At 38.3% G+C, this 61,824-nt stretch overlaps 5 protein-coding genes across 5 annotated transcripts; 4 read left to right on the top strand and 1 right to left on the bottom strand.

Moving 5' to 3' along the window:
- Positions 1-18,909: 18,909 nt before the first annotated feature.
- Positions 18,910-22,235, top strand: LOC140863296 (malate dehydrogenase, chloroplastic-like). The gene is made up of 2 exons (XM_073266620.1): positions 18,910-19,108; positions 20,688-22,235. The coding sequence occupies exon 2, from the start codon at positions 20,696-20,698 to the stop codon at positions 21,932-21,934; it is 1,239 nt and encodes a 412-aa protein (XP_073122721.1). The 5' UTR covers positions 18,910-19,108; positions 20,688-20,695; the 3' UTR covers positions 21,935-22,235.
- Positions 22,236-22,998: 763 nt separating this feature from the next.
- On the top strand, positions 22,999-24,549 carry LOC140867298 (uncharacterized acetyltransferase At3g50280-like). The gene has a single exon (XM_073272372.1). It carries the CDS (start codon positions 23,105-23,107, stop codon positions 24,503-24,505), a length of 1,401 nt encoding a protein of 466 aa, XP_073128473.1. The 5' UTR covers positions 22,999-23,104; the 3' UTR covers positions 24,506-24,549.
- A 5,336-nt stretch (positions 24,550-29,885) lies between these two features.
- LOC140862162 (uncharacterized) lies at positions 29,886-30,401 on the top strand. The gene has a single exon (XM_073265162.1). It carries the CDS (start codon positions 29,886-29,888, stop codon positions 30,399-30,401), a length of 516 nt encoding a protein of 171 aa, XP_073121263.1.
- Positions 30,402-32,673: 2,272 nt separating this feature from the next.
- Positions 32,674-33,574, bottom strand: LOC140862161 (uncharacterized). The gene is made up of 3 exons (XM_073265161.1): positions 33,308-33,574; positions 33,094-33,189; positions 32,674-33,003 (listed from the first exon to the last, which is right to left on the bottom strand). The coding sequence occupies exons 1-3, from the start codon at positions 33,572-33,574 to the stop codon at positions 32,674-32,676; spliced, it is 693 nt and encodes a 230-aa protein (XP_073121262.1).
- Positions 33,575-35,536: 1,962 nt separating this feature from the next.
- On the top strand, positions 35,537-37,463 carry LOC140866931 (uncharacterized acetyltransferase At3g50280-like). The gene has a single exon (XM_073271993.1). It carries the CDS (start codon positions 35,537-35,539, stop codon positions 36,590-36,592), a length of 1,056 nt encoding a protein of 351 aa, XP_073128094.1. The 3' UTR covers positions 36,593-37,463.
- The last annotated feature ends 24,361 nt before the right edge of the window (positions 37,464-61,824 follow it).

The raw sequence follows: 61,824 nt of genomic DNA, 5'->3' as shown, positions 1-61,824 counted from the left end.
TCCGCTAGATTAGTTTACCTTAGCGCTTCAGTTTACCTTCCGCTAGATCAGTTTAGCTTAGTACTTCAGTTTAGCTTCCTCAACAGTTTTTCATATAAGTTTTTCATGATAACTTATAAACACCAAAACTTAATTTCCCAACACATTTTATTACATTAACCTAAGATTAAAAAAAAATAATTTTATTTTTATATAAACATTTATGATAAAAAAATTTAAAATTATTTTTGTATATATATAATTACTTATATTACCTTCATACTATCATATCATTTTGCTAATTTGACAATTAAAAATTGTCATAATATCAAACAAAGCAACATTCTTAAATTGTTTAAAATAACTTCATCCAAACACTTTAGCATCTTAACATAAAACAACTTATAAACTCTTACAACTTATATGTTGTTTTTAATAAGTTTAGTCAAACATCATATATAGTTAAAATAAACAGGATATTGATTTAAATTTCAATTACTGACGTTATTTAACAATGAAAATAAATTCGAAATCTATAGATTACAAATGACTCAAACCGGAAGCAACCTAAATTGATATAGACTGTACATTTAGAAACCAAAAAAAAAAAAATCGAATTAATGAAGAACTTCGTAATGCAACACTTGTACGTGGTTGATATTTTTCTAGTTGTAGTCACTACCACGCATCGAAATTTTAAGATTCATATGATTCAACATTTTCAAATTCGTAATTCTGGATATAACTGATCATGACAAAACATCGGGTTATTAAAATAAATCCTAAATAAGATCATAATTGACTCTATTAACAAAAAATAAACTATTTGTTGGAATAAATATTCGTACAAAATTTGAATAATAATAATAATAATAATAATAATAATAATAATAATAAGCTAAAAAAATAATAATATCAATATACGACACATTCTTATCAAAAAAATCATCATGTCACATTGAATAAAATGTCGAGAAACTATGTGGTTTCTTTTTTGTATTCAAGTTATAAATTTTATTTTTGAAAATAATATATATATCCACGAGTGTGTAGATTTTTTTATAAAATAATTTTTCATATTTATTTTAACTATTTTTTATTTTAAATTTGTACACATATTTAGGAGAAAACAATATCTATAATTTTAAATTCAATCATATCTTATTTGTATTTTTTAAATTTAATGATAATTTCTTTACTATTTTCGGAAAAAAACTTTTGAGCGGGAAAATGGTATGTTTTCTATTTTAGAAGACTTTTTTGTTTATATATATATATATATATATATATATATATTTATATTTACATGTATATGGATAAAAATTAAATTAAATTTAAAATAAGTGATAAGATTCGATCAAATTTTGAACAGAAAATTATTACATTATCGTATATAACAATAAAAAAAAATTCACTTATATGTAGAATTTTTTTTTACTGAAATTAAAAAGTAAAGATAAAATCCAATCAATTTTAAATCGAACATTAATACATTATGATATAATGTATTTATTGAAATTTTCACATATATATGAACAAAAATAAATTTAAATAAAAAATTAGTGATATCCCCTGATTAAATTTTAAATTTTGAACTGAAATCAGTACGTTACCATGCAAAGTAAATAAAATTTTAAAAGTTGTGTTAAAAACAAAAATTGACATATTATCATTTATAATTTTTATGGATAATTTTATACACAGAACAACTAATTAAAAAAATTGTGATAATATCCGATTAAATTTAAATTTTAAATAAAAAATCATAATCATTATATATATTATTAATTAATATGATTTCCTTTTTAATCATTTTATTTTGGCTGAAAATTACTATATCTAGTAAAAACTCCGTTTATTATGTACACTAGTATTCCACCTGTATGATGCACATATTGTTATTTTTATGTAATTATTGGAAAATAGTAGTAAATATGAGTGCTTGAATAATTAATTAAAATACAAAAAAATTAAAGGTGAGTTTTGATGAATAAAAAATCAAATTCATCTTGATATTTATTTACACTACAATTGAACTAATCACAATGTATTTCAAATCCTTAGAATATTGGAATCGATTTAAATTCTTGTGGCTAGAAAGTTTTTGGCAGAACATATATGTTCCTTAAATTTGTTGGATTTTTTTTTTTAAAAAACAGTTTTAAACTGTCAAATAAGTAATTTGAAATCTTATAAGATGTTTTAAAAAAAATCGTTACACACCTACTGTTTTAGAAATATCTTATTTTAATATTTTACTTTGCCATGTTATCTTTGTATATTTTGTAATATCTTTCACCAAATTTTCACATTAAACTAAAAATTAAAAACCACTCATTTTTCTCATTAATCTAAGATAAAAAAAATTATTTTTATTTTTTATAAAATATTATGATAAAATTATAAAACTATTTTTGTATATATACAATTACTTATATTACCTTCATAGTATTATATTTTTTTTTGTAATTTTTAATAAAAAGATCTCGTAATATTATCTAAAAATATATTATACCGTTTGAAAAATATGAACTTAACAATATCTCGTAAAAGAACTCTGTTGTTTTTTAAATATGCTAATATTTTTTTTGTCTTATTGCATGACATTGTTTTAAATCTGTTGTTAAATATATAATCTAAAAAGGACTTATATATTTTAAAAAATAAATTAATTCAACATTATCTCGTAAAAAGATTTTGCTGTTTTTTTAGTATTATGTTATAATTTTTGAGTCTTATTACATAACATTTTTTGATATGGGCATCTAAAAAGGGATTGAGTTCTGCTAATTTTTTAATTATGTTATATATTTTTTGGACTTATTTGTGTAACATTTTTTCAAATATGTTGTTAGATATATCATCTTAAAAGAAATTATGTCTTTTATAAAATTTAAATTTAATATTATCTCTGTGTAATATTATTAAATATGTCGTTGAATATATAATCTAAAAAATTAGTATAAAATTTAAAATCTCGTAAAAGGATTATGTTATTTTTAAAATATGATGTTATATATTTTTGGTTTTTTTGTGTAATATTTTTCTAATTCTGCTGTTGAATATTTTTTTGTGTTATCGTAAAAATTTAAATTTAATAAATTAATCTATGGTTTTCATTCTTTTAAAGCAAAAATTTGAATTTATTGTTTTCTCGGAACTGATTTTCATCTTTTTAAAAGCCAATTGAATTTGTTGTTATCCCCTAATATTTTTCTGTATTAATGACTAATTATATTTTCACACATAGATTATTAATTTTTTTTTATAATTGAACTTTTTTATTTTTAGTAATGAGTTATAGGCGGGAAAAAATTGAGCTTTCTTTTTTAACAGACTTTTATACATATATATATATATAATGAGTTATAGGCGGGAAAAAATTGAGCTTTCTTTTTTAACAGACTTTTCTACATATATATATATATATATTTAAATAATAATTTAAATAATAATTTAAAAATAAATAAAGGAGTTATGGTGTTGGGTTGTGATAAATAATCAATCTTGATTTTGATGATAACAAAATTTGTTAGTGTATTTCTAACATATTTCATCAAGTGTTGTAGTTAGTAGATCAAAGTTGGAAGTTTTTGAGCTGGAACTCATGTTCATCAAGCTGGCACAGTTGAATGAATCAAACATATCTCATAGCTCGGTGATCCAAATGACTTGTGGCCAAAACGGTTGGAAAGATTACTCAAATATTTACAAGTTATATACTAGATCAGTTAGTTCGGAAGTTAGCTAGGCGAAAAGTTGGTCGCAACATCGAGCTGGATGCGTTCGTTACTGTACCAGATCAAACATGACCAGCTCTGGTATTTTGGTTATATATTAAAGCTAGCTTATCCAAATTGAACGATTCAGTATGCGTTACGAAGATAAGAGAATTATCTACAAATTATCTTTACAAGAAAAGTCTGAATCGGTGTTTAAGAAGATAATAAATCGAGATGAAGTTTCTGATTTTGCACTGAAATTATGCAGAGGAGAATTTCTGACACAACTGAGTATTTCATTCGTATATCTCTCGTACGAACTCGAAATTGAGTGATTCTTGATTTCGTGAAAAGCCAAGATAAAGGGCTACAACTTTTATGTTTATCACTTTGCCCAAAAATTAGTGCACTAAGAGCGATTAGTGAACAAATCAGACAAAAAAATGATTAAACCAGATCAAGTGAACAAGACCAGATCGAAGTTGCTATATACCAGATCAGTTGGACCATACCAGATCAAATTCGTACCAGACCAGACCAGATCAATCAACCATCTCAATGAACAGTAAAATCAGCTCAAGTTGAGAAAAATTCTAGCAACTCAAATATGACTGTTGCAACTTTAGAAAGTGTCCAAAAACTTCCCAAACGGTCATATTCTTGAATCTAATGTTCACATCATTCTTGGAGAATTTAAATACAACACTTTAAAGATCAAACACAAGCTTTGACATGAGATTCAAAGCATGGACAGCCTACTTGAAGAAATTAACTAAAATGAGAGCAAGCCCTATGTGTGAGGATATATATGAGAGATAAATACACTTCAACGAGATTAAATCCTCACACACAATCACTCACAAATATACAAGAGAGATGAGCTTCAAAGATTAGTTAATGAGTCTTAACACAAAGACGTTAAATATTGTATTTGTAGTCTTAGCATAAGAGACGTTAAATATTATGTGGATTGTGAGGTTGAGGCCTACAATTGAGAATTCTAGGAGTTCTTGTTTAGGCATTGAATAAGTCCTAACTGGATTGGGTTTGTACAAATGAGATGTATAAATCAATGTCTTCTAGTGGATCCTTCCGAGGATAAAGAAGGGGTGGCGTAGGAGATTGAGCTCCGAACATCCATAAACAAATTTGTGTCTATTTGTTTATCGCATTTACTTTATTATTGCCACTGTTTTAGTATGCATCGTTGAAGCATTTTATGTGTTTTTCGTACACCAAAATATTACATACAAAGTGTTTGATAAAATGATTCAACCAAACTGTTTTTATTATTTCAACTTGCATTCTTTCAAATGATTTCTAAAATGTTTATTCGGTTTTTACGAAAGATTATTTCGAGTGTATTCCGCTTGGTTTGAAAACCAAACTCGATATAATTCATCGATGCTCGGTTCATTTTTGAACATTTCAATAATGAACTATTGTAGCTCTAAAATATTTTTTTAAGTGTGTATTCTCCCCCTCTACACACATATTTCGATCCTAACATATGGTTTGAAGTTTTTTTAAATGTGCACCAATAAATATTATATTGAAATTATTTTTTTTAGGTAGACTCCATAAAAATCGAAGACGCATGCATTTGATGAATTTATTTCAAATTAATCATTGATATTATAAAGGTTTGTTATTAATAACATTTAATAATATAATAAAAATAATTAAATTATTTATTTTTTAGTTATTTTTAATGTTTATTGATATTTTTCTCAATAGACTTCCCATAATTTATAAGATTGCACAGAAATTGAAGAGACAATAATGAGATATTTTGAAATTACCCAATGAAGATGAGGGAGAAAAATTAATGATATATATTTTTGTTCACATTATTTATTTTTTTTAGTAATTTCAAGATCATCATTTTATGTTTACTCTTTGTTAATGATCATTATACAATGCATTTATTTGCTATATATATGCGTGCACGAACTAATAATAGAATTCGGAAAAAATAAAAGTTTATGTATTTTATTTAATAAAAAACCCAATAATTTCATTTTTTAAATATTACTTTTTTCGTCCCAATTTATATAGTCTTAATTTTTTTAACACGGATTAATAAAAATCATTGGAAAAATAAATTAGGCAAACACTTCCTATTTTAACCTTATTTAATGCTTGCAAAAAATGGTTGCATAATTTTCAAGATGTAGTTAATAGGAGTATATAGGGCGGAGAAAATACCGAAAACTCTGGTATACCGTAGTTACCATAACGAAAAATACCACACATGCCAAATTTAACGGTATATCGAAAAATTCGGTATCGATATCGGTATGCACGTTATATTACTGGTAACGTACCGAAAGAAGATGAACACATTTATATAATTTCGATATAAACGGTATATTATCGGTAACGTACCGAAATTTCAAAACTTCGGTACGGTGTCGGTATAAAATTTACATCGTGCCGAACATCGGTATGCCGAATATTTCGTACGGTATCGATATCGTATTTTCTAATACCGAATATTTCGGTACGATATACGGTATTTGTTGAAAACCTCGATATACCGTACCGACCGAGCCCTAGGAATATGTTGAATCCGATATTTTGGTGATAACAAACAACAACTCATTGTATAGGAATGTGCTGCCAACCATTGTATTTCAGGAATCTACTACAACTTCTACCGGAAGCTTGTCAACCACCTTTGCTCTCGACCGGCTGAAGTCACAAGCCTATCGACTGGCTATCAAAACCAGCAGAGGATAAATCTATCTACCGGAAGCTTGTCAACCGCCTTTATCTCTCGACCGGTTGAAGTCACAAGCTTATCGACTGGTTATTCAAACCAGCAGAGGACAAATATCTCTACCGGTAGAATGCCAACTGCCTATCTAGATATCTCGAGACAAGTACCTGTGACAAGATGTTCTTTGCAGGATCTTTTATTAAAAGCAGAACCGGCGTTTCAGAAGATTTGTTGACTCCTGCAAATCAAGACAACAGGTTGTACCAAAATGGCAAAAACACAGAATGACTGCAGATAAAGCATTCGACCGTTTATTCCAGTTTTGGACCCTGGAAGTTGTCTGCAGTGTACGATCCTCATGCAGAATCATCAATGCATTTATGAGCATTAAATGTGCATTCAATGCAGCATCAGAACGTTCAAAATAAAGACGTTGATGATTGACCTATATAAAGGGAAGATTGCTCAAAAAGAGAATAACAACAAGAACAACAACAAGTGATACGAGACAACGAAGAGAGACAAGCAACTCAGAAAAATTTCAATCACTTGACTAATATCAGAAGTCCTCATCTGATATACTTGAGCACACTTACAAGATCATTCATCTGCTGCTCAAATAAACCCTCGCCTACAGTTCACATATCTGATCGTCAAGGATCATCCTAGGGTTTTCAAGCCTCTCGACCGCTCTGCAGTCTGAGAAGCTCAACTCAACTATACTCAGTGTTGAAGAGACTTGAAGCTGCTCTGAAAGCTTCCACCAGTCTGATAAGAACTGAGAATCTTATCTGTGTAAATCTAGGAGTTTCGGATTAGGCATTGGATAAGTCCTAAGTCTGAAGTGGGTGTATTACAAGACGTTGTAATAACCAAAGTCTTCTAGTGAATTCCTTCCTAAGTGGAAGAAGGGGAGACGTAGAAGGATTAAGCCTTCGAACTTCCATAAAATCGTGCTTTAGCATTTACTGCCATTTATCTTACATCCTGCTCATACATTGCATTATAAACTTTGCATCACTAAAACCTCTGAACTATTTCCGCACTATTTAAGTTGTTCAAAACGTTTTAGAAGTTGAGAAAACTGATTAAGTGAACTAAACCTCACTTGATCATTTTAAAGAAGAAGAAGAAAAGTTTCAGAGTGTATTCACCCCCCCTCTACCCTCTGAACCGATCCCAACAAGTGGTATCAGAGCGGGTTCCTTTCTCAACTGCTGATCTGAAGTTTTCAAATCATGACTTCTTTCAACAGAATTCCTATGTTTTCTAAAGAAGAGTATGATGATTGGAAAATTCGCATGCAGGCACATCTTGCAGCACAGGATGATGACATGCTATATGTCATAACAGACGGTCCTATCAAAATTATGAAGGTCAACCCAGCTCTAGCCGATGGTGCAGGACAAATGATTGAGAAACCAAGAGCTGAGTGGACCACTGAGGACAAAAAGAAGGCCAATCTTGACAATGTGGCCCGGGACATCCTATACAAAACACTGGACAAGAATATGTTCAGCAAAATCAAGTCATGTTCCACAGCAAAGGAGATTTGGGAGAAGCTCACTCAGCTGTGTGAAGGGAATGACCAGACAAAGGAAAACAAGCTCACCTTGGCCATTCAAAAATATGACAACGCCAAAATGAAGCCAGGGGAAACCATGGCTGAATTTGATGAACGGTTCAGTAGTATCATTTGTGATCTTATTGCTTTAGGTAAAACTTATACTAACCGTGAAATTGCTGTGAAGGTTATGAGAGCTCTGCCCAAAGAATGGGAGATCAAGACAGTGGCCATGAGAGAGTCAAAAGACTTGAGCAAGGTTGAACTGCATGATCTCTTTGCTGATCTCAAAGCCTACGAGTTCGAGCTCAACATGAGAACAGAAGATGAACCATCTACATCTCAACCAACCAAGGCCTTAACCTCAACCGTGATACGTCCACCGGTCGAGGAACCTCCAAAGAGATCAGCTGAGCAAATCAGCAATGAAGCCATGACACTCTTTGTCAAGAAATTTGGTAAATTTATGCGTAAAAACAATTCTAAATTTAAAAATTATCATAAATCGGACCATACAAACGATGGTCCTACTTGTTTTAACTGTGGAAAGCCAGGCCACTTCATTGCAGACTGCACCAAGCCTAAGAACAATGATCAGAAGCAATTCTCCGAAAGAAGAAGGGGTAAGGAGGATAAAAGGACGTTTAGAAAAGGAAGAGACCAAAGGGTTCTAGTAGCAGACGAAAGCAAAAACAAGTGGGCTGAGTCTGACTCTGACAACTCCAATACCGGAAGCTCTTCAGATGACAGCGATGATGAAAAAGTGGAATGCCTTATGGCCGACATCGAAGAAGAAGCTGAGGAGGTATTTGACTTTGGCTCACCTGAATTTACTCACAGTGATTTAGTTACTGCTTTACACGAAATGGCTAATGAATACAAAGCATTATCCAAGGAGTTCGAGGAAGTAAAGGCAGAAAGAGCTGACCTAAAAGATAAGTCAAGCAAATCAAGCTGCATGCAGCAAAAAGAGCTTGATGGTCTTAAGGTCAAGCTAAGTCTGCTGGCTACTGAGAACGACACCTTGAAAAGAGTATTCCAAGCTACCTTGATTGAGAATAAAAAACTACTTGAAACCATTAAGGCTTGGAATAAATCTTCGGTAACCATTGACAAGATTCAAGAAATCCAAAGACCGGTACATGATAAAACCGGTCTAGGGTTTGGAACAAATGAACAGTCTATGGAATCCTGTATTCAGTCAAGCCTGGACAAAGGCAATTTTAACAAAATAAGATTTGTCAGGTCCAGCACGATATATGAACACGATAAGTGCAGTTTTGACAAAAATCAGAAAGTATCGAACGAACGAAGCTCTAAGCATAGAGGGCTGGGATATGTGGATCCCCAGACCTCTAATCAAAGAGGAACTTGGATCAAACCAAAACCTAATGAAAGAAGAAATGGAAACCAATCTAATTTCAAAAGGCCATGGAATGAGTCTAACTACTCTAAGAAAAGATGGTCAAAGGAGAAGCCTTACCAGTACTTTAATTGCAGGCCAGTTCAAAAGAGGTACAGGCTAACTGATGAAAATAAAAAAGGCAAGCAGCACACAGCAACCTCACAAGCACACACATTTACTGCCTATCGACCGCACAGATTTCTGGACACACACACGGGCAAACCTGTAAGGGTGTTCCAGGTGTGGGTCCCGAAAGGGCTAATCCGACCTGGACCCTACTAGATATGGGTACCAAAAGTTCTTCACTCTTTGCAGGTACTAAAAGTCCAAACGGGCGAGAAAACCACTTCTATCAAGGACACTACCTGGTATTTAGATAGCGGTTGCTCACGACACATGACAGGGAATCCAGAACTTCTAACAGAAGTGGTGTTGTGCAAAGGACCAAAGATCAGCTTTGGAGACAACTCCAAAGGTAAAACCGTGGGTAAGGGTAAGATCATCCATGGTAACATCATTATTAAAGATGTGTTACTTGTTGACAAACTATGCTATAATTTGATAAGTATTAGTCAACTATGTGACAATGATCATTCGGTCGAGTTTCACAAACACACTTGCCTCATAAAAAATGACAAAGGTGAGACTCTTATGACCGGTGTACGAGACCTAAACACCTACAAGGTAAACTGGTCTTGCTCACATATTTCTTCACCTACTTGTCTTACTGCTCATCATGATAAACATTGGTTGTGGCATAAGCGGTTAAATCATCTAAATTTTAAGTCCATTTTTAACCTGAGGAAGCATGATTTGGTTTCTGGTCTGCCCGAAGGAGATTTTATAAAAGACAAAGTTTGTCCTGCTTGTCAACTAGGAAAGCAGGTGAGAGCAACTTTTAAAAATAAAGGGTGTATGTCTTCTTCCAAATGTTTAGACTTACTTCACATGGACCTATTTGGTCCTATACCAGTAAGAAGCATAGGGGGAATGAGATATGCTCTTATTGTTATAGATGACTTTTCTCGATTTACTTGGGTCATCTTTCTCTCTTCAAAAGATCAAACTGCACCTCACCTGATTAAGCTTTTTAAACGCTTGCAAAATGAACAATCTACTGTGATAGATAGAATCAGGAGTGATAGAGGGACTGAATTTTTAAACACCACTCTTATGACTTATCTAGATGATCAGGGAATCAAGCATGAGTTGTCAGCTGCTAGATCCCCACAGCAAAATGGGGTGGCTGAAAGAAGGAACCGTACTTTAAAAGAAGCAGCCAGAACTATGATTGCTGATTCAAATGTTTCTCAAAGACTTTGGGCAGAAGCAGTTAACACAGCTTGCTATACTCAAAACAGATCTATGATTAATAAACGATTTAACAAAACTCCATATGAGATCTGGAATGGCACAAAACCTGATATTTCTTATTTCAAAATTTTTGGGTGCAAATGCTTTATCCACAACAATGGCAAAAACCATTTGACAGCCTTCGATGCCAAAGCAGACGAAGGAACTTTTATTGGTTACTCAGCCGTTAGCAGAGCTTATCGAGTGTTCAATCAAAGATCACTAACGGTCGAGGAAACCATTCATGTTGTTTTTGATGAATCTACTCTATGTACAGAACAAACTCAAGGGAGCATAAATGATCTGAGTCACAGACTGGAAAACACAAATCTTCAGGAAGAGAGTGACAGTGATCTATATCCTCCAAAGAAGGATGATCCAGTTCCCTCTACCGGGTGTGATCAAACAAGGCCAGAAGTGGATCCACCGGTTGATAACAATCCTCCAGCCAATGATGATCCAGTAAACGAGGACGTTCATCAACTAATTGATGACAACCCTTTAAGGAATTATTTTAGGTGGAACAAAGATCATCCACCTGGGTTGGTCATAGGTGACCCTTCTGCTCCTCGAAAAACACGTGGTCAAATGATTAATGAATTCTTGCATGCAGCTTTCATATCTCAGATAGAGCCCAAGAAAATAGATGAAGCTCTATCAGATGCCAGCTGGATTGAAGCTATGCAAGAAGAGTTGAATCAATTTACCCGCAACAATGTTTGGCATCTAGTTCCTCGACCGAAAAATCAAAATGTGATTGGAACCAGATGGGTGTTTCGTAACAAGCTCGATGAACATGGCACTGTTGTGCGTAACAAAGCTCGACTTGTTGCTCAAGGATTCAGACAAGAAGAAGGCATAGACTTTGAGGAATCTTTCGCGCCAGTTGCAAGACTAGAAGCAATCCGCATCTTTCTTGCTTATGCAGCCTTCAAGAATTTTAAAGTTTATCAAATGGATGTGAAGTCTGCATTCCTCAATGGTCTACTTCAAGAAGAGGTGTACGTTGAACAACCACCAGGTTTTGTCAATCCTACTCATCCTCAATATATCTATAAACTTGACAAAGCTCTCTATGGATTAAAACAAGCACCGCGTGCTTGGTATGACACCTTGCTAAAATTTTTACTGGAACATGATTTCCAAATTGGAACGGTCGATAAGACCCTGTTTAAATTTGTAAAAGGTGATCATGTGTTACTAGTACAAATTTATGTTGATGACATTATATTTGGGTCAACTAACCCCAAGTTGTGCTCAAAGTTCTCTAAACTGATGAAGGAGAAGTTTGAAATGAGCATGATGGGCGAGCTAAACTTCTTTCTTGGACTTCAAGTAAAGCAACTTGAAACTGGAATATTCATCAATCAGTCCAAGTATGCCAAGGAATTGGTAAAGAAGTTTGGAATGGAACAATGCTCAACTGTATCTACCCCCATGAGTACATCAATTAAGCTTGATAAAGATGAAGGGGGAATTCCGGTCGAGGTAACCATGTATCGAGGCCTTATTGGTTCACTGCTCTATTTGACTGCCAGTCGACCGGATATCATGTATTCAGTTTGTTTATGTGCTAGATTTCAAGCCGCACCTAAGCAATCTCATTTCATTGCTACCAAACGAATACTTAAATATATTAAAGGAACTACTAATGTGGGTCTTTGGTATCCCAAAGATTCAAATCTTAATCTTATTGGCTATTCAGATGCAGATTATGCAGGTTGTAGAATTGATCGCAAAAGTACAAGTGGCACATGTCAATTCCTTGGAGATAGACTAATTTCGTGGTCAAGTAAGAAGCAGACATCAATTGCTACCTCGACCGCCGAAGCAGAATACCTTGCTGCTGGCAGCTGTTGTGCTCAAATACTCTGGATTCAACAGCAGCTTAATGATTATGGGATTCGGTCGAGTGAAGCTCCAATCTACTGTGACAATACAAGTGCCATAGCCATCACTCACAATCCAGTGATGCACTCTCGGACAAAGCACATTGATGTCAGGCATCACTTTATCCGAGATCATGTCTTAAAGAAGGAAATCAGGCTGGAATACATCTCTACCGATCAGCAAGCAGCAGACATATTCACCAAGCCTCTACCGGACGCTAAGTTTTCATATTTTCGAAATATTCTTGGCTTAGTAGATTTAAGTTAGTATGCATGTGTTTAGGGGGAAATGATTGTCAATATGACATTAATAGATTAGCTGTTACGTTGCCATTAATATTGTCATATCATCCGCCTTTAACTAGTCTCTGACAGGCTTCGTACTAGCAGCTTGGTGCTTTGAACCAAATGACATTAATTGGGCGCCGTGATTATGCTCTTCAAAACTTTTTGAATTTCAAAAATACTTTTCATGACATCACCCTATGGCCCATAGGTTCCTATATATACTTCTTTACACTCGTATATCAATCTTTCACCTTTGCTAAAAACTTTCATATTGTATTAAACGCTCCATCGAATTACTCTCAAGCTTTTGCTTACTCTTTGCTCGAGTTCTTATCTACAGATATCATGTCGATCCAGAAGACTTGCCTCGCCATCAACTTTGATTCCGTTGTTAAGGCAAACAACGCAGGAATAACTGAGGTCTTCACCATGCTTGAAGCCTCTGGACTGAAGAAATTTCTGGAATGCAGCGCCATCTGCGATTTGCCTGTTTTGAAGGAGTTCTTCGCAACCGCTCAAATCGAGCATGGGACTATCAAATGCTTGATCAAGACAGAGGTCTACTCCTTCAATCAGAAGTTCTTCGCCAGCACATTTGATCTGCCCTCCAGGGGTTTGACAAAATGCACGGATCTTCCAGATGGTAACTGCTCTTATTGGTTGAAGGAGTTCTCAACTACTGATGCTCCGATCAAACTGCCGGCCCAGAAGACATCTCTCAAAGCTCCATTCAGGCTACTGACTAATATCGTGGCCAAGAATCTTCTGGCCAAGGCTGGATCTTACGACAAGGTGACGCTGGAGAAATTTCAATACATGGCTTGTATTGCCTCCAAGATCAACATAAACTGGTCAGACATTCTGTTCAATATTCTATGTGAAATGATCAGGGGCAAAGGGCAATCCGAGGGATTTGCTTTGCAAATCTGCCACATCTTGGGCGTCCTTGGAGTAGACTTTTCCAAGACTGAGCCTCTGCATCCCACCAAATGGCTCAACAAGTCTACGATTCTCAAATTCCTGAACAAGAAAGAGACTGCGGTCGACACCTTGCCCTCAACCGCAAAGGTTATTGCTATCCCTCAACCGCTTTCAACGGTTTCGGTCGTGGCCAAACCAGTCCATACCAAAAAGTCTGCCAAGCGTCAACTGATCATCGAATCTGACTCTGAAGATGAATCACGTGAGAATGTTCCACTGATTCAAGCTTTCAGCAGGTCATCCCCTTCGGTCTCCAAAGCAGCTGTGTCATCCACGCCTGCAGGCGAGAAGAAGAGGCAGCACAAGAAGCTAAAGTCTCTTTCTGGACTTGCTCCTACCCTGCCAACGGTCGAGACTACTACCGTTGTAGCTTCTACTGCTCCTCGTCCTACAAAAGGTGTGATAATCCGGGAAGGTGCCTCATCAGCTCCTGAGGTCACTCTAGCTGATCCCAAAGACAAAGGGAAAGGTGTGATGATCTACACACCCAAGGCTCAACCAGCAGCTACGATAGAACTCAATATGATCATCTCCCACGTGCTCCGTACTGTTAAGCGTCATCTACAACGTTTTGACAGATGGCATCACTCCCGCACTCACTTGACACTCGCTCAAATATTTCCTAAATGGAAATCTCTAAACGTCATTGAGCAGAAGATGCTTCTATTTGCTGATACTGAAGACATCGTGGAGGCTCTGGGAAGAAGACATCTCATAGACTTGAAGCTTCGAGGAAGCCTGCTATCACTGCTAATTAATGAGCGTGTCAAGAATTTCAAATCCAAGAGTCCTACCGCTGCCGATGACTTTGTGATTTTGACTGGACTACAGGATAGTCTACGTCAAATCACTCAACTACTTCAGCACTTCCAAGCTCTCAACAATGTCAAAACACCAGCTTCAGCAGCCTGTTTGCAAGCTTATGTGCTGGAAGCACAAGTGATGATGAAAACCTTTCTCACTCAAGATCAGGGTGAAGAAGACGTCTATGCTCTCCCTTCTTCAGATGGGATTCTGACCGATCTCATCACTGCTGACCTCTTTCAATCATATGCTCTAAGATCGAATGTGGCAGCATCTTCATCGGTCGACCCCTCCTCAACCGCAGTCCAAGCAGTTACTCAACCGGAAGCAGTTGTGATTGCTCACTCCTCTCCCGTGACGACCGCTCACACTTCTCCCGGTCATTCACAAGATGTTTTAGAAGTGGTTGCACAAGAGATACCTGTCACCTCTGTGACAGAGGCTCCTTGCAGTAGTGAAGCAACAGTGCCTCCAACGGAGATATCAAGCACTATTGTATCACCTGCATCTCCAGAACAGCAAGTGACTGATGCTGATCCAGCACTTCAACCGTCTCCATCTACTGAAAAGTTTATGGAAGATCTCATTATGGATGAACCAAGTGCTGATCCTGGTACTCCACCAACCATATTGGCTGCAGTCGAAACTATTACATCTCCAACTGTACCATTATTGGAAGGTCCATCGGGTAGCTCTCCAGCAAGTTCACCCGCACCACATCATCGTGAGTCTAGCCCGGTTTCACCAAGAAATGACCCAGAAGGGCAAATGATTCAGACTGATGATTCTTTAATTGAAGCCATGGCCGCAGCTCTAGATCATACCTTGATAAATCGGCTTCATGAGCTCATGCAAACGGTTAGGTCCTTCTCTCAAGACATAACAAACTCATCCTTATCGGTCGATAATTCACGCCAGACGATGATTCGGCATTTCGAGACCGTGTCTCGAGACCTTGCTCGTCTGTCCACAGAGATCACTAATCATCATCGCACTCAAATCAACACGCTCTCTACCGTCTCCGAACAAGTTATCCGATCCGAAAATCGCCTTCATAAGCAGTTGAATGATCGGATGGACACTATGCAAGCCACTCTACTTGCTCAAATCGATGCAAAAATAGACACTATGCAAGCCTGCCTTGGCACTCAACTCACTGAGGTCATCCTTCGGCTCAACCAAGGTGATGCCAAAAAGGGGGAAGAAGAGCAACGTAGAGCAGCAGAGGCAAGAAGACGTGAAGAAGAGTCCAGAAGAAAAGAAGAAGCCGACAGAAGAAGAAGAGAAGGCGATAGGTCAGGAGGAGCCAGTTGGTTCAAAAGATGAACAACTTATCTCTTCTTTACTTATCGCAGCTGCAGTATTTTTTTCTGTAGGTGTAATAAAAATGCTTATTGTACTTAATGAAATTCATTCTCTCAATGAAGTTCATTTTAATGCTTTCATATTGTTCTTGGAGCACTTAAGTTTTGTCATCACCAAAAAGGGGGAAATTGTTGAATCCGATATTTTGGTGATAACAAACAACAACTCATTGTATAGGAATGTGCTGCCAACCATTGTATTTCAGGAATCTACTACAACTTCTACCGGAAGCTTGTCAACCGCCTTTGCTCTCGACCGGCTGAAGTCACAAGCCTATCGACTGGCTATCAAAACCAGCAGAGGATAAATCTATCTACCGGAAGCTTGTCAACCGCCTTTATCTCTCGACCGGTTGAAGTCACAAGCTTATCGACTGGTTATTCAAACCAGCAGAGGACAAATATCTCTACCGGTAGAATGCCAACTGCCTATCTAGATATCTCGAGACAAGTACCTGTGACAAGATGTTCTTTGCAGGATCTTTTATTAAAAGCAGAACCGGCGTTTCAGAAGATTTGTTGACTCCTGCAAATCAAGACAACAGGTTGTACCAAAATGGCAAAAACACAGAATGACTGCAGATAAAGCATTCGACCGTTTATTCCAGTTTTGGACCCTGGAAGTTGTCTGCAGTGTACGATCCTCATGCAGAATCATCAATGCATTTATGAGCATTAAATGTGCATTCAATGCAGCATCAGAACGTTCAAAATAAAGACGTTGATGATTGACCTATATAAAGGGAAGATTGCTCAAAAAGAGAATAACAACAAGAACAACAACAAGTGATACGAGACAACGAAGAGAGACAAGCAACTCAGAAAAATTTCAATCACTTGACTAATATCAAAAGTCCTCATCTGATATACTTGAGCACACTTACAAGATCATTCATCTGCTGCTCAAATAAACCCTCGCCTACAGTTCACATATCTGATCGTCAAGGATCATCCTAGGGTTTTCAAGCCTCTCGACCGCTCTGCAGTCTGAGAAGCTCAACTCAACTATACTCAGTGTTGAAGAGACTTGAAGCTGCTCTGAAAGCTTCCACCAGTCTGATAAGAACTGAGAATCTTATCTGTGTAAATCTAGGAGTTTCGGATTAGGCATTGGATAAGTCCTAAGTCTGAAGTGGGTGTATTACAAGACGTTGTAATAACCAAAGTCTTCTAGTGAATTCCTTCCTAAGTGGAAGAAGGGGAGACGTAGAAGGATTAAGCCTTCGAACTTCCATAAAATCGTGCTTTAGCATTTACTGCCATTTATCTTACATCCTGCTCATACATTGCATTATAAACTTTGCATCACTAAAACCTCTGAACTATTTCCGCACTATTTAAGTTGTTCAAAACGTTTTAGAAGTTGAGAAAACTGATTAAGTGAACTAAACCTCACTTGATCATTTTAAAGAAGAAGAAGAAAAGTTTCAGAGTGTATTCACCCCCCCTCTACCCTCTGAACCGATCCCAACAGAATATATTAGTAAAGAAGTCTAAAAAACTATTACTAAATATATGGATATGTTTATATATTTGGAAAAAAAACGTGACCTATATAATCGAGATAGAGGTTTACAAATCAAGGATTAAAGACATCTTTTATAGGAAAAAAAAAAGGAAATTAGATTTTAGTTATGTAAGTTGACTATTTTTGGGTTTTAGTTCTTTAATTTGTTAAAGTTTGATTTTCATCAAATAAAATCGATTTTTTTTGGGTATTTTTTTTTATCGGAGCAACTAAACCCTCCGAATAAGATTATTCGACATTGATTCTCTCTTATATAGTCATATGGTACAAATAAGCTCCCTTATATACATTAAACTAGGGTGGATTTTTGGTATATCGTATCAAAAATATTGGTATGAAAAAAATTCATATCGATATCTTATCGAAATTTCGAAATTTTGGTATAGAAAAAATACATACTGATATCGTACAGATACCGAAAAAAATTTGATATATCAAAAAAATGTCTATATCAAAAAAGTTTCGATACGATATCCCAAAAAATTGGTATTTTGATTCGGTATCTCATCTCTACATTAAACTCCATCTAATCAAAATAAAACAGATTAACACTCAATATTTCAAAATGAAAGGAAAAAAAAATTCTTATTAACGCTCAATATTTCAAAGTGAAAGAAAGAAATTTTTTTTCATCTTAATCGGGTAGATTTTAATATATGTAATATAATTTTACTATAGTAACATGAGTAATCACACATATGAAATAATATTGATGTCAAATAAATAATATTCATTATATTTAGTGGCTTCAAAAACAAATAAGAACCAACCCCAAAACCAAATCTAATTTATGAGATAAAAACCAAACTTCGACCTCACGATATCAAATTACATGTAAATACCAAAATCTCAATGTTACGACACAAAATATCTTTCGAAAACTCAGCATAAAAAGCAACATTAGACAAGCCACAAGTCGGTTTTGTCTATGCTATCCCAATGGGAATCCAACGGCCCATATTTTTTGGGATTTAATATAATCTCATTTGAAATGAGATCATATCAAATTCCAAAAAACATGGGCCCTTGGATGTAGCACATGGGTAGACCACTATCCAAATGGGAATCCAACAGCTCATATGTTTTGGGATTTAATATAATATCATTTGAAATGAAATCATATTAAATCCAAAAAAATATGGCCTTTGAATATAGCACATGGGCAGTACAAAGCCCCACAAGTCCTACCTACAGTATGATTTATTCGTCTTTTTCACAGTCATCGTGGCCGTTGAAACAACACGTGGACACATGAACGTAAGGCCAGGATCTCCCTTTGAAGAATCTGGGATCACCACCAAAGAGATCCTCTATACATTTGTGCCTTTTCCCGTCTGAAATACAGGAACTTTCTTTCATTCGTGGATTTCCCCGAAGCTCAGCGACGGAGAAACTAAGATAACCAAATCCCTACAAATACACTCCCCCCGCATTTTTCTGTGAGCAAAAGTTTCGATCTTGAAGCAGTTTAAGCCACCCCATTTCGATTCATCACCACCTACCTCAAAGGTGAGATCTTTTTTCTTTATCTTGCTGATTTTACGAGGTTTTGAGCCGTTTGAATCTTAGATCTAGCTCTTTTTCTTGAAATTGTGAATTTGAACTGCATCGTGGCTAATGGGCAATGAGATTTTTATGTGATAGATATTGACTTTGGATTGAGAAGAGATAATCCTTGTTCGTTTTTTCTTGTCTTCTGTGTGAGCAACGGAGAAATAGGTAGATTTTTAGTTTCTTGCCTTGTTTGGATTGCATGTGGAGGTAGATTAGTGCTTGATCTTGGAGTAAATGTTCGATAGAATCACTTTGATTGGATGGATCAGTGTTTGGGTGCGAGGCCCTAATCTATTACAAGGCAAAAAGAGTTTAGAAAAATTATTTCTGATGGATCTTGCTTGAGTCTGGATAGATAGGTCAAGGTGCGAAGTAGCTGATGCAATTTAGATCTTCTAATCTGCCATCAACTTATTGTTTCCGATTTGGTGGAAATTGAAGAGGAGCCGAATGCGGAACGCTTGAATTGATATGGGATCAGATCTGTCTTTGCTTTATTTTCTTTCAGGCTAACAACACAATTTGAGCTTCTATTGTTCTGTTAGAGATTTTAAGCAGGATGCTTAAAGATCTAGTCTATATCTGTCCTTGTCAGTAGACATTTTCTGGTCTTTCTCTAGGGTTTTAGATGCGGTTGTCGTTGCCTGTTTGATAGAAGTTGACATATTTTGAATTATCTGTTGAAATTAAGTTTGTGCATATAGCTGGTTCATTCTGACTCAGAGGATTGTTTCTTAGTTAGATATTGGAGCGATGTTGTGCCCAATGTTCTAAAAAGCTGTAGGCGGGCGGCGACCCACTTTCTAGTCACCTAGGCGGTTTTTTTAAACCTAAGTAATAAGTAACTTGGGATGTTCATGAGTTCACTATAAAATATATTTTTTATGTCTTTGTTTTTCAGTTTTTGTACTTCAGTTTTTGTACGAAACTCTTATAAAATTTTAATAATAATAATAATAATAATAATAATAACAACATAGAAATTAATAAATATCAAATTTTCATATGTAATATTTCATTTAATTTTTTTGTTTGACTTTCTTTTTTGCGCTTCTTCTTTCTGTGTTTGTTTCTCGCGTCGCGTATCACTCTTTTAGTTTTTGGTTTTAAAATTGTTTTTTAATAAAAAATAGTAACAGCCTAGGCAGATTTCTGCCCGCCTAGACGAATTATGGCCTGCCTAGGCGGCTTGGGCGCCGCCTAGGCGGGAGATTAGGTGGGCAACGCCTAGAGGCATAGCCTAGCAAAAAAGCGAGGCGGTGGGCAACCGCTTACCGCCTAGGCGGCGCCTAGGTAGGCCTTGTAGAACACTGGTTGTGCCTAGTTTCTATATTGCACAGAAACTTAAGAATCGATTTCATTTTGTTTTTGTAATGACTAATGAGGAAATCCATGAATAGTATCTGTTGCTTTTGATTTATTCGAAGCATTGGTTATGGTTACTTGGTATAAACTGGTCTAGTTTTAGTCGGCCTATGTTGGAAATTATGTGACCAACACCTCAACTGTAACACGAATTCATGTTTCTATTCAGGTTGTAAGATGGCAGCAACATTGTCACCCACGCCTCGTGTTAGATCAACAACATTCACTGGCCCCCGAGCTGGCCTGCTCTCACAATCAAAGGCTTCTAGCATCAATATCAATTCGAAAAGCTGCTTTTGGAATTTTAATGGTCTCAAGGCAACAAATAGCACAAACTCTGCATCTCAATCTTCATTTGTAGGCATTGAAAGTCATCATGCATTTCTCAAGTCCTTGCAGATTGCAAAAGCCCAAAGCCAGAACCAAAGATCTTACACATATGCTCCGCCTCAAGCATCCTATAAAGTAGCGGTTCTTGGAGCTGCTGGTGGAATTGGCCAGCCTCTATCCCTTTTGATCAAAATGTCGCCTCTCGTTTCTGCTTTGAATCTTTATGATGTGGCCAATGTCAAGGGAGTTTGTGCCGATCTCAGTCACTGCAACACACCCTCTCTGGTTTCGGATTTTACTGGACCATCTGAGTTAGCCAACTGTTTGAAGGGTGCAGATGTTGTCGTCATACCTGCTGGGGTACCAAGAAAGCCAGGTATGACCCGTGATGACTTGTTCAACATCAACGCCGGCATAGTGAAGTCTTTAGTCGAGGCTGTTGCCGATAACTGCCCTGATGCTTTCATCCACATTATCAGCAATCCAGTCAACTCCACAGTGCCAATCGCGGCCGAGGTTTTGAAGCAGAAGGGGGTTTACAATCCAAAGAAACTCTTTGGTGTCACTACTCTTGATGTTGTTAGAGCCAACACATTTGTTGCCAGGAAGAAAAACAAGAAGCTCATCGACGTTGATGTCCCAGTTGTTGGTGGGCATGCGGGAATTACCATTTTGCCCCTCCTGTCAAAGACTAAGCCCTCTGTTACTTTCACCGATCAAGAAGTGCAAGAGCTAACCGTGAGGATTCAAAATGCAGGGACTGAAGTCGTTGAGGCAAAGGCAGGAGCAGGATCAGCCACCCTTTCAATGGCTTACGCTGCAGCACGATTCGTGGAATCCTCACTCCGAGCCCTTGATGGGGACAGTGACGTGTATGAGTGCTCTTTTATCCAATCTGATTTAACCGAGCTCCCGTTCTTTGCCTCCAGGGTTAAGCTGGGAAGAGACGGGGTGGAGGCTGTGATTTCATCCGACCTTGAAGGCCTAACCGAGTATGAACAGAAGGCGTTAGAAGAACTCAAGTCCGAGCTGAAGGCTAGCATTGAGAAGGGCTTAGCCTTTGTTAAACAACCTGTGACTGCATAAATATTTGATAAATCCGAAGCCATATTTAGTGAAGCAAATAAAGTAATACTGCAATGCAGATTGATTCATGCATCGGCGATCCATTTTTGTAGGCAAGTTGAAGATGAAGCTCCGTTTCGAGTTCGAGTTTTATAGAGTGTACTGAGTGTCCGTTGAGTTTGTTTTTTATTCTGAATCGGGGGTTTTCTGCAAATTTGGTTTGTATTAATAAGCAACATTATATTGAAAATTTGAATTATTACCATGTAGTGAGCATAAATTCTTGATAAAAAAAATCCCATAAACCGAAGAACTCAACCACATAGGTGCGTAAATTATTTCCAATCACACTTTTGTATCTGATGGAATTGCTCACTAACGTTTAATGTTATGCTTAAGTTCTTAAAAAATTATTTCATAGTGTACAATTATAATTATTCAAATCTTTTAAATCGTAAAGTTTTTTTATTCGAATTAGTTTAATCGAATCCGCTTAATTAAAAGTCAAACTTCTGCCTCATACAAGGATGGAAGCGATGAAATAAATCGAATTACATTCTTTAGCTATATCTTTCATAGCAAATATGCTTTTTTATTGGCTGTGTTTAACATGTTTGGTAAAGCCTAACTTCTGTATTAAGACAAACATATGTTAACTACTTAATCATTGTATATTAAATATTCTTCCAATGGTATCAACAACAATATTTATTGATTTGTCCCTTTCGAAAATGTCAACGATAAAATGCCACCTAAATTGGGGTTTTGTCCTATAATGCAAAGGATCAAATACCCATACAACTAAGCATCATGAGCAAATGAATGACAATAAGACAATAAGTCATCAGTTCGTAGATTAGAAGATGAAAGATGAAGATAAATCAACTACTTGGATAAAATAATGTGGATGAAACTAATCTTTTTATAAAACTTGAGTCAAATATTGAACAAAACAACGATGAATGATATTCCATTTATATTTTATTCTCAGCACCAAACAGTGCACAAGTTTCTTATTCTAATCACTTGTACATGGATTTAATTGTAGATGCATACTTTTTAATCAAGATTGTTTACTCTCCCATCAACAACAATCTATTCCAACAAGATCAAATAGCCTCACACCTTTCTGATCAACAAGTTTCCCATCAACTTTTCCTACGTTTCGATTTCACAATACCTTACAAAACTATGTCGAAAATCGAAATACTATCTTCATGTATCATTAAGATGGCATCAACCACCATGAACAATGGCAATGCATCTGCCATTTCAAAGATGGACTTAACTCCATGGGATCTGATGCCACTGCTAATCTGCCCTATACAACAAGGGCTACTCTTTCACAATCCCAACCCCATGCATGATCAATTCAAGAAAACCTTCATCCATCACCTCAAAACCTCACTTTCAAGAACATTAGGCTTCTTCCCTCCCCTGGCGGGGCGACTGAGAGCCACTGAAAACGACGATGGGACGAGCTCTTTCTACATGGACTGCAACAATGCCGGAGCCGAGTTCACTCACGCGAACGCCCCGGGCGTGTCGGTCTCCGACATCTTGGATCCAATCTACGTACCTGAGATTGTCTTCTCATTTTTCACACTGGCTAACATTTCCAACTTGGAAGGGGCTTCTGAGCCATTGCTCGGGGTGCAAGTGACCGAGCTAGAAGACGGGTTTTTCGTCGGTTGCTCCATGAATCATGCTGTAGCGGACGGGGCTTCTTTCTGGCATTTCTTCAATTCTTGGTCTGAAATATCCCGTGGACTCGAAACTATATCCAAGATCCCTGTTTTCCAACGCTGGCTTCCGGGGAAAATCAATCTCCCGATCCATATCCCTCCATTGGAAAGGCGAAACATGTTCGCTGACTTCGATTCAGATCAATCAATGCTACAAAGGGTTTTCCATTTCAGCAAAGAGAACATCACTAAGCTCAAATACAGAGCCAATGCCGAAGCGGGCACCGAAAAAATCTCCTCTTTACAATCTCTGTTAGCTCACATATGGCGATCCGTGCTGCGCGGGCGGCATAACAACAACAACAACAACAAGAACAACAGCAGCATTAATCAAAACCCCGAGAACCAAGAAATTTACTTCATTGTACCCGTCGGCACCAGAGAAAGAATACCTCTGCACAGTTGTTACTTCGGCAACGCGAGTTACGGGGCAACAATTGCCACGAACGGAGACGATATCTTTCATCATGGCCTGGGATACACGGCGATGAAGTTCCACCAACTTGTGAATCAACAAACTAAGGAACAAGCGATCAAAAACATGGAAAATTGGGCGGAAAATCCCGCGATACCTAGTAAGCGTCTGAGCAGTAATATTTGTGTCGTGAGCAATTCGCCGAGGTACGACGTGTATGGGAATGATTTCGGATGGGGGAAACCGATAGCTGTGAGGAGTGGGATGGAGTTGAAAGTTGATGGGAGGATCACGGTTTACCCGGCGGCGGATCCGGGCGGCGGCATCGACGTGGAAGCTTACTTGACGGAGGGAACATTGGAGGCCATGGCAAATGATGCAGAGTTCGTGGAATCTCTTGCCGGAATATGCCATGCACGTTTTACTTCTTGAGAAGGAAATGTTTGCTTACATGTTCTAATTTCTGAAAAATAATATCTTTCTGACTCTCCATTTTTTAAATATTCAAATATTGATTTTAATATAATAAGAAGTTTTTTTTTGGCATGTTATTTGGGATTTTTTTGGTCAAATTAATGTATATCATGTTATCAATATGGAAAACTCATCTTGATCTTTTTAATTACTTGAATTCTAAATTTAATGTTTGAGAGAATTTTTAAAAATCATTTCTCAGCTTTTTTATAATAAAATTTTGAAAAAAAAAAAAAACTGACCAAATACTAACTTAATTAGTCATTTTGATTCGATTTTTTTTTTGGTTTTTTTAGGGTAATTGTAATTTTAGCTTGAAATCGATGACTAATTAATGATATGACAAAAAAATTATGGATTTTTCAATTTTGAGAGTAATATTCCAAATTGAAATGCAACATATATACATTTCATCAAATCAAACTAAAATGCCAATTCATAGAATTTAGTGGAAGGAATACATTTTTTTTTTCGAAATCAATTTGTTTAATTAATTTAATCTTCTAAAAGAAACAAGATACTTAATTAAGACGACTATATATCATATATGTGTATATAATCTTGGTTTGATGTGGAAGCTATTTAGGTGGCATTTTAATTTGTTGTCATGTCATCATCTTACTCACCAATTTCCGATCACAATTATAATTCCGTAAAGATAGGATCAAAATAGAAAAAAAAATTAAAATTTAACGGAGGAATATCCAAGTTTGACATGTTTATAAGGCTAAAAGAGAAAAAAAAAAAAAGAAAGAAAAGAAAAGTAAAGCTAGATTATCAACTATTTGTTCAAATGTTTATTTTTACTATTTTTATCATTAATGGTATAAAATAACATCATGTACAACACCACGACATTTGTTTTATTTAAAGATTGTCTTTTATAGTTTTAAAATTTGTTTTTACGTTATTCTTATTAGTCATTATAAAATTAAAGTTGTTTATATTTTAATTTAAGACTCAAAATTTTTCACATCATTCATCAATTTAATTATACCACACACGAGATATAATCCGTGCATCCCACAGATGAAATACTAGTTCTTTCTATAAGTTAATTTGTTAGGTGAGTTATATCCTAATTCATAATTTTAACTTGATATCAAAATTTAAGTTAAGCGGTGAGTGATATATATGAACTATTCATCATAGGAAAATGATGTGTCAATGTCATCTCTTTGAATCAATACTTTAATATTTTTTGTAATTAATATCTTTTAAAAAATATGACACCCGTGATATATACATATATATCCATGCAAATATGAAAGCCATGCACGTACGTACTTTCACCAAATAAGAAAGATTCACATATCCAAAAATCCACCCTTATCATGAAAAGTGAAAAGTAAATAATGTAACATAGATAAAAACATGTCGGGCTAAAAGTTAGTTTTGTAAATTTTTTTAAAGAGCAGATTTTTGTCGGATAGTCTCAAAGTTCTATATTTGCGAAAGGTTGTGGATTTGCCTCATATGACATATCTATAATGAAAGAATACTGTTGGTATAAAATGAAATATTTTTCATGCATATGGTCACAGATCAAATATGAGATTTGTTTCATAAAATAGATTAATTTGTAAGATCAAATAATAGGATTTTTGTAAATTTTTAATTGATACACTGTCAAATTTAATATACTTCCTCGACATAAATATTTTGACTACTAATGTTTCATTGGGATAAATGGATTTAAGAATGTGAGATTTCAAATCCAAATAACTAATTCATCCGTTTTGTTTGGTGAAATCTACTTGACAATGAATTTCATATCCTATATACTTTGAACTCATTATGATCAGCTTTTTTCAGATAGACGTGCATGCAGGTACCTAATTGAACTCATGATGAAACTTAATTTTATAATATTGTATTGATATTTCTAGAATTAATTGTAGATTTTTGAATTTGATGTTGCTAAAAATTTTGGCAGGACATTCAGGTGCAGGGAGGTGGAGCTTCTTCGAGTCAAAGGCATGACTAAGTAGAATTTCGAATTGTTTTCTCCAAGTTAGTGGCGCATAAATGAACACCGATGGAAAACGACGTTAATATTCGGGCTTTTAGTTCGAAACTGGGGCATTCTATCTATATACTTTGGCACAACTCACAAGCATAAAAACAGTCCCTAATAACTTACAAATTTATAATAGAAACCATCTACGTCCAAAATGAAAATGAAAAATTCATTGGCTGGCTTTTTCATTACTAGCAAAACTAATATCAACAGCATAATCCTCATTAATCATATATAACATTCTTAAAGCTACACACCTCCAGAAAACCTCACATCCTCGATTTGTGAACCTTGCTGCAAAGTTGATTAGAAGCCTACCCACTTCTTTTTCCTTATTCGCGATAGTACAAAGCTGCAAATGTGTTGGAGTGTGCAGAACTCTTTCATCATTTAATCTCAAGATTTGAAGGTGGGTCCACAAAGATGGGATAACTTATAGATTAGAATGTTGATTGATAAGTGATTGATAAGGGAAGATAAATATGTATTTGATAGTTTTTTTTATGTTTGATATGATTTTTAAAAGTGGGATAAGTTAGTATAAATAATTTAGGTTGACCAAAATGTTCTTCTCTCAATTATTATTATTAAAAACAAAGTTATTCAAAAGAGTTGCGTTTTTTTATTATTTATAGTGAATGAATATTTTTGTAAATTACTTTTGTAATCAATGTGGATAAATATAATCCAACCTAGATTGTGTTGATGAGTTGTCAATGAGTTAGTCCAACTTTTGTCAATCCATATCATAGTCAACTACAAAAATCAATTTAAACATGAGTTTCTTTAACAATCCAGGCTTAATTAAGCTTACCAAACTGGGCCTTAGTTTCGAAGGTGGTGTGGTCTAGGAATTTGAAAGAAAGTGCTCAAGAGATAGTCCAAAGAAATCTGCCTAACCTTTCGATCGAGAAATTCAAGTCTGAATTTTCGAATTGTGATTCCCAAGTTTTTGGGTTCAAGCCTCGCCAATTCAAGTTATTCGATTTCGCACGTGTGACTGTAAATGGGCTTTTGTTTTAAATATTATGTATGCTTTAAAATTTCGATCGTTCATGTTAATTATTAAAATCTTGTTATGTAATATTATTCATGATGATATTGTGTTAAAAATATATTTTGGCATTGTTATGACTCGAATAATGAAGGGAAAGGAAATTTCCAAACCATGTTATGTTATGACCCTGATACGGTGGGTAATAATAATCGTTCTATGACCTCACCCCTTAGAGAGATTACATACAGGGGACTGATCAGTTAGCCACGATTAATGAGAGAAATTTCAGTGTCTTGTCAAAAATTATGTTATGGCATGTCAAATATGTTATGATGTTATTTATGCTATGCTATGTTGAGACATGATATGAAATGTTTATGATTTGAATTAATTTATGAATTTTTGAAATAAATATATATATTATACATTTTGGTTTGAACGATCAGCCCTCACTTGCTGAGTGTTTCCCAAAACACTCATCCCTTACATTTCCCTCCCAGATGATGAAGATGATGATGTGGAAGTTCGTGAACAAGATATGTTTTGGGGATGGTGATAGATGATCAATAAGACTAAATTTTGTTATGTTTATTTTTGGGATTTTTGCATTAATATTTTGTTGTTAAGTTTTTAGACGCTTCCGCAGTTGTTTTGTTATTTTGGATTTTATCGAGTTGTAAGACGATGTTTTGGAGTTTATTTATGATAATAGACTAGTTTGGTTTATACTGTACTACGAGGCTGGTTGTTTTATAAATTTTGTGAATTTGAAACAACGCCGGTGGCACGACTCGATCTCGGGGCGTGACATTGAAGTGCTATCAGAGCCGCCAGGTTCATAAATCCGGATGGGATTCCGTACCGAAAATTTGACGTTGTCAAAATTCAACCCAAGCTCAGCGTATCCTGACCTGAAACGACCCTCTGAATCGAACACATACCTTGTATGATCAGTAACGCTTTTAGCCCAAATTTGATCGTTTAAGCCTCCGAATTTGCGTTTTTGCTAATTTTGGAAAATTTTGAACGACCCATACCTTTTCGTGGGAAACTAGGAATTTGATTACGTCAACTGTCCCATACTTCTTATGATCAGTAGTTTCAATCCTAGGAAAATCTCAAAAGTTTCCATTTTTGAAAAAATTGTCGAAAAACCTCGTCCAACTTAGATGCTGCTTGAGTATCGTCGAAAAACCATTGATCGGATTTAAAATTATTCACCATAGTTTTGATATCTTGATATTTTTAGACTTCGTTCTTTATTTTGTTTACCTTCACGACATTTTGAGAATCAATAAAATAAGTTTTATTCTTTTGATTAATTATTGATTCGTTTATTCCGATATTTCTTTTCTCCTAAAAAAATTATATTTCGACAAGCTCTTAGAATTCCTTTCTTATAGAAAATGGCAGGCGAACCCCCAAGAACACGCAACAACAACCGTGGGGATAATGCGAATCCACCACCAGGAATCAGTCTTAGCAGAGAAGACCTTGCGGCTATCGCAGCAATAGTGGCAACGACCCTCCAAGGGATGGAAAATACAAATGGAAACGGAAACGGAAACGACAATGGCAATCCGCCACCTCCTCCACCTGCTCAGAATGGAGTCAAATTCCATTATGAATCTCTTCGCAAGAATCGAACTGAGATGTTCAAGGGAGATGCTGACCCAGAGGTGAGACGAAATTGGATGAAGAAAATGGAGGACCAACTGCGTTTACTTGAAGTCTCTGAAGCACTTAAAGTGGAGGTGAATTTCCTTTTCTGGAGGACAAGGCAAGGAAATGATGGGAAGCCATTTCACCTGCTATGTTAGCCGCGGGGCCAATCACATGGCAACAGTTCTGTACTGCGTTTTTAAAGAAGTACTTTCCAGCGGAGGTTCGTATACAAAAGCTAAGCGAATGTGAAAACCTCACGCAATCTTAAGACATGACAGTGGTGGAGTACACTTCCAAGTTCAACGAGCTCGGGTCTTACGCCCCTACCATTATGGGAGATGAGGATCTGAAGTTTCACCGATTCAAAAAGGGGTTGAATAGCCAAATCCAGTCAGCGTTAGCAGTTAATCAGCCTGCCAACTTTGCAGACTTGATGGGAGCAGATATCCGTGCTGAATCGGATATCCAACGTCGTGAAAACGACTTCAAGAACAAGCGACCTCTGTCTGACCAATATTTTGCAATCGGGCCAAAACCCAAGCGCCCAAACCAATATGGTGGACCGCCCAAGGGAATGTACTTGCAATTTCCATCACGAAGGGGAATGTCATCGGAAAACCGGCGCCTGTTTTAATTGTGGGAAGTTGGGGCATCAAATGACTGATTGTCCTGAACCAGTAAAGCAAAGGACCAGGCCGAATGCTAGTACTGCGCAGGCCCAACCAAAAGAGACGAAGCCCAATGCCCATGTGTTTGCTGTCACACAAGAAGAGGCAGATGATGCGAATGAAGTCGTGGCAGGTACCATTTTAATCAATACTAATCCTGCATATGTTTTATTTGATTGTGGTGCCACTCATTCGTTTATATCTAAGAGATTTACTAAGAAGATATGGCTTATCTCTGAGAAACTAACTGAAACACTAAGAGTAGCATCCCCTACTAACAAGATAATTGAGACACTCAAGATACATAGAAAATGTAAGATATGTGTCTGTGAACAAATCTTTGATGCTGATTTGGTTGAACTAAACATGATGGAATTTGATGTCATCCTTGGGATGGATTGGTTATCTAGAAACCATGCAGTGGTTAGTTGTCGGGATAAGAATGTTAAACTTCAAACCCCAAACCACGAAGAAATTGCATTTCAAGGCAAGACCAAGATGTGAAAACCCCTTTTGTCAGCCACCCAAGCATTGAAGGCGATGAAAAGTGGCAAAGAAGTTTACCTGGCTATGGTAAGCTAGGTAAAAGAAGAACTAGAGCTCAAAATAGAAGACATTCCGATTGTACGAGAATTTTTGGATGTCTTTCCGGTGGAACTGTCCAAAATGGTTCCAGATCGGGAAATTGAATTTGAGATTCAACTAGAACCGGGTGCTGCTCCGATTTCGAAAGCCCCTTATCGAATGGCACCAACGGAACTCAAGGAATTGAAAGAGCAACTACAAGAGTTGTTGGACAAGAAGCAAGTTAGACCGAGTGCGTCCCCGTGGGGAGCCCCCGTCTTATTTGTCAAAAAAAAGGATGGAAGCATGAGAATTTGTATAGATTACAGAGAGCTCAACAAGATCACAATCAAGAACAAGTATCCTCTTCCAAGGATAGACGACTTGTTTGATCAACTTAAAGGTGCTACTGTTTTCTCCAAACTAAATCTCCGGTCGGGCTATCACCAATTAAAGGTAAAGACAGAGGATATTCCAAAGACGGCTTTTCGAACAAGATATGGACACTACGAATTTTTAGTAATGTCGTTTGGCTTGAAAAATGCCCCTGCAGCATTTATGGACCTCATGAACCGGGTGTTCAAACCATTTCTTGACAGATTCGTGGTGGTTTTTATTGATGACATCCTCGTTTACTCACCTGGTGAAGAGGATCACGAAGAACATCTCCGTATTACACTGCAAACCTTAAGGGATAATAAAGTTTACGCCAAATTCAAGAAGTGTGAATTTTTGTTGAACAGCGTGGCATTCTTGGGACACGTAATCTCAGCAGTCGGAGTCTCGTTGGATCCCAAGAAAGCTGAAGCAATAACAAACTGGCCTAGACCCAAGACAGTGACTGAAATTCGAAGCTTCATGTGGTTAGCTGACTATTATCGAAAATTTGTTGAAGGATTTTCTTCAATAGCTATACCTCTTACGAAACTCACCCAAAATAATGTAAAGTTCGATTGGAATGAAGACTGTGAAAAAAGTTTCGGGACCTTGAAGGAAAAGTTAGCATCTACACCCGTACTAGTGCTACCCGAGGAAGGGAAAACTTTTGCAATTTATAGTGATGCATCGAAGAGAGGTTTAGGATGTGTGCTGATGCAAGAAGGAAGGGTGATCGCCTACGCATTTAGGCAGCTGAAACCTTATGAGAAAAACTATCCCACTCATGATCTTGAGTTAGCAGCAGTAGTGTTCGCATTAAAAATTTGGAGGCATTATCTCTACGGTGCCAAGTGTGAAATTTTCACTGACCACCAAAGTATCAAGTATTTATTCACGCAAAAAAAGCTGAATATGAGACAAAAAAGATGGACCGAACTCTTAAAAGATTACGATCTAATCATAAGCTATCATCCAAGTAAGGCCAATAAAGTGGCTGACGCCTTGAGTCGAAAGAACATGAGCAAAAATGTTCTAGCTTCATTAACGGCTCAACCGTGCCTCCGAGAAACAGTCAAATTGAGTCAAGAGCTAGATCCGTCGTTGGCTAAGTTCAAAGAGAAAATCAAGGAGGGTAAGTTACCAGACTTTCAAGTGGATGATAAAGGAGTTCTATGGATGAAAGGACAACTGTGGGTACCAGACGCCAGTGACCTTCGGAATGAAGTCATGTCTAAAGCACAAAAGTCAAAATTCTCAGTTCATCCGGGGAGTACAAAGATGTATAGACAACCGTTGATAAATTTTCCAACAGTTGTTTTCCAACACGTCGTAAAATTTTTGACGTTTCTTTAAAAACCGTCGAAAAATATAATCCATTTTTTTTTTAAATTCGGTGCTATTATATATATACATTATATAATATATGTAATATATATTTATAATATATACATAATTAATAATAGTAAAAAATTAAAACATAAATTAATGACATACAAAGTAACAGATAAACACATAAATATTATTAAAATTTAGTTCGAACTATAAATGAACGATAAATACTACGACATAAATGGACTGTAATCCGGAGGAGTCTGTGTCTCGTCGTCGTCGTCATCGTCATCCTCCTCATCCTCTCCATGCTGATGATGATGGGTGAGCTCCTGTATAAGCAACGTCGTGCTCCTCAACTTCCATCCGCTTTGTGGAGCACGGGTGTCGCTGGCGGTTTTTTTTGTTTACCCTTTTTAAGGGCAGTCATCAACGAAGCCATCACTCGTCGCATTTCATCCAGGCTTTTCTTCATCCCTGCATGTTCAGCCTCCATCCGTTGCGACTACTCTCGGGCGAGCCTATATTCATCTTCTAGTCGTTGGGACTGCTCTTGTGCGAGCCTCGCCTCCTCTTTGGCGGCACGAATCGCCTCATCCTGGGCCGCAACAGTGGCCCTCATCCGACTCGGACCACGTGGACGAGGAGTCATCTCATCCAAGTAAATGATCTCTGCGACAGAACCGATACCATATACTCGTCGATGACTCACACCATCGACTACATCGAAAAAGATGTTGTTCGTCTCCTCAACCGAAGGGTGATCATCTTCACTATGCGCCTCTGCATCCGGCCTGAACGTGTAATTTTCTGATATTCGACGCTCTACCTCCGCCTATTCTCTCAACATTTTATGAATATAAAAACATAAAATGATTTGCAATAACATAAATAACGAAAATCGCATAATTGAATTTGTACGCACCGTAATCCGTCTGGATTTCTCGTCTGCGAATTTCCCATTCGGACATCTGTGCGTAGCAATAAGAAGCTCGTAGCTAGTAGGATCTCGGTTTAGCTCCTTCCGCAGCATCGTACGTGCGTAAAAGTTGTTAGATATATTGTAAATTGATAAGTAAAAATTGAAATTGAAATCCATGTTTTGATGAATAAAATTCTATATTATAAATAAAACTTACCAGATTATCAGCGTACACTGCACATGGCCTCGAGCCGCCCACATGCTTGGTGATACCCGTTCCTGGGCCTTCAGGTTTGCTACGTTTGTTGTTCCTGTAGCTTTGCGATAATCTTTGCCATCCCTCTGTGGCCCAATGTGCCTCGTATCCCGCCCATATATCTCGATCTACAATCTCTGGCACAGTACCAGAAGTCCTCCACTCACATAATGTGCGACGGTAGGACCGAGCACACAAATTTTTCCAAATTTTTCTTGACCTCGTCATTTTGACGCATTTCCCATCTATACTCCAACTGCAATTTCATTAAAAATAAAAATTATACAAAATATAATTATTATTATCTTTGAAAATTATTAAATAATATAAATATAATTAGATACCGCAAACTGCTCAAAACATCAATCATGCTGAGCCTTCGTGACGTGAAACCAGCAGTGTCCGCCAACACAAAGCTGCTGCTTGAATTTCTGCTTCAAGAAACCATGAATCCCATTCTTCGTGGGAAGAAATCTGTGTTTATATCCGTTAATACATTCTCAATAATAAAAACGATACATTAAATTGACAAATATCAATCTGTTACTATTAAAGCATTTTGAACTTACCCTCCATAAGGAGACCAGATAAAAATCCGGTGATCATCATCTTGGTTACCCGATCTCGATCCCGAATATGATAAAAATAAATATAGACCAATTTATAAAATGATTTTAACAAATTATGATGTTTATTTGTTTATAAATTATATATGCAACAAATAATATCTATAAAATCAAATAGGTACACCTATTATTATTATTTTTTAAAAATAATAACCCCTCAAAAAACTAAAGTACACAGAATGACAAGGTAAAGGGGCTCATCAATATGCATATCGTGTTATTAAGTTATATGTACGTCTATTTACAAAATATTGGAAAATCTTTTGATTTTGTAAGTTTTAACATAGGTTTTGTTAAATGTCTTACATTGGACTCAATTAAGTCATTCACAGTTGTATGTATAGTATTTGACAATTCTTTCTATTTCATGTATCAAATTTATCATACCATTCCTCGTTACACTAATAATTGGTTGTAATTAAGTATATCAAGTTTTAATTGCAGCTTAATAATAAATCAGGAAAATATCTGTTTTGGTCAATTGATTTGACTTATTTGGATTTTGCTCCACTAAATTTTTAAAATTTTATTTCGAAGAATTAATTTTTTTATTTTCGATCCTATTTTAATTGTCAAAGTTATAATGTAACAACATGATGATATATTACCAGGTCCGGACCTGTATTCAATGGGGCCTTAGGCGACAAATTAAAAATGAGTCCTCTTGTTAAGGTGAATGACTTTAAAATTTAGTTTTTCAAATCTACATATTATTAAAAATAATAATTCTCAAAATTTTCAATCATCCAATAAAAAATTATGTATTAAAAATTTTTAAAAAACTAAAACAAAATCAACCATTCTAAATCAATAATTCAATATTGAATAGATACAAAATAATAAAACTTGCCCAAAATTCATCAAAATCACAAATTATACCTATTAAAAACAAAAAAGTATTCAAACCCTTATTTAATGAGATATAATGAAAATATTTAGCTGAAATTGAAGGAGGGAAGAAACCTCAAAGAGAAATCTAAGACTCTCCACTTCGTGAGAGCAAAATATAGACAAAGAGAAAGTGCAATTGTGCAAATGTGAAATGCCTAAACGTGATAGGTAGTCCGTGGCCAATAAAATTGATTTATTATTTTATTAGGTCTTTTTGAATTGAGCCATTTTTTTTATTTATAATTGAGTTGATTATGTCATTTGTGCACTAAACATATTAATACATGTATGTATAATAAAAAAAAATTTAAAAGTATTGGGCTTCTGCTGGGTTGGGCCTTGAATCGGTTGTTTGGTTGGCCTCATAAAAGGTTCGGCCCTGTATATTACTGGAAAATATTCATGTAACACGAGAAAAAATTAAATTATCGGATTACATATTAGCAATTGATGAATTGAACCAAATAAAAACTAAAAATCAATGTATCAAAACAAAAATTTTAAAAAACTAATTATGACATCAAAATCAACAAATTAAAGAAGATGAATTATAACGAAGATAAAAAAAAAATCATATTTCTCCTAATAAATTTGGCCTTGTCACAACAATTAAAAAATGCAATATATAAAACATGTGGCAGAGGATTTTTCCAACTATGTCAATAATTCAATCATGGCGGAAGTAACCTTGATTTCTTCATGCCTTGTTGCAATGTCCAACACTAATGGCGGATCCAGGATCGAGCTATCTCCATGGGATCTCCAGTTCATAATACGGCCCCCAAATCAGAGAGGGCTCGTATACAAAAACCCAGATGATCATGAAACCCAAGGATTCAAGAAAACCAGCTTCATCGATCGCCTCAAGAACTCTCTTTCACGGACCTTGGACGACTTCCCTCCATTATCAGGCCGCATCGGTACCGAGAAGAAGAAGAACAAGGAAGATGACACCATGATCTGTTTTTTCATCGATTGCAACAATGCCGGCGCTGAATTCGCTCATGCAATCGCACATGGCATGTCTGTGTCCGATATCGTGGAGCCAGCCTATGTGCCGGAGATCGTCTCTTCGTTTTTCACCTTTAAAGGGGTTTTCAATTGCGACACTTGTAAGCCTTTGTTGGGCGTGCAAGTCACTCAACTTGTGGATGGATTCTTCATCGGTATCACAGCAAATCATGCTGTTGTAGACGGGGAATCCTTCTGGCATTTCGTCAATTCTTGGTCGGAGATTTCCCGTGGGTTTGATGCAATATCAAAGCCACCAGTTCTCCAGCGATGGCTTCCTCCCAATCTCGCCAGTAAGCATCGCCAGATCCCGATTCCGGCAACATCGGTCGACCAAAGAAGTTCCTTGAGTAACCCACCTGCAATATTGCTCGAAAGAATTTTCCATTTCAGCAAAAATAGTATGGCTAAACTCAAAGAAAAGGCAAACACCAAAGCCGGAACCAGCCGAATCTCGACTTTCCAATCACTTTTAGCTCATTTATGGCGATCCGTGAAACGGGTCCGCCTGGAAAATGCTCCTGAAAACAAGGGAATACCCTTCGTTCTGATAATCGGCGCAAGATCAAGAATTCCCCTGCCCCAAGGCTATTTCGGAAATGCAGTTTACGTCGCCTGGACTCTCCTGAACGTGCCCGAAGATCTCTCGGATATTAACGGGCTGGGGCGTGCTGCGCTGAAGCTGCACCGGTTGGTGTGCAGCAAACGGGCCAAGTAGCCGTGTGATATCCTAGTAGGACATCCCGGGTGGCTATCCCCCGGGGTGATACCTTACAACTCGAGTGGTCGGGACAGCGGAGCAAATCCTAGCCCGACTATCTTTAGGAAGTGTGGTGATATCCTAGTAGAATACCCCGGGTGGCTATATCCCGAGTGCCAGGAGTATCTCGGATGATGATATAACCCAGGGAGTCTAAGCACTCTGGAGACCCCGAGAGGTCTGGGGAGAACCCGGGTAAGAGCAAAATAAAGCAAAGCTGGGGGGCCCAAGTTTTCTTTATTCTCAAGGCCAGGAAACAGCCACGTCTGCTTAGAGTGTATCAGGATCAAATCCCCGACCAAATCATTATGGACCACGCTCCAACGGAGTGGGCTCTTTCCTTAAACTACGGGATGTCTAAATCACACGTGAGAAAGAGATCAAAACAAATAGGAATAGGATAATCACAAGTTACCAGGTTGAGCTCCCGGGGCACCGTATGCGTCGATCACCTGGTTAAGGGGATCTTCCACCCGGGTACTCAACCCGTAAGCTATCATATTCTCGTTTGTTAAAAGGACAAGAGAAGAAAAGTTTTTATTGCCAACTAAGGCCAGGCTGCGAACATAAGCCTCCTCGACTTTATAATGGTCAGGGAGCTCAGGTTGCGAGGGGAGACTGGACAAGAACCCGGTCCTAAAAGTAAAAGGAGCCGGGGGACGGATGAAAAAATACCTTTCTTTCCATCCCTTCAAAGAAGAGGGGATATCAGAAAGAAAGCGGGTGTTCAGCCGGGCAGCTAGGGAAAAGGCCCCTTCGTTAAATCGACAGGTAAAAAAATAGTGAAGCACGAGAGGGGTGATAGCTAAATTGTGCATTTTAAAAAGAATGTAAGTGGAGGCCATAATTCGGAAGGAGTTTGGGTGGAACTCTAAAGAAATCGGCAACTGCCAGGTAGAAGGGAGGAATAGGAAATCGAAGACCACTGCGGATTTGATCTCGAAAGAAGGTATAACAACCTGCCGGAGGGGTGTCAGGGGTGCTCCCTGGTAAAGGGCGGAATAAAGAATACGACAAAGGGATTTCCCCTGAGCCGCGCAGTTCCTCCGCAGCACCTTGGGATAGGGTGCTGGGAAGATAGGTATACCAACCTAGGGCTGGAGGGGCAGATGCGAGGGGTGTAGGGTTCTTCTTTTTTTTTTTTTTCCTTTTCCCTTCACGTGGGAAGACGAAGCCGCGGAAGTTTTAGGATGAGAGGTTTTTCTAGAAAAACGGGGCCGGGAAGGAAAAGCAGAGGCGGAGCGAGCATCGCTCGAGCTACCGCTTGGCACTTCGTCTCTGGGCGAGCCTTTGGAATTCGCCCCAGAGGTAGAATATGTACCGGTAGACATAAGGGAAGGAGGAACTTACAGTTTAAAGAGCAAATAAGAGAGTGCAAAGGAACGAGTGATGGAAGCAGGAGAAAGGCGCAGGAAACCAGAGGACAATCATGCAAGGAGGAAAACAGTGAGTACAAGGATGAAGGGTCACATGGATTAAATACTCGAAAAGGCCAAAGCAATCTGAGCTGTGTATTTTGAATTGAACGGCACAGATTGTGAGACCCCGTTTCTAATCTTCTAAACTCGAATAATTAATCATAATCGAACACAATAAGCCGCGAAAAACGAATCAAAAGTTTTTTTTTTTTAAAAAAGAAGCCTCGCGCCCGCGCGAGGTCATCACCTCGCGCGCGCGCAGGCTACGCGAGCAGAGACTCGCGGAGATGCTCGCACCCGCGTGAGAAGGGAGCTCGTGCGCGCGCGGGCAAAATATCCCGAGCCTCTTCAAACTCCTCGCGCGCGCGTGAGGTGATGCCTCGCCCGCACGCAGGCAAAATTGGCAGAGGGGTCGAGGAGCCTGCAAAAACAACCAACAAGGAAATTCTAAACATTCCAAGTTCAAACATAATACAAATCAATATTTAGAACATGCCAAATCTAGGTTCTGCCCAAAATACAATAACCAGTCGAGTTTTATAAATGAGTTCCACCGGCTCAACAAAACTAATACAATTCCAAATAGACTCGACCCTATGACACGGAGTCTCACTTCTATCAATCTCACCCCCAAGCTAACCAGGACGACTCGGTCCAGCTCCTGATCCTCCTGTTGTCAAGTTACACATACAAAACAAAGACAACAACCGGAATAATCCGGTTAAAAATATAATTTCTAAGTAAAAGAAACAGGCATACAATTCCAGTTAAACATTCCACCTTGATATGTAACAGTCATCAATCAATACAAATGAGAGTGGATGTATGCATGATTTCAAACTCGGGACTATCAAATCAGATAATTGAAATGTCGATCAGTATTCGGTTGGGATCCCGGGGCCAAGTCTTCACAACAACTCACCGACACACCCATTCGGGGTGGATGTCGTTTAACTCAACCCCTAGACTTCAGAGCAACTATAAGAAGTATTCTGGCACTTGGAAAAACTCGAAATCCAAAGCCACTTCAATATAGCTCCCTAAATCGTCTATATTCAAAACGAATCGAATAATCGGCTCAATATGAATGCAAGTGTAAACGAATAATCAGTCAAGTTCACACAAACAAATAACATGCAGTATGTGATTTTCGGGGCTCGAGAATCAATCAAACTCGAGTATTCAACCCCATTCTAATCGATGTAATCTTTTACCTTTTCTCGAGGCTTCAAGAAAAACCTGTCAAACAAGAGACAATTCGATTCAAACTCTAAACAAATTCGAAACTCAAAGTCGATAAATCAAGCAATCTATACCGTCTTCAAACTCTTCGATCGATAAACAAGTCTCCAAGTTCGATCAACTCCCGAATCCTCAATCAACTGTCAAAACATCGATTACGGACTCAATATCAACTCGGAATTCAAACTCAATCAAATTCAATATACAAAACAAACCGAACCAAAACCGATAACTCAAAATCGATTTCGATGCCATAACGACTATAAACTAACTATCCGGAAATACAAACCATCCAACAACATCACAATAACTCAATCATCATCACAAACCATCAAAACAACTCAAATCCAACTTCAATCAAAATCCCCATTTTTGAATTAATGCCTCAAAAATCATATAAAATCCAAACTTCGTTCTTTTTCCAAACCGACTTCGAATACACGATCTATACTAGCTCAAGAACGACATACTCTAATATTATCAAATTTTGACAACTCAACAAAATCGAAGTTTAAGAGATCGTAGCAAAACTTACGTCTAAACGGAGACCTCGTTGTGGTGATCGTGAATCTCAACTCGGAAATAAAATCTAACGGTCGGATCGAGCGAATCGGACGGAAGAAAAGCTTGAGAAATCGATTTGGCTATGGCTTCCGGAGGAGAGAGAGATCGAGAGAGGGAGGGAGGAAGGAGAGGTATGGGATGATTGACCAACTTGCATCTAATAATAATATAAAAATTCAACCTTTGCATTTCAGTCCTTTATTTCTCCAATCTTGCAAAGTAACCCCCTGCTAAATATCAAAACGATCCTCAATCACTAAAAACTCTGATTATCTCGATTAAACTCAATTATAATAAAATCGGGGCATTACAATTCTCCCCCTCTAAGATTCGATTTCGTCCTCGAAATCTGACAGATCACAGACTGAACAAAATGAAACAAACTGAAGACTAACTCACCTCAATCGAACAACTCTGGAAATCGCTGCCTCATATCGGATTCGGTCTCCCAAGTCGCTTCTTCAACTCCGTGACGACTCCACTGAATCTTCACCAACGGAATCGACTTGTTTCTGAGCTGCTTCTCTTTTCTGTCAAGAATCTGAATCGGTCGCTCGAAGTAACTCAGAGTCTCATCAAGTTCGGCCTCGTCCGGCTGAAGAACGTGAGACGGATCCGGATGATATTTCCGTAGCATCGAAACGTGAAACACATCGTGGATACCTGAAAGAGACGGAGGAAGAGCAATCTTATAGGCAAGATCGCCTATCTTCTCCAGAATTTCATACGGACCAATGAACCTTGGAGAAACTTTTCCTCTCTTCCCAAATCTGACAGTGCCTCGGAAAGGAGAAATCTTCAGAAACACACGGTCTCCCTGCTCGAAACACAGTGGTCTGCGTCTGACATTCGCATACATGGCCTGTCGATCTTGGGCTGTCTTCATTCTGACTGGATCAACTTCACCTGCTCTGCCATATCGCGAATCATATCTGGACCCAACTCAGGTGATTCTGAAATCTCATCCCAAAATAACGAAGATCTGCACTTCTTCCCGTACAAAGCTTCAAAAGGTGTCATTCCAATACTCGCCTGGAAGCTGTTATTATACGAAAACTCCAATAGAGGCAAGGACTCCTGCCAACCTGATCCAAAATCAAGCACTACAGTGCGAAGCATATCCTCCAAAGTCTGGATCGTACGCTCGGACTGACCGTCGGTCTGAGGGTGATACGCTGTGCTCAAGTGCAAACGAGTACCCAATGCCTCCTACAAACTGTGCCAAAAGTGAGAAGTGAATCTTGGATCTCTGTCTGATACTATCGACTTTGGCACGCCGTGCAATCTCCAAACCTCTCTGACATACAACTCGGCCATCTGATCGTGACGGTATGTCATACGATAAGGAATGAAGCAAGCAGATTTCGTCAACCGATCAATCACTACCCAAATCGCATCACAACCTCTGACTGAACGCGGTAGTTTGGTGACGAAGTCCATAGAGATATGATCCCACTTCCATTCCGGAATAGGCAAGCTGTGCAACAAACAACCCGGTTTTTTCCTCTCGGCTTTCACCTGTTGACAATTCAGACAACGGGACACAAATCTCGCGACGTCTCCCTTAAGATGCTTCCACCAGAACTGAGTCTTCAAGTCATTATACATCTTTCGGCCTCCAAGATGAACACTAAACCGACTGCAATGCGCCTCTCGAAGAATACGCTGTCTCAATTCAGAAATGTCGGGTACAACAATACGGTTATTCACAAACAAAACATCCTCCTTGACCTGAAATTCTGACTGATGACCTGATCGGACCTTTTCTATCGAATTCTGAATGCTCGGATCGGATCTCTGTGCCTCTCTGATCAACTGAAACAACTCTGGCTCGGCATGAATCGCAAAAACTCTGATGGATCTCCTATCGGTCTCAAACTCCAAACCAGAAGTACAACAGTCTTCAATCAATTGAGAGACACCAATCGTAGAAAAAGACAAAGAACAAAGCTTCCGACTAAGAGCGTCTGCAGCTGCATTCGACTTTTCAGGATAATACTTGATCTCGCAGTCGAAGTCCTTAAGCAAATCCATCCATCTCCTCTGTCTCATATTCAGCTCGGACTGGGAAAACAAGTATTTCAGGCTCTTGTGGTCAGAAAATATCTCAAACGACTCACCATAAAGATAATGGCGCCAAGTTTTCAAAGCAAACACGATTGCAGCTAGCTCGAGATCATGGATCGGATAACGAGTCTCGTGAGGCTTCAGCTGCCTCGAAGCATAAGCTATGACGTGCTTCCTCTGCATGAGAATGCATCCAAGACCACGGTGAGAAGCATCGCAGTACACAGAGAAACCTCCAGTACCTGATGGAAAAGACAAGATTGGAGCGCTGGTCAATCTCTTCTTCAGCTCAATGAAACTAGCCTCACACTGTTCGGACCAAACAAACGGTGCATTCTTCTGGGTCAACTGAGTAATCGGCTTTGCAATGGAAGAGAATCCCTCGATAAATCGGCGATAATACCCCGCTAAACCCATGAAGCTTCGGATTTCTGGCACTGATGTCGGTCTCTGCCAATTCATAACTGCTTCGATCTTACTGGGGTCCATAGATATTCCATCTCCCGATACAATGTGGCCTAAGAAAACCACTCGGTCCAACCAAAACTCGCACTTCGATAGCTTAGCATACAACTGTTCGGCCCGCAAGGTCTGCAATACGATTCTCAAATGCTCGGCATGATCAGAACGGTTCTTCGAATAGATCAGAATGTCGTCGATGAAGATGATGACAAACTCATCTAGATACCTCTGAAATATACGATTCATCAGATCCATAAAAACTGCTGGAGCATTGGTCAAACCAAACGGCATGACTATGAATTCGAAATGCCTATATCTGGTTCTGAAAGCTGTCTTCGGCACATCCTTGTCGCGAACTCTCAGCTGATGATACCCTGATCGCAGATCTATCTTCGAATACACTGAAGAACCTTGCAGTTGATCAAAAAGATCATCGATTCTAGGTAGAGGATACTTGTTCTTGACCGTCGCTTGATTCAACTGGCGGTAGTCGATGCAAAGTCGCATAGAACCGTCTTTCTTCCTCACAAAAAGCACTGGTGCACCCCAAGGCGATACGCTAGGTCGGATGTATCCCTTGGCAATCAAATCTTCTAACTGTTCCTTCAATTCTTTCAAATCTAACGGAGCCATACGGTAAGGTGCTTTCGAAATAGGCTGAGTACCTGGTGTAAGTTCAATGCTAAATCCGATGTCTCGAATAGGTGGTAAACCAGGAATCTCGTTTGGAAAAACATCAGGAAACTCGCTAACCACCGATATCTCAGACAACTCAGGGCTAAACTTCTGAACATCCATTGCATAAATCAAGAATCCCTCTGCTCCTTTCTGTAGTAAACGTGACATGGATAACACAGAAATCAACGGAATTTTGGATCGAGAACCCTTACCGAAAAACTTCCAATCATCTGCCATCTCAGGCCTGAAACGAACAACTTTCTAAAAGCAATCTACTGTCGCCCTATACTTGGTCAAATCATCAATCCCGACAATACAGTCAAAATCAGATAATCCAAGTACGATGCAGTCAATCTCAATCGAATTTCCTTCGAATTCTAACACACAGTTACGGACCAATCTCACCGAAACAGTCTCTCCACCCAAAGGTGAAGTAATAGAAACAACATCAGATAAAGGCTCAAAAATTAAATCATGCATCACAAAAAATCTTTCAGAGATGAAACAGTGAGAAGCACCCGTATCAATCAAAACAAACACAGGATAACCAAAGATCGAACAGTTACCTGCTATCACGTCATTCGGGGCTGCATTGGCTTGATCCTCTGTCAAGGCAAACACCCTCGCCTGTTGTCGTGGAGGTTGGTTCTGGTTCTGATTACCTCCCTGACGATTCTGTTGCTGAGGCGGAAAGGAATGGACTGTAGAAGCTGATCTCTCGGGCTGAGCTGGCGGTCGTGAAGAACTGCCGTTCTGAGCTCTATCGGATCCTCGCTGAGGACAGACTCTAGCAAAATGACCCGGCTGCTGGCAGATGTTGCAACTACCAAACACGCCTCGACACTGATCACTCGGATGACGTCCTCCACACTTGCTGCACAAAGCTCCAGAAAACCCAGAATTCTATCCAGAACTGAACTGTCTAGAGCCACTGGAACTCGATGAACTGTTACCAGACTTCTTGAAATTCTTCCCCTTCGGCCGATACTGATCTCGCCTGTTTCTGCCACTGTTGCCTCCCTCAAACCTCTGAGGCTGATTCGACTGTTGAGACGGTTGGTACTAATACTGAGACTGTTGAGGCTGAAACTGAACAGACTGTTGAGGCTGAAACTGAGGAGCTACCTGATTATCTCGTTGCACCAAGAATCCGGCTTCGGCTCCCTTTGCTTGATCCATAGCATCAGCGAAGTTGTTGGGTCTTCCGGTATTGACCAAGGTAAATATCTCAGGGTTCAATCCATTGATGAAATGGTCGGCCTTGGATTCTTCGTTATCTGCAACGTGAGGTGCAAACCTCAAGAGACTATCAAATTTACTCACATAGTCCTCAATGCTCAAGTTCCCTTGTTTAAGATTCGCAAATTCGGCACCCTTTTCCTTTCGATATGAGACAGGAAAGAAACGCTTAAAGAACTCAGTCTTGAACAAGCTCCAAGTGATGGCGGTGCCTCGGTTCTCATTCGCTCTCTTGGTTGTGGTCCACCAATTCTTAGCAACACCCTGCAACTGATGACTGACTAACCTGATTCTGCGGTCATCGGTATAGTCGAGGGAATCGAAGAGCTCATCCATTTCATCTAGCCAATTTTCACAAGCAACGGAGTTCTCGGTACCCGTTAAAGTAGGCGGTCAAAAAGATCGGAATCTCTTCAGAAGAGTCTCCATCGGGGTCGCGGTTGCATCAAACTGATCCACTCCTGTACTATCCTGATCATTCGGAGGAGTAATAACTGGCGGAGGATTCTCAGTAGAAGGAGGAGTCAAAGGTGGTTGATTCCTTCTCAAAGATCGTCGAGGTGCCATCTGATATCAAGGGGTTAGGATACAATATCTCAAACTCAATCTCAATCTCAACCTCAAAACCTCGGTATCCAAAACTCTGCTCTGAGAACTCATGAATCTCAAAGATATACAATGACAGATATATATCACATAATTCATGCTTTATAAATTAAACCACAACTCATGTAATTCAATTAATCCAAGAATCAATAAAGCATGCTCGCACATATTTAAAATAATCATCTAAATAAATCAATCACATGCGAGAGTTCAATTCATGCGGACTCGATCTACCCCGCTCACTCTAGTTCGACTCCAAGAATCTTATCGCTCTGATACCACTTAATGTGAGACCCCGTTTCTAATCTTCTAAACTCGAATAATTAATCATAATCGAACACAATAAGCCGCGGAAAACGAATCAAAAGTTTTTTTTTTTAAAAGAAGCCTCGCGCCCGCGCGAGGTCATCACCTCGCGCGCGTGCAGGCTACGCGAGCAGAGACTCGCGGAGATGCTCGTGCCCGCGCGAGAAGAGAGCTCGCGCGCGCGCGGGCAAAATCTCCCGAGCCTCTTCAAACTCCTCGCGCGTGCGCAGGCAAAATGGGCAGAGGGGTCGAGGAGCCTGCAAAAACAACCAACAAGGAAATTCTAAACATTCCAAGTTCAAACATAATACAAATCAATATTTAGAACATGCCAAATCTAGGTTATGCCCAAAATACAATAACCAGTCGAGTTTTATAAATGAGTTCCACCGGCTCAACAAAACTAATACAATTCCAAATAGACTCAACCCTATGACACGGAGTCTCACTTCTATCAATCTCACCCCCAATCTAACCAGGACGACTCGGTCCAGCTCCTGATCCTCCTGTTGTCAAGTTACACATACAAAACAAAGACAACAGCCGGAATAATCCGGTTAGAAATATAATTTCTAAGTAAAAGAAACAGACATACAATTCCAGTTAAATATTCCACCTTGATATGTAACAGTCATTAATCAATACAAATGAGAGTGGATGTATGCATGATTTCAAACTCGGGACTATCAAATCAGATAATCGAAATGTCGATCAGTATTCGGTTGGGATCCCGGGGCCAAGTCTTCACAACAACTCACCGACACACCCATTCGGGGTGGATGTCGTTCAACTCAACCCCTAGACTTCAGAGCAACTATAAGAAGTATTCTGGCACTTGGAAAAACTTGAAATCCAAAGCCACTTCAATATAGCTCCCTAAATCGTCTATATTCAAAACGAATAGAATAATCGGCTCAATATGAATGCAAGTGTAAACGAATAATCAGTCAAGTTCACACAAACAAATAACATGCAGTATGTGATTTTCGGGGCTCGAGAATCAATCAAACTCGAGTATTCAACCCCATTCTAATCGATGTAATCTTTTACCTTTTCTCGAGGCTTCAAGAAAACCTGTCAAACAAGAGACAATTCGATTCAAACTCTAAACAAATTCGAAACTCAAAGTCGATAAATCAAGCAATCTATACCGTCTTCAAACTCTTCGATCGATAAACAAGTCTCCAAGTTCGATCAACTCCCGAATCCTCAATCAACTGTCAAAACATCGATTACGGACTCAATATCAACTCGGAATTCAAACTCAATCAAATTCGATATACAAAACAAACCGAACCAAAATCGATAACTCAAACTCGATTTCGACGGCATAACGGCTATAAACTAACTATCCGAAAATACAAACCATCCAACAACATCACAATAACTCAATCATCATCACAAACCATCAAAACAACTCAAATCCAACTTCAATCAAAATCCCCATTTTCGAATTAATGCCTCAAAAATCATATAAAATCCAAAATTCGTTCTTTTTCCAAACCGACTTCGAATACACGATCTATACTAGCTCAAGAACGACATACTCCAATATTATCAAATTATGACAACTCAACAAAATCGAAGTTCAAGAGATCGTAGCAAAACTTACGTCTAAACGGAGCCCTCGTTGCGGTGATCGTGAATCTCAACTCAGAAATAAAATCTAATGGTCGGATCGAGCGAATCGGACGGAAGAAAAGCTTGAGAAATCGATTTGGATATGGCTTCCGGAGGAGAGAGAGATCGAGAGAGGGAGGGAGGAAGGAGAGGTATGGGATGATTGGCCAACTTGCATCTAATAATAATATAAAAATTCAACCTTTGCATTTCAGTCCTTTATTTCTCCAATCTTGCAAAGTAACCCCCTGTTAAATATCAAAACGATCCTCAATCACTAAAAACTCTGATTATCTCGATTAAACTCAATTATAATAAAATCGGGGCATTAGACAGATACTCAAAGCGTGCTCCAGAAGCTAAAACGACCTCTGACAGAATCTTTGACATACGCAGTACGAAGCGGTTAGGGCCGACGTAAGGCTAGTGTCATCACCCGGGGGGTTTCGGATACCGGGGTGATATCCTAGTAGGATACCCCGGGTGGCTATACCCCCGGGTGGTACCCTACAACCCTGGTGGTCGGGACAGCGGAGCAGGTCCTAGCCCGACTATCTTTAGGGAGTGTGGTGATATCCTAGTAGGATACCCCGGGTGGCTATACCCCCGGGTGATACCCTACAACCCAGGTGTTCGGGACAGCAGAGCAAGTCCTAGCCCGACTATCTTTAGGGAGTGTGGTGATATCCTAGTAGGATACCCCGGGTGGCTATACCCCCGGGTGATACCCTACAACCCAGGTGGTCGGGATAGCGGAGCAGGTCCTAACCCGACTATCTTTAGGGAGTGTGGTGATATCCTAGTAGGACACCCCGGGTGGCTATCCCCCGGGTGATACCCTACAACCCGGTTGGTCGGGACAGCAGAGCAAGTACTAGCCCGACTATTTTTAGGGAGTGTGGTGATATCCTAGTAGGATACCCCGGGTGGCTATACCCTCGAGTGCCAGGAGTATCTCGAATGATGATATAACCCAGGGCGTCTAAGCACTCAGGAGACCCCGGGAGGTCTGGGAGAACCTGGGTAAGAGCAAAATAAAGCAAAGCTGGGGGGGCCCAAGTTTTCTTTATTCTCAAGGCCAGGAAACAGCCCCGTCTGCTTAGAGTGTGTCAGGATCAAATCCCCGACCAAATCATTATGGACCACGCTCCAACGGAGTGGGCTCTTTCCTTAAACTATGGGATGTCTAAATCACACGTGATGACCGTCCCATCACCCTAAAAGTCGTCAGTTAGCCCATACCCAGTAATCATTGAAGGCCCAAGAGGACCATTATAAAAGCTAAGGGAGGGTTGGATAATTGAGCAAGGACTCACTCTCTCAAATATATTCACCTATCTTTTTCGCCCGGGAGTTTACTCGCCCCCGGATAGTCATTTTATGATAATCGCATCACCTTGAAATTCTGCGAGAATTGGGTGGAAAATCCGGCGGTATTGAGTCGATCTGTGAAGAGTGATTTTGCTGTAGGAAGTTCTCCCCGGTTCAACGTTTATGGAAATGATTTTGGGTGGGGGAAACCAGTCGCGCTAAGGAGCGGAATGGCGAATAAAATCGATGGGATTATGACGGTTTTTCAAGGGGCGAAACCCGGCAGCATAGATGTGGAGGCATGCTTGGCGCCGGAGATGATGCATTCTTTGGAAGATGATGCAGAGTTCATGCAAGCCGTCACAATTTGAGTATATATACAATAAAAATTAAAAAAAAACAATCATATTGTATTTGTGATTTCCCTATTTTAAGAAGTGCAAATTGCTCAAAAATCTCCAATGCAAACATGTTTTGCTCTGCACTCCCTAGCCATTTTTTTGTACCACATTTTTTGTTAATTTGTACCACATCTTGTATGGTTTTGTACCACATCTTGTATTGTTTTGTACCACATTTTATGACTAGGGACCCCAAAGCAAAATATGTTTGCATTTGAGGATTTTTGAGCAAATTGCCCTTTTAAGAATTATATTTGTTTGTCTTGTTTATCGGTACGTACTATCAAATTATCGTATAATTAGTTTTAGTTTTTTTTGGATAATTTTGTTCTTTCTTTAATTTGACGTAGCGCGTCGATATATAAGAATCAATATGATATTGATATAACGTTGACGTTTGTATTCACAATAAAAAAACTAAAATTATTAAAATTCAAAAGATAAGGATAATTTCTAAACATGTTCCTGTATTTTTTCCATTTTCCGTATTATATCTCTTTCACTTTCATGTTCCAAATATATCCCTCATTCATTAAATAGTTTCTTGAATTTGTCCTTAAAACTAAATAATGCTCATTCTACCCTTTTTTTCCCTATTTAATATTCAAAGGCTTAATCTCATCATGCTTCCATCAGTAAAATAAAGCAGAATACCTCTTTGACCAAACTGTTGCCGGGTTATGTCCATCGGGTTTTACAGGTTGCTCCTCATAACCAAACCACGCGATAGCAACCGATGGTTCCTGACACAGACTCCTTCAGCAGCAGCTAGCACAACCCTATTTCATTTCCTACCTTAGAGCGTATGGTAAAAGCTTAATTTTTTAAATAAAATAACATGATAGGGAAGAGCTTTGGAAATTTATTCAGACAACATATTATTACATAAATCTATCTCCTTTGAAGAAAAGGAGATAACTAGTTTAGCTACTCATAGTAGCCTTGTTCTTGGAATACATGAAATTAAAGAAACTTAATATAATTCTAGAAAGAGAAATATTACAACAATTTATTTGTAAGAAAACTGAAGGGAATGATCGATGTCTTCAGCTTCCTCAAAATCCTGTATTTATAGCCGAAGTTCCACTCCTTTCACTGAGAAACTTCAGGAAATCTTACAACTGTCTTGAATTCTTTATGCCATTATTGATGACATCTTTTACTAGTGGGAGAGTCACATGCCCGATGAAATATTTTACTAGTGGAGAAGTCACATGCTTGACTTTTTCTTTTGGATTTATTCTCCTCACATGCCTTCTTTATTGTTGTTGGGGCATCTTTTGTTTTTGCAGTGGGCCCCTGGGAAAACGCGATTTTGGTGGTCCCTGTCCACCTTTTCTTGTCTCGGAAAAATCTTTTCGATCCGTTCGGGGTTTGAAGGTTTTTCCGAATTCTGGCTTCTGGTTTGGACATTCTGGGCAGATATTCTCTGACCATCTTCCGATATGAGCCATGTTACAAAATTTTTGGCGAGTTTCTTTACTCCCCAGCAGCTTGTTGTTCCACAAAAAGTTCCTCTTCTTTTCGAAGAGTTCTTCTGCAAAAGCCGTAATTTTTCCTGTCATTGTGTTTAACAGGAATGATCCGTTCACAGAATTTTGATAAAATTTGAACGAAAACTTGACTTTATCCATCTCGGTAAGACAAACCCAATACCCCATGCCCTTCTGGTTGAAATTTCATTTTCTCCAAAAGTGGACACCAATGGTATTTCTTCAGATATAGGATCCTTGATAAATCTTTGATTATTCATGTCAGGTCTCCTTAGCTTGATGAAATGAAAGGGCTCGTGTGATCATTTCCCTGTTGGTTCTGGAGCTGCACTAAAGAAGTATAAATCGAGCACATCTCCTCTAGACAAATGATCATTATTTGCCCATGTTTCTTGGACTGCTTCCTGAATTCATTTTGGTAGTTGTGATATTTCCTGGAAGCCTAGTGAAGTTGTATAAACTGAGGCTAGAGCCCCAAATTCATACCATAACTTTACATCCTTAGGATTGACATTGTTTTTTTAGCCAAACCCTTGGATATATTCCTGCAACATCAACCCTGCAAGTGATCGGGTTGATTTCACTTTTTATACTTAATTTCTCCCATCTTTGTTGATAAACCTGAAATGGAGAAATGACAGCTGAGTTAGTATCAATCTTAGATTTGCCCTTGTCAGTGTGGGGCCTAAGATTGATCTCTTCCTCTTTTTCCCCAGAGGCGGAGGTTCGACTTGATGAGTTATCCTCATCAATTGTTGCTTTATCAAGATCATCAAAAACTGATGATAGATTTGTTGGAACACGTTTTCAGATCAGTCAGATCTGATACCCGGTGCAGCGGAAGTTTAAAATTTTTATTTTCTGATCTAGAACGATTCTAGATCATGGGTATCAAATCCTTACGATTAAAATAAACAAGTAAAATAATAATAACAATTAATATTTGACCTCTTCAAGCTATGGCTTGATCTATAGACTCCAATAGATTAAATCTGCTCTTGTTGTAAATCCCAGGAACCGATGACTCGCTCGATCGACTCCTTAATTAGGTCCACGAACAGAAAACTAAAACCCTCTGATTGATTGCACTAGAAATCAATCAGATGTTTATCGAAGAGATTTACAGATTTGATCTGTCAATTCAGAATGTAAGTTTTCAAAAATCACAAACTGAATTCTCTCTCAAAAGGGAGAAGAAATTTTGAAAATTCCTACTTGGAATTATTGTAGGATTTTTGAAAACTTCAATGTATGTTGTGTAGTGTTTTCGAAAACCCCTACATCTACTATATATAATTTCTGTACTGGATTAAGTTATATGTCTAATAGGACACTAACTCCTTAGGGCCCATTATCCATAACTTAAGCCCAACAAGCCAAGCCTGTTATTATAGAAATTAATATAAAATTCATCTTGACTCCGATTGATAAACCGATTTCACCAATGTGCACAGAAACCATTTCTGCACCTTTTAAAGTCAAGATAATTTTTCTGAATCCGAATTCAGTGATTTCCAAAAATTTCCATCCCTATGTCATTTTAGGAAATTCCACTCCCTTTAGTTAAGAAGTCCAACTTCTCTTTTGCCAAATTTAACTCTTTAAATTCAACTATCTCAACGGGGATTAGTAATCCATTACTTGTGTAACCCTCAATGGTTCAGGGATACAGCTAGCCGTGGGCTCACAACTCCTTGTGACTCAGAACAAAAATTTTCGACTTACCCATCGAATCATGGTAAGAGCACCTAGCAACATCGCCCCATGATTCCCTAGGTATCACTGATAGTGCCTGCAAGAACCAGTAGGTTTTGGTTAGCGTACAGTACGGTCCCTTCATCCATATATCCCGATCGAATCAACAACCATTGGTACATCGAGAGTCGTTCGAGATTCGATAACTATGCAATGCATCTTGAAGATCAAATAGTGACATCGCATGTGCTACTAGGAAACCAAGTAACCTTAAGAACATCACGTACTCTGGCTAGAGATTTGTCACACTAATATCTCCTCAGATCGCATTGGATATCCACACTCGCAAGCGTGTGGTGAATCCTTGACAACAAAGCATTAACTCCTATATGTGTCGTAACTGCACCCAATCTCGACACCTAATGACCCTCATAGAATCGGTAAACGAGTCAAATTACAATACTAGCATATAGAGTCTCCATGATGTTTCAAGTAGTAAGGACTAATGGTGTACAACCAAAACCGCGGACTTATCCACTCAATTAATGATAACCACTTGGAAAGTCCGAATAGGGTAGTTCGATCATTCATCATATGAATATCCATTTGCATGCTTCGAACATCTCCATGTTCCATACCAATGAAACGTGGTACTCGGCATCGCAAATGCTAGTCTCAATCTCGAGCGATCCTTATCCTTATTTGCGGACGGCTCAATTGACTAGGAACTGTTTAAAATATACAGTGTTTATAAGATGTGTTTCATGATAGTAATCCATATGCACTATCACATCTTACATGCACTATAGTATATTCAAGGTCTTTATCCAAACATCGTATAATACGTTACAACATAATAATATGATAAAAGATAAAGTAAATGCCAATATAAAAGTGTAAATTATATTAAACAAAGATTGTTTATACATAGAGTCATAAAAGCCCTTAGCCACAAGTTGGCTAACCGGGCACCCACTCTTTCAATCTCCCACTTGCTATAAAGCCAACTAGTCATACTAAGTAGTCCCATTGCTTTGCGATGTTTGTCAAATAATGGTCCTGGCAGGGGCTTAGTAAGTGGATCAGCGATATTGTCTGTAGAGGCCACTCTCTCGACAGTGATGTCTCATCTTTCCACGATCTCCCGGATGATGTGGTATTTCCTCAGTATGTGTTTGGATCTTTGATGAGACCTTGGTTCCTTTGCCTGAGCAATGACACCAGTGTTGTCACAGTACACCGGGACTGGACCAACAGATTCAAGAATAACCCCCAACTCTTGGACGAATTCCTCATCCAAACGGGCTCTTTAGCAGCAGCTGATGCTGCAATGTATTCTGCCTCAGTGGTGGAATCCGCCGTGGTGTCCTGCTTGGAACTCTTCCAAGAGACAGCACCGCCATTGAGCATGAATACAAATCCAGAGGTTGATTTCGAGTCATCCACATCGCTTTGGAAGCTAGAGTCGGTATAGCCTTTCAATTTCAATTCTCTTCCCCCATAAACCATGAATACATTCTTAGTTTTTCTTAAGTACTTAAGAATATCCTTCACAGCTTTCCAATGCATTTGACCGGGATTGGCTTTATATCTGCTCATGACGCTCAGAGCATAGGCCACATCCGGTCTGGTAGATATCATCCCATACATGATACTCCCTATGGCTGACGCATATGGTACGTGTGTCATTTTCTCTATCTCTTCGCCAGTCTTGGGAGACATAGACTTGGATAGAGAAACTCCATGACACATAGGTAGATGTCCTCTCTTGGACTCATCCATAGAGAACCTTTTCAATATGGTGTCGATGTAGGTTGCTTGAGTGAGTCCTACCATTCTCTTAGATCTATCTCTATAGATCTGTATTCCTAGAATATAGGACGCCTCACCTAAGTCCTTCATCGAAAATCTACCTGATAACCATATCTTTGTTTACTGCAAAATCCCTACATCATTCCCAATTAGTAGGATGTCATCAACATAAAGTACTAAGAATGTCACAGCATCCTTAACTACCTTTTTGTACACGCATGGTTCCTCCGGGTTCTTGATGAAACCAAAGTCCTTTATTGTTTCATCAAATTTCTGGTTCCAACTTCTTGATGCCTGTTTGAGACCGTAAATTGATCTCTGAAGTTTGCATACCTTATGCTCGCTTCCCATGGATGTGAATCCTTCTGGCTGCATCATATAGATCTCTTCCTTAATGTTTCCATTAAGAAATGCAGTCTTCACATCCATTTGACATATCTCGTAGTCATACCAAGCTGCGATGACAATAAGGATTCTTATGGACTTGAACATTGCGACTGGTAAAAAGGTTTCATCATAGTCAACACCTTGTCTTTGAGTATAACCTTTTGCGACCAATCATGCCTTGTAGGTCAGCACCTTACCATCAGGCCCAAGTTTTCTCTTGTAGATCCATTTACACCCTATTGGAACAATTCCATTGGGAGGATCTACTAAAGAACAAACTTGGTTTGTATGCATCGAGTCTATTTCCGACTGCATAGCTTCAAGCCATAAATTCGAATCAGCATCAGAAATTGCTTTCTTGAAGGTTCTCGGATCACATCCAATGTCGGGTTCACTTTGATCCTCTTCAAGAAGAAGACCATATCAAATAGGAGGTCTAGAAGTCCTCTCGGATCTTCTAGGAATAGGCGTGTAATCTATAGGTTCCTGAGGTGTGGGAACGTTATTTTGTATTTTGGGTTCTTCTCGAATTTCTTCGAGTTCCATCATCTTGCCTTTCTTATCGAGTAAGAACTCCTTCTCCATGAAGGTGACATTCCTTGAAACAAACACTTTTGTTTCAGTAGGATGATAGAAATAATATCCGATTGAATTCTTCGAATACCCTACAAAATAACATAAGGTGGATCGACTATCCAACTTATCTCCCACTGTCTGCTTCACGTAAGCAGGACATCCCCAAATCCTCAAGTACGAATACTTAGGAGCTTTGCCATTCCATAACTCATATGGAGTTTTATTCACTGCTTTGGTGTGGACATTGTTCAACAACAATACCGCCGTTTCAAGTGCTTAGCCCCAAAACAAAGGTGGGAGCTCAGTGAAGCTCATCATAGATCGAATCATGTCCAATAAAGTTCGATTGCGACGCTCCAAAACAACATTTAACTGAGGTGTCATAGGAGGAGTCCACTGAGAGAGAATCTCATTCTCTTTTAGATAGTCCAAAAACTCGGTACTTAAGTATTCTCCACCTCGATCCGATCGAAGTGCTTTAATACTCTTACCTAGTTTGTTTTCTACTTCAGCCTTGAATTCTTTGAAATTTTCAAATGATTCAGACTTATATTTCATCAAATATAAATACCCGTACCTAGAATAATCATCAGTAAAGGTAATGAAGTAGGTGTGACCAAATTTATTACCAATACTAAATGGGCCGCAAACATCTGTATGGATCAAATCCAACAGATTTTGACTATGCTCAGGTTTTCCTTTGAAAGGAGTTTTAGTCATTTTTCCTTTTAGGCAGGACTCACAAGTTGGTAGAGAGTTGATATCAGACATATTAAACATGCACTCTCCCACTAGCTTGTTCATCCTCATTGAGGAAATATGACCAAACCTAGCATGCCAAAGATTTGCCGGGTTTTGACTATCGTTTTTCCTTTTATTTGTTGTTGCCGGTTTATCAACATAATTGATTGGTACGTCTTTTAATTTTAAGTTATATAGATCGTTTTCAAGTTGTCCACATTCAATCAAACATTCATTCTTGTAAATATTGCAAATCCCATTCACAAAATTGCAAGAAAAACCATCTCTATTAAGCATAGAAACAAAAATAATGTTTTTAACCAAATCTGGCACAAATAAAACATCTTTCAAAAATAACTTAAAATCGTTCTGCAAAACTAAATAAACGTCTCCCACAGCTTTGGCTTCAACTCTAGAACCATTTCCGAGCCTTAGCTGGGTCTCACCCATCCTAAGCTTACGACTTCTTGTCATCACCTGCAAATCATTGCAGATGTGAGATCCACATCCAGTATCCAATACCCAAGAAGTAGTATTAAGTGAAACATTTATTTCAATGTAAAACATACCCTTTGCAGTTCGCAACTGCTCGAGATATTCTTTGCAGTTACGTTTCCAATGACCGGGTTTCTTGAAGTGATGGCAAACGTCTTCAGATTTGTTCACATTTGAAGCCTTTGTCTTGTTCTTCTTCTTTGGTACAGTTTTCTTGGGTGGGGCAGAACGTTTCTTACCCTTTCCACTTGGCCCCTTCTTAGAGTTAGAAGAGGAGCCTACCAAGAGTACCGATTTATTATTCTTTAATGTGGCCTCATAAGTCACAAGCATATTGACCATCTCTTCAAGGGTGGCCTCTATCTTGTTCATATTGAAGTTCATCACAAAGCCGTCAAACGACGAAGGAAGAAAAAGAAGTAACAAGTCCGCATTCAGTTCGTGCTCCAATGTCAAATCGAGTGTTACCAACTTTTCAATGAGCCCAATCATGTGTACCCCATGCTCAAGGACCGAAGTCCCATCTCGCATGCGGCATGTCATGAGCTCTTTGACGGTGACATACCTCTCCGATCTTGACTGAGCTCCAAAAAGTTCCTTGAGGGTCTTGTGAATGTCACCAGCATTCAATGCATCCTCAAATCGCCTCTGAAGTTCATCAGACATCGAAGCCTGCATGTAGCATTTGGCCTTGACATCATGGTCCCACCATTTATCAAGTTTGGCCAACTCTTCCGGACTTGTATTAGCCGGGGCTTCCTTCGGAGGAGGCTTTTCTAACACGTAGAAAACTTTTTCTGAACTAAGAACAATCTTTAACTTACGGAACCATTCCGTATAGTTTGCGCCAGTCAGTTTGTTTTGTTCGAGAATCGAGAATAGTGGATTGCGCGAATTCATCTTAATGAAATACTGAAAAGAAACAGGCAATTATCAGTGATTGTTTAATTAATTTACTAAGACATAAAATATGGCGAGATTTAATTTTATGAATTTCTCTCCCACTATTTTAACGATTTCACCACCCTCTAGTGAAAACGAAAAACTGGTTTCCTTAGTGGGAACATGGAGTACAATTGACAAATCATAGTCCCGAATAATATCAGCCAACCATAATTTTCAAAAGGTAGAGCCCAATTTCTTCCAAAGCAACCCCCATGTTTTTACCTCATGTCCAATAAGAGCCCAATAATATGACGCCGTTTATTGTGACATGTCAAGATTACCCATCAATATTAAGTTGTGATGGACGGTTGCCATGTGGATCCCCAATAATATGAGCCAATCCCATAGGAGTTCCACCCAACTTACAACATGTGTCGATCCAATGTACAGATTTCAGACGAACGGGCCCCCCCAATAATATGAGCTGGACCATGCCCGCGGGTAGCATCTCATACATTGATCGTTGATGGAAGGTAGGAACTTTTAAACAATATTTAAATTCCCTTTTGTTAATCTTGATATCAATTTTAAATCATATTTAAAATGAGAGATTTTAATTTTGAAAATTTGTCTCATCATTCAATATTTGTATGCTTGCGGGATTCATGCAATTTAGTCTAACATACATACAACAATAATATCGAATATTATATAAAAGGATGATCGACTCCTAGAACTAATCGACTCGTGGTTGCCAATCACAAGTCTTAGTCCAATCATAGGTGATATGCAAGTATGCAATGCAATCCTATTACATCGAGCTTCCAATTTACATTTCTTCGGTCTTTATTGCTGTTGGGCCCACCATTGTCTTCAAATATTTATCTCCCACTAAGTCTAATAAATTTACAATAAATTTCGATTACAAGTAGGGGATACATATTTAAGGGTGGGAACGGGCCATAAACCAGACCCACTTTTATTACAAATGATAAATCAAATTGGGCCATAAACCAAGCCCATTAATAAAACCCAACAACAATAATAAAAACAAAATGTAAACAACCTAACATACACCTAAAAAATTGGTCATGGCAATCGATCATCCTCTTATCCAATATTTAATTCAATAATTAAATCATTGGATAACATGCAATGACAACATAATTAGAAAGATAAAATCAAATTTTATCTTATATCATCATAAGATCATATCTTATCATCAATTGTACCAAAATAATTAATTTTATAAAATATAATTTAACGGATAAAATTTATAAATTTTCCAAAAGTTTAAATTTATCCAAAAATCAATTTTAAAAATTTTGGGCTCAAAAAATTTGACCCGATGCCTCGTGGACTAATCAAAACAATTTTCGATCGGAAAAAAAACTAAAATTTCAAAAATTTAAAATTCTTAAAAAAAATAATTTTAATTTTTCGGGCTGCCCGGGACGTTCCCGGGCAGCCCCGCCTCCACGTGGGATAGGGCAGCCCACGTGGAGCCTGGGCAGCCCGTCGCTGCCCGAGGCAGCGATCAAATTGTTGCCCTGGGCAGCGGCGATTGCTGCCCTGGATCGCTGCCCTGGGCAGCGACGATCGCTGCCCGTGTTCCCTTCAAATTTATTTTTCAAAATTTTGTTTTATTTTCCAATAAACCGAGGCCTAAATTTTGTACAATCGATTAATTTTAATCGTTTGATCTGAGAACAACCTGTCTCCGATACCTCTGTTGGAACATATTTTCAGACCAGTCAGATCTGATACCCGGTGCAGCGGAAGTTTAAAATTTTTATTTTCTGATCTAGAACGATTCTAGATCATGAGTATCAAATCCTTACGATTCAAATCAACAAGTAAAATAATAATAACAATTAATATTTTACCTCTTCAAGATATGACTTGATCTATGGACTCCAACAGATTAAATCTGCTCTTGTTGTAAATCCCAGGAACCGATGACTCGCTCGATCAACTCCTGAATTAGGTCCACGAACAGAAAACTAAAACCCTCTGATTGATTGTACTAGAAATCAATCAGATATTTATCGAAGAGATTTACAGATTTGATCTGTCAATTCAGAATGTAATTTTTCAAAAATCACAGACTGAATTTTCTCTCAAAAGGGAGAAGAAATTTCAAAAATTCCTACTTGGAATTATTGTAGGATTTTCGAAAACTTCAATGTATGTTGTGTAGTGTTTTCGAAAACCCCTACATCTACTATATATAATTTCTGTACTGGATTAAGTTATATGTCTAATAGGACACTAACTCCTTAGGGCCCATTATCCATAACTTAAGCCCAACAAGCCAAGCCTGTTATTATAGAAATTAATATAAAATTCATCTTGACTCCGATTGAAAAACCGATTTCACCAATGTGCACATAAACCATTTCTGCACCTTTTAAAGTCAAGATAATTTTTTTGAATCCGAATTCAGTGATTTCCAAAAATGCCCATCACTATGTTATTTTAGGAAATTCCACTACCTTTAGTTAAGAAGTCCAACTTCTCTTTTGCCAAATTTAACTCTTTAAATTCAACTATCTCAACGGGGATTAGTAATCCATTACTTGTGTAACCCTCAATGGTTCAGGGATACAGCTAGTCGTGGGCTCACAAATCCTTGTGACTCGGAACAACAATTTTCGACTTACCCATCGAATCATGGTAAGAGCGCCTAGCAACATCGCCCCATGATTCCCTAGGTATCACTGATAGTGCCTGCAAGAACCAGTAGGTTTTGGTTAGCGTACAGTACGGTCCCTTCATCCATATATCCCGATCGAATCAACAACCATTGGTACATCGAGAGTCGTTCGAGATTCGATAACTATGCAATGCATCTTGAAGATCAAATAGTAACATTGCATGTGCTACTAGGAAACCAAGTAACCTAAAGCACATCATGTACTCTGACCATAGATTTGTCACACTAATATCTCCTCAGATCGCATATGATATCCACACTCGCAAGCTTGTGGTGAATCCTTGACAACAAAGCATTGACTCCTATATGTGTCGTAACTGCACCCAATCTCGACACCCGATGACCCTCATAGAATCGGTAAATGAGTGGTAGCGCTTAATCGTGTCACGCCCAAATTACCCAACTCAATCATATAATCACTAAAAATGTGAAAGAGTGGGTGCCCAGTGAGCCAACTTGTGGCTATGGGCTTTGATGACTCTTTGTACAAACGATCTTTTGTTTAATATAATTTTAACTTTTATTAATGGCAATGACTTTATCTTTCTTCATATTGTTATATTATGATATACTATTGTTGTTTTGATAAAGACCTTGAATATACTATAGTGTATGTAAGATGTGGTAGAACATAAGGATGCCTATCATGAAATACATCTTATAGTCACTGTATATTCTAAACTGTTCCTAGTCGATTGAGCCGTCCGATAATAAGGATAAGGATCGCTCGAGTTTGAGACTAGCATTTGCGATGCGGAGTACCACGTTTCATTGGTAGGGAACATGGAGATGTTCGAAGCATGCAAATGGATATTCATAGGATGAATAATCGAACTACCCTATCCGGACTTTCCAAGTGGTTATCACTTATCGAGTGGATAAAGTCCGCGGTTTTGGTTGTACACCATTAGTCCTTACTACTTGAAACATCATGGAGACTCTATATGCTAGTACTGTGCTTTGACTCGTTTACCGACTCTATGGGGGTCATCAGGTGTCGAGATTGGGTACAGTTACAACACATATAGGAGTCGATGCATTGTTGTCAAGGATTCACCACATACTTGCGAGTGTGGATATCCTATGCGATCTGAGGAGATATTAGTGTGACGAATCTCTGGCCAGAGTACTTGATGTGATTTAAGAAATGGTTTCTTAGTAGCACATGCGATGTCACTAATTTGATCTTCAAGATGTATTGCATAGTTATCGAATCTTGAGCGACTCTCGATATACCAATGGTTGTTGATTCGATCGGGATATATGGATGAAGGGACCGTACTGTATGCTAACCAAAATCTACTGGTTCTTGTAGGCACTATCAGTGATACCTAGGGAATCATGGGGCGATGTTGCTAGGCGCTTTACCATGATTCGTTGGGCAAGTCGGAAATCGTTGTTCCGAGTCACAAGGAGTTGTGAGCCCACGGCTAGCTGTATCCCTGAACCATTGAGGGTCACACAGTGTAATGGAGTTTTAATCCCCGTTGAGATAGTTAAATTTAAAGAGTTAAATTTAATGAATAAAGAAGTTGGACTTCTTAAATAAGAGTAAGGGAGTAGGATTTCCTAAAATGACATAGGGATGTACATTTTTTTGAAACCACTGAATTCGGATTCAGGAAAATTTATCTTGACTTTAAAATGTGCAGAAATGGTTTCTGTGCACATTGGTAAAATCGGTTTATCAATCGGAGTCACGATGAATTTTATATTAATTTCTGAACATGCGGACTTTGCTTGTCGGGCCTCAACTTATGACTAATGGGCCCTAAGGTGTTAGTGGCCTGCATTATAAATAAGTTATTGCAGTACAGAAATTATACACAACAGGTCATAATTTGAGATAGGTTTTTCGAAAACCCTAGCCTCCTCTCTCTCAAATTCGGCCGCCCCCTCCCTTCTCTGCGTGAGAAATTCCGGTCTGTGATTTTGAATTGCAGTCTGGAATAGCGAATCAAATTCGTTTATTCTCTTCGTAGAAAACTTCTGATAGATTTTCTAGTGCAATCTATCAGAGGGATTAAACCTCTATTCGTGGACCTGATTGAAGAAGTTCATCAGTTCCTGGGAGAGACAACAAGAGCAGAGAAATCTGTTGGAGTCCAATAATCTCGCTTCGAGATTGAAGGTAAAATTTAATAATTGTTATTTAATTTTACACACACTTATAATTTAATCGTTAAACGGTTGATACCCACACTATGGAATTGTTCCATACTAAAAATTTTAAACTTCCGCTGCACCGGGTATCAATCGTGATTGATCTGAGAGCCGAGTTTTCCAACAAAATGTAGTAGTGTGAGTAGAGATCGTTCCCACGAGAAAAGATAAATTTAATGCGTTCTAAATAAATAAAAGGGGGGTTTTGAAGTTTGAGATTAACTACTTAAACTTTTAAACAATTAAAATTCACTAACATGCAAGATTGAATAATAAACTGGAGAAATCAATAAGAGACGAGACTTGGTATCGG

The sequence above is a fragment of the Henckelia pumila genome, chromosome 4 (assembly GCF_033568475.1).
Source record: "Henckelia pumila isolate YLH828 chromosome 4, ASM3356847v2, whole genome shotgun sequence".
NCBI lineage: Eukaryota > Viridiplantae > Streptophyta > Magnoliopsida > Lamiales > Gesneriaceae > Henckelia > Henckelia pumila.
This window is presented reverse-complemented; position numbering and strand designations above follow the sequence as displayed.

Excerpts from the sequence above, each read along its gene's own strand:
- LOC140863296 (XM_073266620.1), top strand. The coding sequence starts at position 20,696 with ATGGCAGCAACATTGTCACCCACGCCTCGTGTTAGATCAACAACATTC.
- LOC140867298 (XM_073272372.1), top strand. The coding sequence starts at position 23,105 with ATGTCGAAAATCGAAATACTATCTTCATGTATCATTAAGATGGCATCA.
- LOC140862162 (XM_073265162.1), top strand. The coding sequence starts at position 29,886 with ATGACTGATTGTCCTGAACCAGTAAAGCAAAGGACCAGGCCGAATGCT.
- LOC140862161 (XM_073265161.1), bottom strand. The coding sequence starts at position 33,574 with ATGACGAGGTCAAGAAAAATTTGGAAAAATTTGTGTGCTCGGTCCTAC. Across the intron at positions 33,190-33,307 it reads CAGTGTACGCTGATAATCTG|GAGCTAAACCGAGATCCTAC; the intron begins GTAAGTTTTATT and ends ATGCTGCGGAAG. Across the intron at positions 33,004-33,093 it reads AGAAATCCAGACGGATTACG|GCGGAGGTAGAGCGTCGAAT; the intron begins GTGCGTACAAAT and ends TTGAGAGAATAG.
- LOC140866931 (XM_073271993.1), top strand. The coding sequence starts at position 35,537 with ATGGCGGAAGTAACCTTGATTTCTTCATGCCTTGTTGCAATGTCCAAC.